Raw genomic sequence first — 72,089 nt, 5'->3', positions numbered from 1 at the left:
CGTGTATTTCTGTGCCTGGATTCTTCACAGTGACTCAGAGAGATGGAGCAGTTCAACAAAAACCCCAAAGGCAGCAGGAAACACCTCTGGGAGATAAAATTGCACGGTGTTCCCGCTTTTTTTTTGTGCAGGGCGATTGTGTTTGTGACGATAAGAAGACAAATGAGAATAAAAGTGAGATAATAAATGTACAGGCACTGACGAAGTGACAATGAACGGACTCACCTGTGCGGTAAAACTTTCTATCTCTCTCTGAATGATTAACAAGGATAACACCAGATCTGAGGTTGTAACGATCAGGAAAGATTAACAATAAAACGACTTGAGTTTTTCTGCACTGACATTGAGTTTTCCTCCTCTATAGGGTTAACAGAGGGTGCTCTAGGACCATGAATACACAATGGACGAGAAAGCATTTAATAGGAAAACAGAAAGAGGCAGAGATCATACAGTGGTCGAGCTTCATCCACGTGGACAGGAGAAAGACATTCATCACCTTAGAGACGGATATACACACAGATAGCGGGAGAGACAAAGATAGAGAGAGAGCGAGTGTGAGAGAGAGGGTGAGAACGAGATTGAGAGGAAAACTGACAGAGATAAAGAGACTGAGACAGAGAGACTGAGAGTGAGAGAGACTGAGAGATAGAGACTGAGAGGGAGAGAGTGTCTGACAGAGAGAGAGACAGAGAGAGAGAGAGAGAGAGACTGAGACAGAGAGACAGAGAGAGAGACTGAGAGTGAGAGACTGAGACAGAGAGAGACTGAAACAGAGAGACCGAGAGAGAGAGACTGAGAGCGAGAGAGACTGAGAGATAGGGAGTGAGAGTCTGACTGAGAGACAGAGAGAGACAGAGAGAGAGAGAGACTGAGAGTGAGAGACTGACACAAAGAGACTGAGAGAGAGAGAGGCTGAGAGAGAGAGAGACTGAGACTGAGACAGAGAGAGACTGAGACAGAGAGACTGAGAGAGAGAGACTGAGACAGAGAGAGACTGAGACAGAGAGACTGAGAGAGAGAGACTGAGAGAGAGAGAGACTGAGAGAGAGAGGCTGAGAGAGAGAGAGACTGAGACAAAGAGCATGACAAAGAGAATGAGACAAAGAGACTGAGAGAGAGATACTGAGAGAGAGAGACTGAGACAAAGAGACTGAGAAAAAGAAACTGTGCAAGAGAGCCTGGGACAAAGAGACTGAGACAGAGAGTCTGAGAGAAGGAGAATGGGAGACTGAAAGAGAGAGACTGAGACAGAGACTCTGAGAAAAGGAGAGAGGGAGACTGAAAGAGAGAGACTGAGACAGAGAGGCTGAGAGAGAGAGAGACTGAGACAAAGAGTCAGAGATGGAGAGGCTGACACAAAGAGATTGAGACAGAGAGATTGAGACGAAGAGACTGTGAGAGAGAGACTGAGAGAGAGACTTGAGAGAGAGAGAGAGAGAGAGAGAGAGACTGAGACAAAGAGACTGAGAAAAAGAAACTGTGCAAGAGAGCCTGGGACAAAGAGACTGAGACAGAGAGTCTGAGAGAAGGAGAATGGGAGACTGAAAGAGAGAGACTGAGACAGAGACTCTGAGAAAAGGAGAGAGGGAGACTGAAAGAGAGAGACTGAGTCAGAGAGACTGAGTGAGAGAGAGACTGAGACAAAGAGTCAGAGATGGAGAGGCTGACACAAAGAGATTGAGACAGAGAGATTGAGACGAAGAGACTGTGAGAGAGAGACTGAGAGAGAGACTGAGAGAGAGACTTGAGAGAGAGAGAGAGAGACTGAGAGAGAGAGACTGAGACAAAGAGACTGAGAGAGAGATACTGAGAGAGAGAGAGGGAGACTGAGACAAAAAGACTGAGTCAAAGAGACTGTGAGAGAGAGACTATGAGAGAGAGACTGAGACAGAGACTCTGAGACAGAGAGACTCAGACAAAGAGACTGAGACAGAGAGTCTGAGAGAGGGAGAGTCTGTGAGAGGGAGACTGAGAGAGAGATAATGAGAGAGAGAGAGAGACTGAGAGAGAGACTGAGACAAAGAGACTGAGACAGAGAGACTGAGAAAGAGAGAGACTGAAACAAAGAGTCAGAGACAGAGAGGTTGACACAAAGAGATTGAGAGAGAGAGATTGAGACAAAGAGACTGTGAGAGAGAGACAGAGAGAAAGAGAGACTGAGAGGGAGAGAGAGACTGAGAGAGAGAGACTGAGAGAGAGAGGCATAGAGAGAGAGACAGACAGACAGTGAGAGAGAGAGAGAGAGAGAGAGAGAGAGAAAGTGGGACATTGACACCCACCTCGATTCTCATTTGTTGATGTGGGAAATGAATGTCACCATCTCTGCATCACTTCCTAACGCTCTCCCTGTTCCTCCCAATGATTTGTAAAGAGTGGGTTGGTTGTTGACAACACTAATCACTCCTGCTCCCTCCCCTTTGCTGATTCAGAGGGCAATTTAAAGTAAAAGATGTATCTGTTACTGACTCTGATCACTCTGATTCACCGTAAGGGACTTCATTGAAACAATAATTCTACTTCACATTTCTGGAGGTTATGTTTTTATTTATTTCTCTCTCTCTTTCTCTCTTTCTCTCTCCCCCACTGACTGAATGTTCCTGTTTATTGATCTCCTCCTCTCCCTGTCTCTTTCCCAGATGTGAACTCACAGACTATCCACCAGACTCCCGCCGCTGTCTCCAAATATTCTGGGGAGAAGGTGAAGCTGAAATGCACTGTGCAGGGCAGCAGTAACCCTGAGATGTTCTGGTACAGACAATACCCGGGGAAGGAGACTAGTTTATGTTTTATTCCACGGATACTAATCACATAAATCCGGAGGAGGCGTTGGAGGGTTTCACCGCCGAGAGACCGAGCAACTCCGACTTCAACCTGGAGTCCTCCAGCCTCCGGGAGAATCACTGGGCCGTGTATTTCTGTGCCTGGAGTCTTCACAGTGACTCAGAGAGATGGAGAAGTTCAACAACAACACCAAAGGCAGCAGGAAACACCTGTGGAGGATAAAACAGCTCGGAGCCTCGAACTTCTTTCGTTTTGCAGAGAGAAAGTGTTTATGATAACAAGAAGAGATGGGTTTGAGTGGTAGTGAGAGATTAGATATACAGGTAATGGAGAATGCGCAAAGAACAATTAACAAGAATAACACCAGATCTGAGGTTGTAACTATCAGGAAGAATTAACTATAAAACGACTGAGTTTTACTGCACTGACACTGAGTTTTCTTCCTCTATATTGTTAACGGAGGGTGCTCCAGGACCATGAATACACAATGGCCTGCAAAACATTTAATAGGAAAACAGAAAGAGGCAGAGGTCATCCAGCCCTCCAGCTTCATACACATGGACAGGAGAAGGACATTCATCACCTTAGAGAGGGATACACACACACAGTGAGAGAGACAAAGAGAGGGAGACCGAGTGTGAGAGAGGGTCAGAACGAGATTTAGAGGAAAACTGACAGAGACAACAGACTGAAAAAGAGAGACTGAGACAGAGAGACTGAGACAGAGAGGGGAACAGAGAGACTGAGACAGAGAGACTGAGAGAAAAAGTCTGAGAGAAAGAGAGAATGATACTGAGAGAATGAGACCAAGAAACTGAAACAGAGAAGAGGACAGAGAGGGAGACAGAGACGGTGACAGAGAGGAGGACAGAGAAAGGGACCAAGAAAGGTTGAGAGAGAGCGAGAGCGATAGAAAGAGAGAACAAAGATCCAGAGAACTGAGAGAGAAAACAAGAAAGACCGAGCGACAGAGACTGAGAGAAAAAAAAGAAAACACAGATGAAGAGACTGAGACATATTGGCAGACAGACAGACAGACACACACACACACACACACACACACAAAGAAAGAGAGAGGGACAGAAAGACAAAGAGCAGTAAAACAGAGAGGGACAGTGAACTAAAGACAGAGCGAGTGAAAAACACACACACACACGCACAGCTTTGTATTCGTGCCCATTCATCTTCCAGCTCATTGAATTAGAATATCCGTGATCTCAGGATAGTAACTGTCAGGGAAGAATAACAATGAAAGGAGTGGGGCTGTTATAGACTGACACTGTGTATATTTTCACCACAGGGATAGCTGAGGACGCTCGAGGACCATGTGATGCACAATGGCTTTGAGAAGGAGTTCATAGGATAACTCAAACAGTGGGAGATCATACAGTCCTCCAGGTTGATATACATGACCAGGAGAAGGACACCCACCTCCTTAGAGAGAAAGAGAGATAGAGGGAGAGACAAAGAGAGAGACTGAGAGAGAGAGAGACCTAGTGTGTGTGCGAGAGAGAGAGACTGAGATAAAGAGACTGAAACCTATAGGGAGGTAGAGAATGAGAGACAGAGACAGAGCGAAAGAAAGAAACAGCGCAGGTAAGAGACAGGGAGAGAGAGAGAGAGAGAGAGAGAGAGAGAGAGAGAAAGTGGGACATTGGCAACCAACTCGATTCTCATTTGTTGATGAGTTGATCACTTCCTAATGCTCTCCCTGTTCCTCCCAATGATTTGTAAAGAGTGGGTTGGTTATTAACAACACTCATCATTCCTGCTCTCTCCCCTTTGCAGATTCAGAGGGCAGCTTAAAGGAAAAGATGTATCTGTTACAGACTCTGATCACCCTGTTTCACCGTAAGGGATTTTATTGAAACAATAATTCCGCTTAACATTTCTTTAGGATATGTTTTTATTTATTTCGTTCTCTCCTTCTCTCTCTTTCTCTCTCCCTCCTGGACTGATTTTCTCTCTCTCTCCTCTTTCTCCCCACTGGACTGAAGTTGTCTGTTTACTGATCTCCTCCTCTCCCTGTCTCTTTCCGAGATGTGAACTCACAGACTATAAACCAGACTCCCGCCACTGTCGCCAACTTTTCTGGGGAGCAGGTGAAGCTGAAATGCACCGTGGATGGTACCAGCAACCCTTACATGTACTGGTACAGACAATACTCGGGGAAGGAGCCGCAGCTGATGTTTTACTCCCTAACTGCACAAAGGGTGAACTCAGAACGTTAGGTGGAGAGTTTCACTGCCGAGAGACCGAGTAACTCCAAGTTCAACCTGGAGTCCTCCAGCCTGTAGGAGAATCACTCGGCCGTGTATGTCTGTGCCTGGAGTCTTCACAGTGACTCAGAGAGATGGAGCAGTTCAACAAAAACCCCAAAGGCAGCAGGAAACACCTGTGGAGGATAATATCGTTCGGTGCCTCGACCTCCTGTTCCCTTATGCAGAGTGAAAGTGTTTGTTACAATAAAAAGAGTTGAGTTATGGTTGTAGTGACACACTAGATTTACAGGTACTGCCGAGGGTGCAATGAACGATTAATAAAGATGTCACGAGATCTCAGAATGTAACTATCAGGAATCAATGACAATAATCTGGGTTTTTATGCACTGACCCTGTGTTTACCTTCTCCACAGGGACAGCAGAGGGGGATCCAGGACCATGGAACGGACAATGGCTTTGAGAAGGATTCAGTGAGAAAACTGAAAGAGCAGGAGATCCATGTAGATCCAGCTTGATACACATCAACAGGACAAGGACACCTACTTCGATAGAGAGAGAAAGAGCGTGTATGTGTGTGACAGAGAGATCTGGTGAGAGAGAGAGAAAACGACAGATAGAGTTAAAGAGACTGAGATAGAGAGGGAGACAGAAATCGAGGCAAAGACAGCGAGACAGCAAGAGAGAGAGAGAGAGTGCGACACTGAGAGAGAGAAGGAGAGAAAGAGAGACTGAGACAAAGAGCCTGCGACATCTAGGGAGATAGATCTAGAGAGAGACAAAGACAGGGAAAGAACTAAAGAGAAAGCGAGAGTAAGAGAAAGGGAGAGTCAGAAAGAAGGAGAGAGTGGGAGACAGAACCCTGGATACACGATGAGAGAGAGAGAAAGACAGAGAGAGAAAGAGAGTAAAAATAGACTGAGATAGCGAGAGAGAGTAGGAGAGAGTGGAAGACAGAACCCTTGACACATGAGGTGACAGACACAGGAAGAGAGAGCAAAAGAGCTGAAGGTAAAAAGATATACGTATATATATATATATATATATATATATGGAGAGAGAGAAGGAGATTGGCAACGAATTCGATTGTTATTTGTTGACCTGGGGAATGGGCGTCTCCAACATTGTATCACTTCCTGACGTTCTTCATGTTGCTCCCAATGATTTGTAAAGAGTGAATTTGGACCCTCACAAGACTCGAAGCTCCTGATCTCACTCCTGTGTCTATTAAGGGAACAGGTCGATGTGAAAGATGCATCAGTTACTGGTTCTGATAATCCTGTTTCATTGTAAGTGAGTGTGAAATACAAAGATTATCGTTAATAACTTTCCTTTACTCTCCCTGTCTCCCTTTCATTCCCAGAAGTTCCCTGTTTACTGATCTCCTCCTCTCTCCATCAGAGTCTGGAACACACTTTAACAGTGACCTGGGAACACAAGGAGAACATTCATCACCTCGAAAACACTCCGCCCTTCAATGAGTTCATGACTTATCAATAACTTTCTGTCGCTCCCTCTCTCCATCCCTCTGTCTCCATTCCTCTCTAACCATCCCTCTGTCTCCATCCCTCTCTCTCCATCCCACTCTCTCCATCTCTCTCGCTCCCTCTCTCTATTCCCCACTCTACCACTGGCTGCAAAGCTGGCGTAAAATGGTAGAATGCGAATTAACATTCCTGTCTTTTACAGGAGCAGTGACTGTCTCTCCATGCAGCTCGCTATTTCTCTACCTGTCTGACTTTCCCTCCAACTCTCTATTTCTCTACCTCTCTCGATATCAATCTATCTCTCTCCCTGGTGATCTATCTCTCTGTCTCTCTATCTATCCAACTCTATCTTTGGGTGATTACACTTTGTATGAACTAATTAAACATGCTGCACCAATATAATGAATGACCATCTTTTCCGGGATTTTCTATACATTGACCAGTAGATGATGTGGTTTGTCATCAATTATCTATCAAAATCTTTTATCATCTTCAATATCTGTATCACATCTACCATTAACCTTCTCTGCTCTCAGGAGAGAAACCCCCAGCTTCTCCAGTCTCTCCACAGTAATTGAGCTCCCTCATCCCTGGTACCAGTCTTGTTAATCTCCCTCTAACCTTCACTACACAGAGGCGAACAACCCCCCAATGAACAGGAACTAACTCAGCTCGGAACCCTTAACCATCTGAGCGCTGTTTCACACTGTTGAAAGGCGAGATCCCTCTCCAGATAACTTCATCTCTGGGACACCTGCCTCCTGACAGCGAGTTCAGAAGAGCACAAGTGTCCTTCTTGAATAATGGTACAACATTCGCTGTCCTCCAGTCCTCTGAGACCACTCCTGTGGCCAGAGAGAATTGAAAATTTGTGTCAGAGGCCCTGAAATCTCCTCCCTTGCCTCACATAACAGCCTGGGATATGTCTCATCCGGGCTGCGGTCTTATCCACTTTTAAGACTGCTAAAACAGCTAATACTCCTCCCTTTAAAAGCTAATATGTTCAAGTATATCACAACCCCCCTCCCTGATATCTACACCTACATCATCCTTCTCCATAGTGAACATAGTGAAATATGCCGTTCTTACACGGTCTGGCCTATATGTGCCTCCAGACCAACAGCAATGTTGTTGACTATTAACTGCCCTGCAGGCATTCCCGAAGATGGTTCACCACCACCAACTCAAGGGCAATAAGGGATGGGCACACTCTCCAGGTACAGAGGGTTGTTTCCCTGAATTCTACTCTATCGAATCCCTTCCTGAAATGTGAACACCTCTATTCAATCTCCCCCTATCCTCCTGTGTTGTATCATTCTACAACATTGCTATGTAAAGTAATGGGGTGCAGCAGAGTGTCACAGTAAGTGACTGCCAATCACAATGACAACCGGATGCTGGGTATTTAATTGGATACAATATAGAAACCGCCTGCAAGTGCGTTGTTGAAAACTTCACACGTTCACACATCGAGTTAGTATCGAATGAAGAAATCATGTTGCATGAGGTTCTCTGTCTAATCTTGATGGCTGCACTCTTCCCACGTAAGTCAAAGTCAGAAACTGTGTCGAATAATGTATTGTAATGTCAGCGGTGATTCTGTTCCATAACACTGCTGTGTCAGAGTCTCACTCCAGAACACTTGAGCTCAAAGTCAAAACTAACACCCCAGGTGTCAGGGCTGAGGGAGTGCTGGACTGTCGCAGAGGCAGTACTGCGGGTGTGCTGCACTGTCGCAGAGGCAGTACTGAGGGTGTGCTGCACTGTCGCAGAGGCAGTACTGAGGGAGTGCAGCACTGTCACAGAGGCAGTACTGAGGGAGTGCTGCACTGTTGCGGAGGCAGTACTGAGGGAGTGCCGCACTGTCGCAGAGGCAGTACTGAGGGAGTAACTACATTGGTTGCAAAGCCCTTTCTGATGTCCTGAGGTCCTGAACGGCGATATATTAATGTAAGCCCTCTCTTTCTTGCAATGCAGCCCCTCTTCCAATCCATTATTGACTGAAATAATAATCTAATCGATGTTCCGCCCCACAGGAATACTCTCCTCCTATGTGGAACAGTCACCCTCCATCCTATCGATTTCCGCAGGAGAGTCGACAACACTCAGATGCACGCTGAAGAATACTGGCTATACATTCATGTACTGGTACAGTAACAACCGGACAGGGCACTGGAAGCTCTGTTCTATTCTGCTGGAACAGGGTTTGTCACCAATTACACATCCGAGTCATTTAAGGCAGACAGAGCCAGCAATACACTGTTTACTTTGGCACTGAGAGACGCCGCTCCATCTCACACCGCTGTCTATTTCTGCGCTTGTAGTATCGCACAGTGTTTGAGAAAGCGGATCCGCAGCTGCAAAAACCTGCAGCGGATGAACGGGAGTTCAGTGCTCATCTTCAACTGGCAGGGGGCAGCAGTAGATTGAAGCTGATTGTTCAGATCTATCTGTCCACCTGATTGTTCATCTCTCTGTCTCTCTATCTATCTATCTCTTTACCTGGTTATCCATCTCTGTCTCTCTATCTATCTAACTCTATCGTTAGGTAATTACAGTTTGTGAGAACTAATTAAACAGACTGCAGTAATGTAATGAATGACCATCTTTTCATAGATTTTCTATATATTGACCAGTAGATGATGTGGTTAGTCATCAATTATCTATCAAAATCCTCTATGATCTTCAATATCTGTATCACATCTGCCATTAACCTTCTCTGCTCTGAGGGCAGAAACCCCCAGCTTCTCCAGTCTCTCCACAGTAACTGAAGTCCCTCATCCCTGGTACCAGTCTTGTTAATCTCCCTCTAACCTTCACTACACAGAGGTGAACAACTCCCCAATGCACAGAAACTATCTCAGCTCAGAACCCTGAACCATCTGAGCGCTGTTTCACACTGTTCAAAGGCGAAACCCCTCTCCAGATAACTTCATCTCTGGGACACCTGCCTCCTGACAGCGAGTTCAGAAGCTGCTGAAAACTCTTTACCCACTTTCACCTCAGACTCGAGTCACATTTAATCTGTTCTTCAAAGAAACCAGCAGTTCAGACCAGTGAACAATTTAACCATTTAACTCCCATTCACCACGGAGGTTCGGCAGCAGAGCAGTTATGTTACTGGGCTAGTAATCCAGAGGCCTGGACTAATGATCCCCAGACTTGAGTTCAATTCCCACCGGGGCAGAAATGCAATTTAAATTCAATTAATTAAATAAATAAAAATTTGTCATGGAAAGTATGAGTAATCCTGAACATGGAGTGTCTTAAAAACCCAACGTCTTCATTGATTACCTTCAGGGAAGGAAATCTGCCATTCTTACCCGGTCTGGCCTATATGTGACTGCAGACCCACAGCAATGAGGTTGACTGTTAACTGCCCTCTGATATGGCCCAGCAGGTATTCCCGAAGATGGTTCACCATCACCTCCTCAGGGGCAATAAGGGATGGGCACACTCTCTGGGTATAGAGGGTTGCTTCCCTGAATTGTACTCTATCAAATCCCTTTCTGAAATGTGAACACCTCTATTCAATGTCCCCCTATCCTCCTGTGTTGTATCATTCTACAACATTGCTATGTAAAGTAATGGGGTGGAGCAGAGTGTCACAGTAAGTGACTGCCAATCACAATGACAACCGGATGCTGGGTATTTGATTGGATACAATAAAGAAACCGCCTGCAAGTGTGTTGTTGAAAACTCCACACGTTCACACATCGAGTTAGTATCGAATGAAGAAATCATGTTGCACGAAGTTCTCTGTCTAATCTTGATGCCTGCCCTGTTCCCACGTAAGTCAAAGTCAGAAACAGAGTCGAATAATGTATTGTAATGTTAGGGGTGATTCTGTCCGGAACACTCCTGTGTCTGAGTCTCACTCCAGAACACTTGAGCTCAAAGTCAAGGCTCACAAACCACGTGTCAGGACTGAGGGAGTGCTGCACTGTCGCAGAGGCAGTACTGAGGGAGTGCTGCACTTTCACAGAGGCAGTACTGAGGGAGTGCTGCACTGTCACAGAGGCAGTACTGAGGGAGTGCTGCACTGTCGCAGAGGCAGTACAGAGTGAGTTCTGCACTGTCGCAGAGGCAGTACTGAGGGACTGCTGCACTGTCGCAGAGGCAGTACTGAGGGACTGCTGCACTGTCGAATAGGCAGTACTGATGGAGTAACTGCATTTGTTGCAAAGCACTTTCTGATGTCCGGAGGTCCTGAACGGCGCTATATTAATGTAAGCCCTTTCTTTCTTGCAATGCAGCCCCTGCTCCAATCCACTATTGACTGAAATAATAATCTAATCGATGTTCCATTCCACAGGAATACTCTCCTCCTATGTGGAACAGTCACCCTCGATCCTATCGATTGCAGCAGGAGAGTCGACAACACTGAGATGCACGCTGACCAATACTGCCAATTCCTATATGTACTGGTACAGACAACAACCAGACAGGGCACTGGAAGCTCTGTTCTATTCTGCTACAGAAGGGTCTGTTACCAATTACACGTCCGAGTCATTTAAGGCAGTCAGAGCCAGCGATACGCTGTTTACTTTGGCACTGAGAGACGCCGCTCCATCTCACACCGCTGTCTATTTCTGCGCTTGTAGTATTGCACAGTGTTTGAGAAAGCGGATACTCAGCTGCAAAAACCTGCAGCGGATGAACAGGAGTTCAGTGCTCATCTTCCAACGGCAGAGGGGCAGCAGTAGATTGAATCTCAGTGCTCATCTTCCAACGGCAGAGGGGCAGCAGTAGATTGAATCTCAGTTATCATCTTCCACCGGCAGGGGGCAGCAGTAGATTGAATCTCAGTTATCATCTTCCACCGGCAGGGGGCAGCAGTAGATTGAATCTCAGTTATCATCTTCCAACGGCAGAGGGGCAGCAGTAGATTGAATCTCAGTTATCATCTTCCACCGGCAGGGGGCAGCAGTAGATTGAATCTCAGTGCTCATCTTCCCCCTGCAGGGGGCAGCAGTGGATTGAATCTCAGTGCTCAACTTCCACCGGCAGGAGGCAGCAGCAGATTGAATCTCAGTGCTCATCCTCCACCGGCAGGGAGCAGCAGTTGATTGAATCTCAGTGCTCATCTTCCACCGGCAGGGGGCAGCAGTAGATTGAATCTCAGTGCTCATCTTCCACCGGCAGGGGGCAGCAGTAGATTGAATCTCAGTGCTCATCTTCCACCGGCAGGGGGCAGCAGTAGATTGAATCTCAGTGCTCATCTTCCACCGGCAGGGGGCAGCAGTAGACTGACTGCTCATTTTCTGCAACCAGTTCATGGAATCATCTTGGATAACAGAACAGAAGGAGACCATTCGGCCCATCTCCCCCGTACTGGCTTATTTGAAAGAACTGTCCAGTTTATGCTCTTCCCCCCTGCTACTTCCCCATAGCCATGCACATTGATTCCATTCACGTGTGCAATCCATTGCCTTTTGAATGTTCATGTTCAAGGTGCTTCCAACACCCTTTCAGACAGTGCTAGCCACATCATAACAACTCGCTGCTTAAACAAATCATCACATCTCCCCCCTCCCCCCACTTATTCATCTGCCAGTTACATTTAATCAATGTCTCCTGGTTGCCTTCTGCCGAAAGAAGCAGCTTCTGTTCATTTATAGTTTTAAAATAATTATTTATTGAGATGTGAGCATCGCTGACCAGTCCAACATTTGCTATCCATCCCAAATTGCCCTTGAGAAGGTGGTGGTGAGCTGCCTTCTTGAACCACTGCAGTCCATGTGGGGTAGGTCCACCCACGGTCCTGTTAGGAATGGAGTTCCAGGATTTTGAATCAACGACAGCTAAGGAACGGCGATATAGTTCCAAGTCAGGATGGCATGTGGCTTGAAGGAGAACCTGCAGTTGGTGATGTTCCCGTGCATCTGCTGTCCTTGTCCTTCTAGGTGTTGGAGGTCGTGGTTTTGGAAGGTGTTGTCGAAGGAGCCTTGGTGCATTGCTGCAGTGCATTTTCTATATAGTACACACTGCTGCCACTGTGCGTCGGTGGTGGAGGGGTGAATGTTTGTGAATGGGGTGCCAATCAAGCGGGCTGTTTTGTCCTGGATGGTATCGAGCTTCTTCAGTGTTGTTGGAGCCACACTCTAGTGGAGAGTATTCCAACACACTCCTGACTTGTACCTTATAGATGGTGGACAGGCTTTGGGGAGTCAGGAGGTGAGGTACTCAAGACTCAACGTGCGCTGCCTGAGTGGGTAGAACTGTCCTCTCTGAGTTAGAAGGACCCACTCCACAGACTGGAGCCAAGAAAAAGGCTGACACTTTAGTGCCAAAAAACTGCAGGTAAGTCAAAACAAATCCACCGAGCAAAAATGTCGTACCGAAATGCATGTTTCATACTATTTTCCCTGATTAAGCAGAATTAACACACACAATTTTGAATGCAACACAAACGCAACAAATTGATGCTCAACCCTTTATAAAAAGCCTGTTTTGGCTTCAACCGGTGTGCTACGTCCACTTCTGTACATGACATTGTTGGGAGGATGCAGAGGGTGCAAAGGAGATTTACAAGGAGGTGACCGGGCGTGAGGGATTTCAGCTATGTGGAGGTGTGGGAGAAGCTGTTCATTGTAACACACAAGGTTCCAAAAAGTCCCAGAACCCTATCCAGAAGGTTAGGGGTGCGATGCTGGACCACACCACTGCTCATTCAATCCACACACATTGGAATGTTTCCCATTCCATCCATGGTCTCCTCACTTCATGTCAAGTGCATCTATGGAATAGTTAACTTGTCACCCCACTCCTGGTCTAACCTTTAACATTTCCATTGTTACCGAGTCCTGATGGATATTTAAGAAAGAAAGTGAACATTTACTCTTGTAACATCTCAGCTTTTCTGAAATGACCCTCCCAGCAATGCACACATCCCATCACTGAATACATTCAGATACAATTGGAAGAGAACAAGCTTGATAATGATGGTGGAGTGAGCATCTTTTCATGGTTATGAGGCTGCTGAGGGTGAGGCTGACACAGATGCTGGCGGTCGGGAGGAGGGTGACAATGTGGCCTCAGATGGTAATGATGAGTGTGAGGATGGTGTCAGGATGAATGTGGTTATGATCAGGGGAGTATTGAAGGTATTGATGATCCCAACACACCCGCTCATTTAATCACCTCTCCACCACAGAAGATAGTTTAAATCACATTTGCTCCCTTCCCTTCTGCAACTATCAAAGACATGAAACAGAACTGCAGGCCCAGAAACCGATGAGCTGAGGGTCAAACATTGGTCCCTCCCCAGAAATGACGAGTCCTCGGTGAGCCCATGAGCAAAGAAAGAAAGCTTGGCTCCGCATAGGCAAGTGTTGAAGATGATGGAGACGGAAGCTATAAATTCCAGTCAGTACCCAGAACTTTGGGGTACTCGACAATACAAGTGCTCAGTCATTTCATATAAAACCACACGGATCCTTCACCCTCCAGAGATGGCTGTGTCTCAGCTCTGGGTTGTGTTGTTGGTGTTAACCGGTAAGGAGGTGCCTGAACTGTGAGGTTACAATGATGTACATGTGTCTCTGCTTCTCAGTCTCTGGCTGTCTTTGTCTCTCTCCTTCTCCCTCCATATTTCGTTCTCTGTCTCTCATCTCTCTCTCTCTGCCTCTCTGCCTCTAACTGGTCCCCACCGCTCTCTCTCTATCTCTGTCTGTCTGCCCACTTCTACCTCTTCTTGTTGGTAACGATATGGACATTGTCCCTGGGTTTATCTCTCTATTTCTCTCTCTCTCTCTCTCCCTCTCTGTTTTACAGATGTGGGGGCTGTGTTGATCCAACAGACTCCCGCTTCCATATCCCATTCCCCAGGCTCTCCAGTCAGGATCCAATGTATTTACACAGAAGCAACAGCAGGCTCCTATTTCTACTGGTACCGATGGCATCTGGACCGTGAGCCTCAGGACCTATTCTATTCCAGCTACGCCGGAACGGTCAACCCCTCAGGTGAGGTGGACGGTTTCACCGCCAGGAGACCCGAAAGCACCCATTTTTACCTGGAGTCCTCCAGCCTGTGGGTGAATCAATCAGCCGTGTATTACTGTGCCTGGAGTCAGCACAGTGATTCAGAAAGGCGCCGGAGTTCAGCAAAAACTCTAGACATTGTCAGAGCTCACTTGTGGGAGATAGACCTGTCTATCTGGGGTGTCATTCTAACACTCTGACGATCTGTCAGTTTCTATGTCTACTGTTGAATGAACTGGCTCTTTGACAGAGTTGTCTGACCAGTTCCCATTCACTGACCAGTTCTCCATTACATTAAGAAATCTCCCCTTCATCTACTTCTCCAATTGACATCTGGAAGTTACGATTGGATGGTCTTCCACCGCCCTTTCAGTCAGTGTCCTCCACATGATAACAATTCACTGAGGAGAAAGATTCCACTCATCTCCCACTCTGGTTCCTTTCCCAATTACCTTCAATTCTTGGTCCCTGGTTTATCGACCCTCCTGACAGTAGATACGACCCTCTGGATACAGTTTCTCTATCAAGACACTTCTGACAACATCTTTAAAATCTCCCCTTACCCTCATTACTCTAATGGACACAAGTCTATACAAATAGGAAATGGTTGATCTTGGAACCTTTAATCATGTCCCTGATGATTCATAAAGTGCAAAGGCGAAACACCTCTCCAGATCCGTCTCTGACTGGAACACCTGCCTCCAGACGGCAGCTTCAGCATCTGTTCAAAACTGTTAACCCACTTGTCTCTCAGTCTCTCGGTGTCTTTTGAAGAATTTTCACAATGACTGGAGTTCAGTGCGGTGAAGAACTTAACCCTTTAGCTCCCGTTTAGTACAAGTGGGGGAAGAGGGGGGGGGGAGGTGTGGGCGGGGAAATGAAACTGTCTTGGCCCTGAAACAAGGCAGCAGGTTGATGGATCTTATTGGATCATAGAATCATGCAGGACAAATCCAGGCCATTCAGCCCATCGATCCTGGCCTGGCTGTTCGAAAGAGCGACCTCCTCCCATCTCTCTTCATCCTACCCTATCAACAGATTCTCCTATTCCTTTCTCACTCATGTATTTATTGAGCTCCCCCCTTAACAGTATTGTCTCTATTCGACCTCAACCCATTCCAGTTGGTCGCTAATTCCACATTCTGACCGCTCCCTTGGTTAAAGAACCTCCTTCTGAATTCCCAATTGGATTTATTAAGGACAACCTTACATTTATGATCCCTCGTTTTCATCTTCCCTGTCCAATTACTCCCACTCCCTGTTCTTTCTGAATATCCCTGCACTTGATCTTGCAGCTTGTCTGCCTCCTTCCCGACATTACAACAGTGACTGCACTTCAAAATGTATTTGACTGATTGCGGATTGAGTGAAGCAGAGAGCTGTCGGGCCGAATGGCGCGGAAGAGTGCATTAACTTCCATCTGGTTCTATGCCACAAGCGCAAACGGGAGTCGAGTAGGATAATAAAGCCAATGACTGATACAATTTTAGAGTCTGAGACTGAAACGCCTGCAGAATCGGTGCTTGCAGTTGCACGTGGAGCCACTAGGTGCCAGTGTTACTCTACTGTCGCCGCTGCCCAGAACATGCTCAGACAGAGTGAGCTTTCCCCACAGCAGCTCTGCAGGTCAACTTGGCTGCTTCTGAAATGTTTCACTTCTCAACTATTTCACACAAAATATTCTGGCAATGTCAAACAAATCAATGATTTGATATCAGGTAGATGATCTTTAAATCTGATCCTTTTGGGGTCATTAAGTGACATTAATATCAGTCCAACCTTGAAATAGTTGCAGCCAGATGCCAGTTTGTAGATTTCCAGTTTCTATTTTACAATTACATAGTCCCAGGTGTTTGTAGGAAACTAGGAGAGAGCCTGAATGTCCATCCTGACTTTAGCACAACTCCCACATGTATCGTGCCAAGTGTAAAGTAACATTTGCCCCCCATGTTCCCTGTTTCCTGGTGGAAAACGGCAGATCTGGTGCTCACTTCATGTGATCAAGTGAGGGACAGTTTTCAGAACAGAAGGCTTCACAATGACATGTTGTGATATCCTCACACCGCTGGTGGAGGTGCTGTATTAATCAGGTCTGTTCTTTGAGGAGGTGAAACTCAGTATGTTGAGGTTTTAACAGCGGGTTTGCTTTTGCAGAATGGTGCAAAATAATAAATTAACCCGGAAGCTGGAGAGAGTTCACCTTCTTAGGCAGTTCCCCCTGCATTGAGGATGACTTGCTTCCACTCCGGTTCAATGGGTTCTGAGATGGCTGATGAGTCCAGTGTATGATCTGCAGACTCTGTCGCATGAGGGGCAGGCGGTGCTTTGAGGATCAGGCAGGTGAGTAGTTTTCAGGTTTGTGCGCTCCCTCCGATGCCTCGGCCTTACCTCTGCATGTTCCTTAAGTTCCTCGAGGTGTCCAATGCCTTCCCGTATGTCCTTTCTCCAACTGGGATGTTCAGGAGCCATGTTCTCCCAGGAGTCAATGCGGATGTTTCATCTCTCCAGGGATGCTGTGAGGACATCTCTAAAACGTTTCCGCTGTCCTCCTGGGAGTCTCCTGACACGGCTAAGTTCTGAGTAGAACTGCTTCTTTGGGGAGTCTGGTGGCAGGAATGTGAATGACATGTCCCAGCCAGTGGAGCTGGTTTTGGGTGACTCGAACCCTGACACTAGACAGATTGGTTTGGGAGAGGACGATGCTGTTGGACTACCTGTTTTGCCACTGGATTTGGAGGTTAATGCGGAGGCACCTCTGGTGTTACTTCTCTTGTGCTTTGAGGTGTCGACTGTAGGTTCTCCAAGGTAAGGTCAATGTGGAGGTGCATTTATTTACAGTGACTGACAGGACAAAGCAGTTCAGAGTTATCCACTGTCTAGACAAAGAACCACATACAGACTGACCTCAAACTCACGTAATTTTTCCACGAACTCAAAGAGCAGGGCCTGATCCACAGTTTTATCATCATGTACCTGGGTTCCAAAATTGGAATTTGCACATGTTTGGCCTCCAACCTCCTTGGTTAAAACACACTGGGTGCACTGTGAACATTTCAGGACTCCTCATTCCTTGGTTAGACTTCATTTGGAGAACTGTGCACTGTTCCATTCTCATTATACATTGGTTAGATCACAACTGGAGCACTGAGCACAGTTCTGGCGTCTACATACATTGGTTAGACCACATTTAGATCACGGTATAATTATACATAACAGTAGAGATCGAACAGGCAGGGGTCCTTCTCTAGAAATGAGGGGTGCCCAGATAAGAAGTCTTTAATATTATTAATAGGTTTGATAGGATAGTCGTAGAGAAGATATTTTCACTTGAGGCCCAAGACCAGAACTATAAGGTATAAAATACTCAGTACAAATCCAGACGTGAATTCAGGACAAACTTCATTACCCAGAGATTGGTGAGAATGGGGAACGAACCACCATAGGCAGTGGTGGAGGCAAATAGTATTCAGTGGGATACTAGTAGACATACGAGGCAGAAAGGATTGACAGGAGATGCTGAGAAGATGAGATAAAGAGGGATGAAAGGATGTATCTGTGGAACATCAACACCTGTATAGATCCGTTCACCTGATGCTGTGTTCTATATTGTCTGCAATTCTATATAGTCAACGTCAGTATCTGAAAGAGGGGAGAAAGTTGGAAAGCCGATCTGGAACTTCCCAAGGAGTTCTACAGCCAATGAAGTGCTTCTGTTGAATTTCAGGCATGTTGGTCTTTATTGCAAGGGGGATGGGAGTACAAGAATAAGGAAGTCGTATTACACTTGTATTGGGTCTTGGTGAGAACACACCTGTAGTACTAGGTGCACATATTTGGAGAGAGCTCCGAATGATCGGGCTGCAGATGTCAATGACACAGAACTGCAGTTCCAGAAAGCGATTACCAGGAGTCTAACATTGGTCCCTCCCCGGAAATGAAAGAAAACTGGGTCCCGCTTATCCGAATGATAAAGTGATGGAGAAGGAAGCTGTGAATTTCAGTCAGTGCCCAGAACTTTGAGATACTCGACAATAAAAGTGCTCAGTCATTTCATATAAAACCACACGGATCCTTCACCCTCCAGAGATGTCTTTGTCTCAGCTCTGGGTTGTGTTGTTGGTGTTAACGGGTAAGGAGGTGTCTGAACTGTGAGGTGACAATGATGTACATGTGTCTCTGCTTCTCAGTCTCTGTCTGTCTTTGTCTCTCTCCTTCTCCCTCTATAATTCTTTCTCTGTCTCTCATTCTCTCTCTATCTCTCTCTCTGCCTTTATCTCTGCCTCCAACTGGTCCCCACCTCTCTCTTTATCTCTCTGTCTGCCCGCCTCTACCTCTTCTTGTTGATATCTTTATTGACATTGTCCTTGGGTTTATCTCCCTCGTTCCCTCTCTGTTTTACAGAAGTGGGGGCCGTGTTGATCCAACAGACTCCTGCTTCCATATCCCATTCCCCAGGATCTCCAGTCAGGATCCAGTGTATTTACACTGAAGCAACTGCTACGTCCTATTTCTACTGGTACCGGTGGCATCCGGACCGTGAGCCCGAGAATCTTTTCTATTCCTACCCCGCCGGAACGGTCAACCCCGCCGGTGAGGTGGACGGTTTCACCGCTAGGATACCCGACAACACCCATTTTTACCTGGAGTCCTCCAGCCTGTTGGCGAATCAATCAGCCGTGCATTACTGTGCCTGGAGTCAGCACAGTGACTCAGAAAGGCGCCGGAGTTCAGCAAAAACTCTAAACATTGGCAGAACTCACTTATGGGAGATAGACCTGTCTATCTGGGCTGTCATTCTATCACTCTGACTATCTGTCAGTTTCTATGTCTACTGTTGAATGAACTGGCTCTTTGACAGAGTTGTCTAACTAGTTCCCATTCACTGACTAGTTCTCCATTGCACTAATAAATCTCCCCTTCATCTACTTCTCCAATTGACATCTGGAAGTTACTATTGGATGGTCTTCCACCGCCCTTTCAGTCAGTGCCCTCCACATGATAACAATTCACTGAGGAGAAAGATTCCACTCATCTCCCACTCTGGTTCCTTTCCCAATTACCTTCAATTCTTGGTTCCTGGTTTATCGACCCTCCTGACAGTAGATACAGCCATCTGGATACAGTTTCTCTATCAAGACACTTCTGACCACATCTTTCAAATCTCCCCTTACCCTCATTACTCTAATGGACACAAGTCCATACAAATAGGAAATGGTTGATCTTGGAACCTTTAATCATGTCTCTGATGATTCATACAGTGCAAAGGCGAAACACCTCTCCAGATCCGTCTCTGACTGGAACACCTGCCTCCAGACGGCGGCTTCAGCATCTGTTCAAAACTGTTAACCCATTTGTCTCTCAGTCTCTCGGGGTCTTTTGAAGAATTTTCACAGTGACTGGAGTTCAGTGCGGTGAAGAACTTAACCCTTTAACTCCCGTTTAGCACAAGGGGGGAAATGAAACTGGCTTGGCCCTGAAACAAGGCAGCAGGTTGACGGGTCTTATTGGATCATAGAATCATGCAGGATAGATCCAGGCCATTCAGCCCAACGATCCTGGCCTGGCTGTTCGAAAGAGCGACCTCCTCCCATCTCTCTCTATCTTGCACCATCAGCAGATTCTTCTATTCCTTTCTCACTCATGTATTTAATCAGCTCCCCCCTTAACTGCATCGTCTCTATTCGATCTCAACCCATTCCATTTGGTCGCCAATTCTACATTCTCAACGTTCCCTGGGTTAAAGAACCTCCTCCTGAATTCCGAATTGGATTTATTAAGGACTACCTTACATTTATGATCCCTGGTTTTCACCCTCCCTGTCCAATTACTCCCACTCCCTTTTCTTTATGAATAACGCTGCACTTGATCTTGCAGCTTGTCTGCCTCCTTACCGACATGACAACAGTGCACTTCAATATGTATTTGACTGGCTGAGGCTTGAGTGAAGCAGGGAGCTGTCAGGCCGAATGGCGCGGATCTGTGCACTAACTTCCATCTAGTTCTGTGCCACAAGCGCCAAAACGAGTCGAGTAGGAGAAGATAACTAATGACTGAAACAGGTTCAGGGTCTGACACTGAAACGCCTGCAGAATCGGAGCTTGCAGTTGCACCTGGAGCCACTAGGTGCCAGTGTTACTCCACTGTCGCCGCTGCCGAGAACATGCTCAGACAGAGTGAGCTTTCCCCACAGCAGCTCCACAGGTCAACTTGGCTGCTTCTGAAATTTTTCACTTCTCACCTATTTCACACAATATATTCCGGCAATGCGAAAAAAAACCTCAATGATTTGATATCCCGTAGATGAGCCTTTAATATGATTGTTTAGGGGGCATTAAGTGACATTTATATCATTCCAAACTTGAAATATTTGCACCCAGATGCCAGTTTGTAGATTTCCAGGTTCTATTTTGCAATTACATTGGCCCAGGTGTTTGTAGGAAACTAGGAGAGAGCCTGAATTTCCATCGTGACTTTAGCACAACTCCCACATCTATCGTGCCAAGTCTAAAGTAACATTCCCCCCGCCCCCCACTCCCGTGCTCCCTGTTTCCAGGTGGAATAACGGGAGATCTGGTGCTCACTTCATGTGATCAAGTGAGAGACAGTTTTCAGAACAGAAGGCTTCACACTGACATGTTGTGATAGCCTCACTGCGCTGGTGGAGGGGCTGTATTAATCAGGTCTGTTCATTGAGGAGGTGAAACTCAGTTTGTTGAGGTTTTCAGAGCGGGTTTGGACGGATGATTTCCTTCCCGAAAAGACATGAGTGAGCCAGCTGGGTGTCAGGACACCTTAACTGAGACTAGTTTTCAATTGCAGATTTTCTGATGAAATAATTGCATTTATTCATTAATTGAATTTAAATTCCACCATCTGACCTGGTGGGATTCTAACGCATGTCCCCTGGAGATTCACCCCCGCCTCTGGTACACCAGCTCAGTGACATGACAACTACACCACCATCTGCCCCAGGCTAGTCTGGAACGTGGGGCCATCGGGCCGAATAGCCTGAATCTGTGCTGCAATTTCTATCTAATTCGATGTCACTAGCGTCACCAGCTGAAGCAATGGATAAAAAATGGGAAGACGGAGCAATTTCAAAGCATGTCTTCATAATGCCTATTTTATCAATTGCACTTTGCAAATCTCAGGTGCCTGTAGTTACACATTACAGCCACGAGATGGGGATGGAGCTCCACCGCAGCCTGAGTCCCACTTGCTTCTGGAGAGACTGAGCGAGCAATGCAGCAGTGACTTGACCCATCTACCTAATAGTCAATTCCACTAACTCTGAAACAGATTAAAATCATAACCATTCCACACAAAATAGACAACTGGATTTCCCCAAGTCTGCTCGTTCATAGTGACTGGTTTGACCAACACTTGTGATATACTAAAACAGATAATCTGAAGGAAGTAAAGAGGGGAAGCAAAGTCAGAAAACAGTGAAAGAAAAATGGAGAAGGAGGAATTTTATATAAAGAAGCACATATTCAGGGATGTGCACATCACTGACAAGGTCAGAATTCATTACCTATGCCGAATTGCCCTGAACTGAATGACTTGCTAGCCCATCTCAGAGGCAGTTAACAGTGAACTACATTGCTATCAGGTGATTCATTTTGGCAGAAGGGAGACAGAGAGGAAATACAGACTTAATGACACAGGCCTGAAGAGTGTTCAAGGACAGAGGGACCTGGGGGTTAATGTGCATAGATCTTTGAAGGTGGCAGGACATATGGAGAGAGAGGTTCACAAAGCTTATGGGATCTCGAGATTTATAAATAGAGGTGTAGAGTTCAAAAGCAGAGAGATTGAGCGAAACATTTATAAGGCTCTTGTTCAGCCCCAACTTGAGTATTGAGTCCAGTTCTGGTCACTACACTTGAGGAAGGTTGTAGGGTCCTTGAGAGGGTGTAAAGGAGATGGATTGGGATGGTTCCAGGGATGAGAGATTTTAGCTGCATGATTCGGTTGTTGAAGCTGGGGTTGTTCTCCTTGGAGCAAAGGAAATTGAGGGGAGATTTGATAGAAGTGTACAAAATGAAGAGAGGTTTAGGTAAAGTAGACAATGAAAAGCTGTTCCCATGAGCTGATGGGTACAAGGGCTCGGGGACACAGATGTACGGTTTTGGGCAAGAGATACAGGGGCGAGGTGAGGAATATCTTGTTTACGCAGTGAGGTGTAATGACCTGGAACTCACTGCCTACCAGGGTGGTGGAATCAGAGAGAATGAATGATTTCAATATGAAAATAGACAGGAACTTGGAGAGAAATAAACTTGCTTGAGGAATGGGACAAACTGGATTTCTGTACAGAGAGCCCGCATGGACTCGAAGGGCCGAACAGGCTCCTTCTCTGCTGTTCTGCCCTCGTACCCCGCCCCCAACAAGAGGAAGCAGTTTATCTCTATCTACCCTGTCAACCCATTCAATCGTTTTAAACACCTCAGTCAGATCACCGTTTAATCTTCTCTACCTGAGGGAATAAAGAACAAGCAATGTAAACATGTTGGGTGTTGCATTTCCTTCACACTTGATTGACTGATCAAAGATATTTTCAGATTCTCCGACCACAGGAAATCGATCATAGAATCAGAGACTGGTTACAGTATAGAAGGAGGCCATTCGGCCCATCGAGTCTTTGCTAGCTCTCTGCAAGATCAACCCAGCTAGTGCAACTCCTCCTATCTCCCCTGTTCATTCAATTTGTCGCCTTAACCACCTGTAAGTTCCTCTGCACTGTTTCCTTTGCATGCTGTTGTGGAAGGACTTTGTCAGCACAATACAGCAACAGAATCGCATTGTACAGAGAGACACAGAGACAGGAAAGGCACCGTCAGGATGTGTGGTTATCAGAGTGCAGCTGTAAATGTTTCAACATGTTCACGGATGCAGCAAGAAAGAGAAACAGCCTGTTCTGTGGGTTTACCCTACACACATTTGTATTTTTCCACTCCTAGGGCTGAGGCAAAACAGTAGGTTAAAGGGTAAGGTAGCAAAGTGTTATGTTACTGGGCTAGTAATATAAGGGCCTGGGCTGATATCCTGGAGATGTGAATTCAAATCCCAGCATGCTAGATTATTTCTATTCCCTTCATTAGATAAAGCTGGAATTGATGAAAAGCTGCTCTCAGTCACGGTGAACATTAACCTACTGTCTTGGACTAAAACCTCATCTGTCACAGAGAGAGGGATACCTGCCATCCTTATCCGGTCTGGCTGAAGAGGTGACTCCAGTCCCACAACAATATGGTTGATTCTTAAAGGGCCCTCTGAATTGGCCGGGCAAGACAGTCGCTCGTACAAAAGCTGTGATGGGCACAGACAGCAATGGGGGTGGGCTCATCGCCGCCTTCTCAAGGGCAGTGAGGTGGTGGGCACTGAATGCTGCACATCAGAGGCACAACCACATCCTGTGACTGAAAGCAGATAGAGAGATTCAGAAAGAAAATAGAATAGAGGCCTCAACACGGGTGTTTTTACACTGCGTGGCCATTCCCCACTCCCAGACACATCATCTGGCCTGTTTCAATCTTTCCCCTCACTGCTCCGTTGCTAACCCCAGCCTCCTCCATTCACGCGATACATGCACAGTCACTTGGGGGAGCTGCCATCCAGCATCCCTCATTAACATTCCCCAGTAACCCTCCATCCTAAACTCCCACAAAATGCTCATGTGCCTGCTGTGTTATTTCTACCAGCTTCACCAATCCCTTTCCACTCTCAATATGTTGAGGGTTTCCTCCTGCTGAGGTTGTTGTAGAATTTTTTGGTGTTTTTCTCAGACTGAAATTGTTGTTTTATTTGTTGGTGCCTTCTTCTGATTGAAGTTGTTGTTGAAATTGTTGCTGTTTTTCACCTGTTGAGGTTGTTGTTGAATTTGTTGGTGTTTATCTCCTGCTGAAGTTGTTGTTCAATTTGTTGCTGTTTTTCACCTGCTGAAGTTGTTGTTGCATTTGATGGTGTTTTTCACCTGTTGAGGTTGTTGTTGAATTTTGTGGTGATTTTTCCTGCTGAAGCTGTTGAATTTGTTGGTGTTTTTCATCTGTTGAGGTTGTTGTTGAATTTGTTGGTGTTTTCCTCCTGCTGAAATTGTTGATTTTGTTTCCTGCTAATGTCGTTGAATTTATTGGTGGTTTTCACCTGCTGAGGCTTCTGTTGAATTAGTTGGTGTTTATCACCTGTTGAAGTTGTTGTTGAATGTTTTGGTGTTTTTCCCTGCTGAGGTTGTTGTTGAGTTTGTTGGTGTTTTTCACCTGGTGAGGTTGTTGTTGAATTTGTTGGTGTTTTTCTCCTGTTGAAATTGTTGTTGAAATTGTTGATTTATTTTCCTGCTAATGTTGTTGAATTTATTGGTGTTTTTCACCTGCTGAGGCTTTTGTTGATTTTTTTGGTGTTTTTCTCATGAGCTGATGGTACAAGGATTAGGGGACACTGGTTCTTTTGCCCATGATCTCAAATCTGTGCCCCTCTGGTTACCGACCCTCCTGTCACTGCAAACAGTGTCTCATTACTTACCCTATCAAAACCCCTCATGGTTGTGAACACCTCTATTGAATCTCCTCTTAACCTTCTCTGTGAAGCGGAAGACAGTCCTAACTCTTCCAAACTCTCCAAATAATCTACACCTCCACACATTGCACCCTTCAGGAGATTCCCGAACCTCTGGAATTGCTTGCACATTGCAAGTCATTGCTGTACATTCAATATTCTTCACAACTAAGGAGGAACAATGTGCTTTGCATTGATAAACAAGAGGTTCTGTTGGACGGTCATGCAGTGACGGCATCTCCGCACTGCAACACCAGAGGAGGCGCAGAGGGAGGGAGAGAGGGCTGCAGAGTGTGACAAGGGGGCTGAGATAGGAGGCTTCAAATCCCCACATCATGTTGTGTACTGTTTACCTACACCTGCTGTTTCTGCTGCTCCCAGGTTACTGCTCCGATTTGGAGGTTAATTCGGGCCCCGGTTAATCAGCTTTGAACATCAGCAACTCTTGTTGATATGAAAAGGTTCCAATCAGTTAAATCCTTCAGAGCTTTGGTTTTGCTATTGATTTCGAGCAGATTCAGTTCTGTTCAGCGGACACCGAGCCTCCAGACATTCTCTGGTTCTTTGATGAATCATCTTCAATCCGTGTCCCATGTTTACTGACCCTTCTACCACTGCAAACAGATTCTCCTTATTTACTCTATCAAAACCCTTCCTGATTTTGAACCTCTCTATCAAATCTCCAATTAACCTTCTCTGCTCTAAGGAAAACAGTCCCAGTTTCTCCATTACTAGTACAGCTGTCCTATGATGGGGAAGGTTTATATAGAGAGGTCTGACTTAACTATCCACTCACTGGCCACCTGAAATGCTGATTGGTGAAATTAGTTCTCCCCCGGGAGTTTCTACAGTCTCTTCACATCACATATCTCTCTATAAAGTACACATTTGTCAACCGTTTCAATCTTTCTGAACATCCCCAAACCCTGCAATAGATGGGACTTTGCAAGTCAATCCTGTGTCATTCTAATTCTTACATTCAGACATTGGAAAGGAGGATCTGATTTGCTTGGATACACAAGGGTCGTTCTATTGGTTGCCCTTGCAATAACGTCACTTGCACCCTAGATGACAAAGACATGTGCAGGACCAATAGGACTGCAGTGTGTGTGAAAGCCGGACAAATCTGGAAGGTTGAGAGCACGGTTCACATTCCTGCATCATGCTGTGTACTGTTTACCTCCATCTACTGTTTCTGCTGCTCCCAGGTTACTGCTCCTACTTTTAGGGAAATCCGGGCCCGGATTAATCTGCTCCTGGGCAACATCAATTCTCGTTGTTGCAGAAAGTCTTCAAACAGTTCGATCACTTGGAGGATTCTTCACTGTTTGAAGCAGTGAATTGTTCTGCTCTGAAATACATTGTCTGAAAGCCGGGTGGATGCAATTGCAACCTTTTCTTTTAAAAAAAAAAGGGAGACCTGGATAAATTCCTGAATGGGCAATATTTGCAGGACTCTGGGTAAAGAGCAGGGGAGTTGGAATATTTGGAAAGGTTCTTCAAAGAGCTAGCACAGGCGCGATTGGCCGAAGGGCTTCCTGCTGAGCTGTATCATTCTCTGGCTCTGGAAATGCCTTTCTTTTGGGTCCTAATTGTTTCTTACTCTGTTCAATAATAAATGTAACTTGCCTTGTTCGCCCTGCCCATTACCTGAAGGTTGGCCAGTCCTAGGCAGCTGATTTTGGGCACATTGCCCACAATGTCAATGAGCTGACCCAGTCAGTGTCGCTGGACTGGCGGACGGTGCAAGGACATTGCAATAGAGCTAGTGTTGGCGGCGGGGAATGTGGGCAAGCTGGCTGACTTTTGTCCTCCCCAGCAATGGGCACTGAGGCCAAGTGCAGCGATTTGGGCGCAGCTGCAGGTGTGCCCAGCGGATACTGAGCCTCCAGAGATGACCGGTCTGTATGTTGGCTCAGATCGACTGTGGTGTGCATCGCAATTTTAAACATTAAGTATCTCTCTGTCCTTACTGTGCCTGTTTAAATGTTTGATCCGATCTGTTTCTCATGTTTCTCCACAGCCCGGTCCAGGAGTGCCCTCCTTACTCAGTGGGGGAACCGGTTGATGGTCGCAGAGGGGACAACTGCGGAAATGCACTGTTTCCAGAATGACACCAGCGAGAGTTACATGTACTGGTATCGCCAGCAGAGCGGAGCAGGGTTGCAGCTCATAGTGAACTCGATTGGTACATCTGATCCCAGGCCTGAAGAGGGTTTCAAGGAGAGATTTAAAATCACCAGACCCGATTTTAAATCCTGCAGCCTGAAAATACTGAGGGTGGAGCAGACTGACAGGGCGGTGTATTACTGCGCTGCTCGTGATCACAGTGATTCAAACAGGTGCAGGGCTGGGTCAAAAACATACCACCCTCTTATACTGTGAGCTGTTAGAGAGGAAAATTCAAGTAGGGAAACATGGAAACACAGAAAATAGGAGCAGGAGAATTCCACAGGTTCACCACCCTCTGAGTGAAGACATTTCTCCTCATCTCTGCTGTAAATGACATACCCTGTATTCTGAGACTGTGACCCCTGGTTCTGGACTCCCCAGCCATCGGGAACATCCTTCCTGCTTCTTGCCTGAATAGTCCTGTTAGAATGTTAGACGTTTCTACGAGATTCCCTCTCATTCTTTTAAACTCTAGTTAATATAGGCCTAGTCGGCCCAATCTCTCCTCATACGTCAATCCTGCCATCCCAGGAATCAGCCTAGTAAATCTTATTTGTACTCCCTCCATGGCAAGAACATCCTTTCTCAGATAATGAGACCAAAACTGCACACAATACTCCAGATCTGATCTCACCAAGGCTCTGTATAACTGCAGTAAGACATCCTTGCTCCTGTACTCAAATCCTCCTGCAACGAAGGCCAACATACCATTCTCCTTCCTAATTGCTTTCTGCACCTGAATGCTTGCTTTCAGCAACTGGGGTACAAGGATCCCCAGGTCTCACTGAACCTCCCCTTTCCCAGTCGATCACCATTCAGATAATCATTTGCCTTTCTGTTTTTACAACCAAAGTGGATAACCTCACATTTATCCACATTATACTGCATCTACCATGCATTTGCCCACTCACCCAACTTGTCCAAATCATATTGGAGTCTTTTTGCATCCTCCTCACAGCTCACATTACCCCCAGCTTTGTGTCATCTGCAAACTTGGAAATGTTACATTTAGTTCCCTCACCCAAGTCATTAATATATATTGTGAATAGCTGGGGCCCAAGCACTGATCCCTGTGATATCCCACTGGTCACTGTCTGCTTCCTGGAAAAAAGACCCGTTTATTCCTACTCTCTGTTTCATGTCTGTCAACCAATTTTCAATCCATGCCAGTATATTGCCCCCAATCCCATGTGCTTTAATTTTGCATGCTTACCTCTTATGTGGGACCTTATTAAAAGCTTTTTGAAAATCCAAATGCACCAGATCCACTGGTTCTCCCTTATCTATTCTACTTGTTAAGTCCTCAAACAACTGCAGTAGATTTGTTCAGCATGATTTCCCTTTCGCAAACCCATGCTGACTTGGTCCAATCCTGTTTATACTTTCCAGGAGAGATCATAAAGTCAACCGTTCATGGATGGAGCTTTGAGAAGTTTTCCAAACCCAGCAGAGTGTGGGATATTCCAATAGATTCTAAGTGCTCCCTGAGTGACAGTTCAATATCCAAAGACTCATTTCAGTACTTTCCAAAGCAGAGGAAATAATCTCCAGATAAGTTGAAAATCATAGAGGGCAGAGGAGGCTATTCGGCCCATTGTTCCTGTGCCAACATTTTGAAAGATCTACTTGTTTCATCCCACTCTACACACTATCCTCAATGGGTGGCAGATATTTCCTGTTCAAATATACATCCTAATCTCTTTTGAAAGTGACTGTTGAATCTGCTTCCTCCATCCTTTCAGGCAGTGCATTCCTGATCAGAATAACTCACCAAGTTAAAGAAAAAACTCCTAATCTTCCCTCTTCCTCTTTTGTGAATCCTTTAATTCTTGTCCTCTCTTTACCGACCCTTCTGCCACTGCAAACAGTTTCTCCTTATTTACTCTGTCTAAACCCTTCCTGATTTTGAACCTCACTATCAAATCTCCTCTTAACCTTCTCTGCTCTCCGGAGAACAGTCCCAGTTTCTACATTACTAAAAGTGCTGTCCTGTGATTGGAAATCTTTATAAGGGGACGCCTTGTTTGACTGTCTGCTCACTGCACTCCTGAGATTCCGAGCGGTGAAATGAGGTCTCCCCCAGGAGTTTCTACAATCACTTCAGGTGAGATATCTCTCTATAAAGCACATCTAGAGTCATACAGTTACACAGCACAGAAGCAGGCCATTCTGCCCATCCTGTCTGTGCCGGCCATCAAGGACCTGACTATTTTAATCAAATTTTGCAGCACGTGGCCCGTAGCGTTGTATGCTATGGCGTTACAAGTTCTCATCTAAATACTTCTGAAATGTTGTGAGGGTTCCTGCCTCTACCACCTCTTCAGGCAGTGTGTTCTAGATTCCAACCACCCTCTGTGTGAAGCATTTTTTCATGAAATCCCCTCTAAACCTCCTGCTTCTTACCTTAAATCTATGCCACCTGGTTATTGACCCCTCCAAGAACGGGATAAATGTCTTCCTAACTAACCTATCAGTACCCCGCATAATTTCAAAAAACACAATAATGTAACCCCTCAGAATGCTCTGCTCTGAGGAAAACGACCATAGTGTTTTCCGTCTCTCTTCACAGCTGAAATGCTCCATCCCAGGCAACATCCTGGTGAATCTCCTCTGCACCCTCTCCAGTGCAATCACATCCTTCCTATAGTGTGGTGCCCAGAACTGTACACAGTACTCCAGATGTGGCCTAACTAGTGTTTTATACAGCTCCATCATAACCTCCCTGTTCTTATATTCTATACCTCGGTTGATAAAGGCAAGTATCGCATATACCTTCCTAACCACCTTATCTACCTGTGCTGCTGCCTTCAGTGATCTATGGACAAGTACACAAAGATCCATCTGACACCCTGTACTTCCTAGGGTCCTACCATCCATTGGATATTCCCTTGCCTTGTTAGTCCTCCCAAAATGCATCACCTCACAATTCCCAGGATTAAACTCCATTTGCCACTGCTCTGCCCATCCGACCAGCCCATCTATATTGTCCTGTAATCTAAGGCTTTCCTTCTCACTGTTTGCGACACCACCAATTTTTGTGTCATCTGCGAACTTACGTAACATACCTCCTATATTCACACTTCATTCATTAATGTACACCACAAACAGCAAGGGTCCCAGCACTGATCCCTGTGGTACACCACTGTTCACAGGATTCCACTCAGAAAAAAAACCCTCGACCATCACCCTCTGCCTCCTGCGAAGAAACCAATTTTGAATCCATTTTCCCAAACTGCCCTGGATCCCATGGGCTCTGACCTTCCTAACCAATCTCCCATGCGGGACTTTATCAAAAGCCATGTAGACTATATCAACTGCTTGACCCTTATCTACACATCAAGTCACCGCCACGAAAAATTCAATCAAGTTGGTATATATGTCAACCATTCCAATCGTTATGCATATCCCCAAACCCTGCAATAGATGGGACTTTGCAAGTCAATCTTGTGTCATTCTAATTCCTACATCCACACAGGTGAAAGAACCATCTGCTTTGTTGGATACACAAGGAAGGTTCTATTGGTTGCCCTTGCAATGACGTCACTTCCGCACTGCATCACAAAAGCAGGCTGTGCACCAATAGGACTGCAGTGTGCATAAGAGCTGGACCAAGCTGGAAGGTTGAAAGAAGGGTTCACATTCCTGCATCATGCTGTGTCCTGTTTACCTCCATCTACTGTTTCTGCTGCTCCCAGGTTACTGCTCCTACTTGGAGGGAAATTCAGGCCCCAGTTAATCAGCTTTGAGACACAATTCCTGTTGATATCGAAGGGCTCCAATCAGTTAGAGATTTACTGGTTTGGTTTTACTGTTGAGGACAAGTGTCGTTATTTAGCACCGCTGCAGTTGTGCCCAGCGATTCTGGGAATCAGCACATGACCCCTGTGCTGGGGCGGCAGCGAGCTGATCGACTGTGGTGTGCATCGTGAGCTTTACCATTAAATCTCTCTCTCTCTCCTTATTGTGTCTGTTCTCTTTGACCCGATCTGTTTCTCATGTTCCTCCACAGCCCGGTCCAGGAGCACTCTCGTTACCCAGTGGGGGAACCGGCTGACGGTCGCAGAGGGGAAAACGGTGGAAATGCACTGTTTCCAGAATGACACCAGCGACAGTTACATGTACTGGTATCGCCAGCAGAGCGGAGCAGGGTTACTGCTCATAGTGACCTCGATTGGCACCTCTGATACCAGCCCTGAAGAGGGTTTCAAGGAGAGATTTAAGGTCACCAGACCCGATCTTAAAACCTGCAGCCTGAAAATACTGAGGGTGGATCAGACTGACAGGGCGGTGTATTACTGTGCTGCTAGTGATCACAGTGATTCAAACAGGTGCAGGGCTGGGTCAAAAACATACCACCCTCTTATACTGTGAGTGTTCGAGAGGAAAACTCAAGTAAGCAGAGTTCATAAAGACAGCTGTTCATTGATGAAACTTTGCAGAGTTTTCCATCAACTTTCAGAGTGTAGATATTTCCTGTTCAAATATATTTCCCAATCTCCTTTCTAAGTTACTGTTGAATCTGCTTGCTCCATCCTTTCAGGCATCGCATTCCTGATCAGAATAACTCAACAAGTTAAAAGAAAAATCTCTTCGTCTGTGCTGGTGTTGTCTGTGTGAGTCTGCATCTGTATCTTACAGCTTGCAAGCAGCTCTTAAAGTGATAAATAGATGGCTTGGTTCTGCTGAAAGATAGAGCTATCAAAGTCCCGATGGATAGATACATCTTATTATCTTAGAATATCACCCTGTACCATTTAAACTGAACATTGTTGTGTTTATCACAAATTTTACCCAACCTTGATCATCAGGTTAGCAATCAAGTTACTGCCACTTATCATCGATATTCCTAATCACAGAATCAGAAAATTGGAACAGTACACAAGAAGGCAATTCGACCCATTGTGTCTGAACCGGCCCTCCGAATGAGCAATTCACTCAGTCCCATTCCCTCGCCTTCTACCCGTAACCCTGCACATTCTTCCTTTTCATAATTCCATTTTGAATGCCCCGATTGCACCTGCCTGCACCATACTCTCTGAGCATGCACTCCAGACATTAACCATTCGCTTTGTGAAACAATGTTTTCCTCATGTCACTTTTACTTCTGTTTCCAATTAGTTTAAATGTGTGCCCTCTCATTCTCCATCCTTTCACGAGTGGGAGCAGTTTCTCTCTATCTGTTCTGTCCCGACACCTCATGATTTTGAATCCCTCTATCAAATCACCTCTCAGCCTTCTCTTCTCCAAGGAAAACAATCCCAACTTCTCCAAACTATCATCATAACAGAGGTCCCTCACCCGTGGAACCATTCTCCTGAATCTTTTCCTCACTCTCTCCAATGCTTTCATTTCTTTCCTCAAGTGCAGCTCCCAGAACTGGACACAATACTCCGGCTGAAGTCGAACTAGTGTCTTGTACAAGTGCAACTTACTTCCATGCTCTTGTACTCTCTGCCTCTTTTAATAAAGCCCAGATACTGTATGCTTTATTAACTGCTCTCTCAACCTGTCCAGCGCCAACCATGAATAATGCTTGTGGTTAATCTGCGTATCAGTATCTTTTTATTGACAAACCGCTAACTTATCCATCTCATTTTCAGAAATTATATTCCGATATCCCTCGGTAGAGCAATCCCCACCTTCCTGGAATGCACTGTCTCATAACTGCATTCAATTCACGTACTTTGGTCTAACGAAGGCGCAGCAGGAACTCCCAGGCGCTGGGGCCGGTCTTTCAGCTGAAACTTGGTCCAACTGGGGGACGGTCCATCAAGTTGAATGAGGCTGTCACTGGTGTCACAGTGAATCTGAAGAATAAGGTTTATCTGGCATCTCTCAGCTCTGTACTCTCTGAATTAAACTGTGTTGGGTTCCAGCACTAAGCTAAACAGGCAGGCTTCGGAATGCAGGATTTGCTAGATGCCAAAAAAAAACCAGGACACCTCGTTCAACTTCTGGTATCCTTGTAGACCAATAATGTAGTTGTTGATGATGGTAGCCTTTGTAACAGTAGTTGTATTCCAGCAATGATGCTCAGCATAAAGCTGCTGGATTGGCGGAAAGAGCCACCTGGTTCAGTGATATCCTTTGGGGAAGGAATTTTGCCTCCCTCACCCAGTCTGGACACTCAGTAACTCCAGACCCCGGCAGCAATGCTGTTCACCCTTCACTGCCCTAAGGAATGGGCCTAGTCAGCCACGCAGTTGCATTCAAGAAGAAGTCTGCTCAAGAGCGGTTAGACTTGGAAATAAACGTAGCCCTCGCCAGCCCACATCCCGTAACAGAACAGAAATAAACCAATTGCGGTTACTTGATCTACAACAGGGCCCAGGCATGAGGTGTGGAAAGCACCAAAATGTCAGGCCCAAAGTCCCTGTTCCTCCCAAGCAGGCAACTCTTGTCACATGTCATGTCTCAACTTAATCCCAAAATGTTCCTCACTGAAGGAAATCTATCAAATCTGGATATGGATGGATCAATACCACGAGGCAAACACAGTCTTAGGGCCCCTATTGAATAAAGAATGACCGGTGTCTCATTGACATACTTCCACATGTCATGTTAAACCTCTTCAACACTGACCTGTTGAGATGATAACCAGCCTGCTCTTGACAGAATTCCCTGGTGTACCGGGAGGAATTTGTCCCAGGGCAGTTCCAACTCCAACACAGCCATATAAGTAGGGTTTGCTTGACTGGAACCCGGTCTGCAGTGAGAATGCACCCATAGAGATAACAGATAAGGTTCACCGTCTCCCAATAGCTTGGTTGTCATGCTTCATATGCCAAAGGGTGGAGAATAGTTTTACTTTTATTGAATAAAGGCAATGATGTCAAGTTGTTCCTTTCTGATCTGTACACATTATAGCATCACAGAAAGATTCAACACAAAGGAGATCATCCCGTCTCTGCTTGCTTTTGTGAAAAATCTATCCAGTTAGTCCCACTCTCCTGCCCTTTTGCCCTAGCCCTGGAAATCTTCTGCTCCAAGGATCTATCCAATTCCCTTTTGAAAGCGGAATCCCATTCCACTGCCGTTTCAGGCGATGCGTTCAAGATCGATAATACCCGTCCCACTCAGAATCTTTCTCCTCGTCCCGCTTCTGGTTCTTTTGCCACTGACCCTAAATCAGCGCCTCCCTGGTTAGCGACCTTCCTGCCTCAGAAAACAGCTTCTCCCTGTTCAATTTATCAAAATCCTTCCTGATTTCCAACACCACCTTCCGCTGGGTCCCTTAACCTTCTCTGCTCTGATTATAATTCTTTCCGATCGCCTGGAAATTGCACTGAAATCGACAAACTTCCCTTATCAAGATCTGGTTTGGCCTGTAACTGGCTTCAGGGTTTGCCATGACGTGACTTCATGGTCAAGTGAAACACGGGTTAGACCGGAAGAGAAAGATAATATTTTAGACCGTATGTGCTGTGATGACACAATGATCTGACACTGCAAACGCGCAGGAACCACTTACATCAGAACATTAGAAAATAGGAGCAGGAGTAAGCCATTCGGCCCGCCGTGTCTGCTCCTCCACATAATGAAGATCTTGAAGATCTGCTACCTTCACTCCACTTTCCCGCCATATTCCTACATCCCTGGATTCCCTTGGTGCCTAAAATCTATGGATCTCATGTCTTCAATTTTCTCAATGACTGAGAATTCCACAGCTCTCTGAATTCCAAAGAGTCATAACCCTCTGAGTGAAGACATTCCTCCTCATCTAAGTGTTGTAGATGGACCCCTTATCCTGAAGCTTCTTCCCCTTATTTCTAGGTTCTCCAGCCAGGGGGGAAGCAGCCTCTCAGTGTGTACCCTGTCAAACACTCTCATAATTTTGTACGTTTCAAATGGATCACCTCTGATTCTTCCAGAGAATAACAGCCCATTCGACTCAATTTCTCCTCATTGGGCAGCCTTCTCCTCCTTGGAACCAATTGAGTGAACCTTCGTTGCAACCTCCTCTAAGGCAAATACATGCTTCCGTAGATAAGGAGAGCAACACTCGACACAACACTATATTTGTTTTGTTACCAAAGTCCCAACTAGCTGCAGAAAGATTTCCTTACTCTTGTGTTTCAAACGCCTTACAATAAAAGCTAACATGTTACTCGCCTTCCTAATTCCTTGTTGTACATTGATGTAAAATTGCTCTCATTCATATACACGGGTCCCTCTTGCAATATCAATAATGGGAAGAATGTTGTTATTGAAATTACTCACCCTGTTGCTCGACCACTTTTACTACAGACCCAGATATTTTCAGATTGGACTGGAGTTCCCGAAATCTACAACATTCCGTCATTTCTTTTCTTTAGCTTTTATGAAGTGGAAGACTTTTAATGGGCTCCTGACGGTCAGATGTCCTCCAGCCTTTACGGATTCGAGATGCTGTGCACATTTCCAACCTCCATTATGCCAGTGGAGTCGAAAGTGAGTTCCTTAGCTGATGTGTTCTCTGAGGATTGAAGCAAAATTGCAGGGACGCAGATCAGAAGTCTTTTCCACGTGCCAACAAGATAGTAACCCTTTACTTGCAGGGTCCAAGATCGAGCAGCGTTATAAAACTCCCGGTCGGCACCCTGTCTCGAAATTCCAATGTGAGGTGAATGCACATAACCAGGAATGAATTCCAACTGATGCATCTTGGATCCAATACTGGTAGCGGAGGGGTGGGTGGGGGAGGGGGGGAGTTTCGCTCCACTTGTCACCATCTGGTAATCTTTGCACATGGCAATAAATAATCCCACATCTCACTGGAAGTAGGTAGCATTGATCACACTCCGGCTGCGACTCGGTAACGCCAGAAGAATGATCCAAATGGTGAATGGTGATGAAAATTATTCAGACTTCATTGTATTCCCTCTGCGGCCGCCAGAGGGCGCGATCACTCGCTGAATGGAAATTCATTTTCTGACATCTGCTCGAATTCTATTTGCAGCCACGAGATCTGCGGAGTACTGCGCCATCTCCTGGTGGAAACTGAGAATGACCAGATAATCTGTTTTAGTAAAGTTGGTTCAGGGATGTCTATCGCCCCAGATAACCCTCGAGAATGCCCCTGTTATTCTCCGAAATAGTGGCTATGAGATCCTTCCCATCTGCAGTCGGGACCTCGTTTTAACATCTCAGCCAAAATAAAGAGAGTACCTCGGTGCTACACCTCCACACGGTGCAGCACTTCCTCTGTCCTGCACTGGGGGTGTCAGCCTCGATTTTATGCTTAAATCTCGGTCCGGGGACTTAAACCCACAAACCTCTGACTCAGTGCCGAGGTGCTCCCCACTAAACCACGTCTGATATATAAAGACACATCAGAGGAAGTGGTCAGTCATACAAGATGCTTTGAGGTTCTCCCATCTGTAGAGATGATGAATACTGCATGGCCTTTTGAAACAACCAGCACTCTGTAGACTAATCAGGAAACCAAGAGTCGGATACACATTTTTTGATGAGGTAACAGAGAGGGTTAATGAGGGTAATGCGGTTGATGTGGTGTACATGAACTTCAAAAAAAGCGTTTGATAAAGTACTACATAACAGGCTTGTCAGCAAAGATAAAGCCCATGCAATAAAAGGGGCATTAGCAACATGGATACAAAGCAACATGGAACAGAGTAGTGGTAAACAGTTGGTGTTCAGTCTGAAGGAAGGTATATAGTGGGGTTCTCCAGGGACCACTGCTTGTCTTGATTGATATTAATAACCTAGACTTGGGTGTGCAGGGCACAATTTCAAACTTTGCAGTTTTGTGAACCGTGAGGAGGATGGTGATAGATTTTAAGAGGACGTTACATCAAGCGACAAGATACAAGTGCTGAAAACTATAGCAACAGGACGCGAAATCCCGGTCGTGACAAATTCGAATCAAATTTTCTGTGAATGCAGAGTTTAATTCGTCTCCCCCCGTGGAAGAAACGTCAAGCGAAACTGCCGACAGAGTCCGTTTCTGGAAGACATGTTCCAAGTCCCAAACCTCCTGTTCACAGGTCAGCACGAGCGTGTAATTAAACAGCTGCAGTTTGCATTTATATAGCGACTTCACCGTCCCGAGATAAACGGCCCGAATAGCGTAAATCTGCCAACTATTTGACACAGAGTTACAGCAGAAATTGTTAGGAGGTGTGGGCCAAAGCTGGGAAGATTTGGAGGAGAGAGATGTGGAGGGGCTTTGGGAGGGAATGGCAGACCTGAGGTCGCTGTCAGAGGAAGGAGCGGCTGTGAAATGAAGAAGCGATCAGGATTAGCGGAGCAATAGCGCCACCTACCGCCCATCGATCGCCAATGCAGCCAATTTCGTTAATTCAGTACTGAGGGAGTGCTGCATTGTTGGAGGGACAGTACTGAGGGAGTGCTGCACTGTCAGAGGGTCAGTACTGAGGGAGTGCTGCACTGTTGGAGTGTCAGTACTGAGGGAGTGCCGCACCATCAGATGGTCAGCACTGAGGGAGTGCTGCACTGCCCGAGGGTCAGTACTGAGGGAGTGCTGCATGTCAGAGTGTCAGTACTGAGGGAGTGCTGCACTGTCAGAGGGTTAGTACTGAGGTAATGCTGCACTGTCAGAGGGTCAGTACTGAGGGAGCACTGCACTGGCAGAGTGTCTGTACTGAGGGAGTGCTGCATGTCAGAGTGTCTGTACTGAGGGATTGCAGCACTGTCAGAGGGTCAGTACTGAGGGAGTGCTGCTCTGTCAGAGTGTCAGTACTGAGGGAGTGCTGCACTGTCAGAGTGTCAGTACTGAGAGAGTGTTGCACTGTCAGAGGGGCAGTACTGAGGTAGTGCTGCACTCTCAGATGGTCAGTACTGAGGGAGTGCTGCACTGTCAGTGGGTCAGTACTGAGGGAGTGCTGCACTGTCTGAGTGTCCGAACTGAGGGAGTGCTGCACTGTCAGAGGGTCAGTACTGAGGGAGTGCTGCACTGTCAGAGGGTCAGTACTGAGGGAGTGCTGCACTGTCAGAGGGTCAGTACTGAGGAAGTGCTGCACTGTCCGAGGGTCAGTACTGTGGGAGTGCTGCACTCTCAGAGGGTCAGTACAAAGGGAGTGCTGAATTTGCACCTGAGATTTTAAACCAGCAGCTGGTCTGCCTTCTCAGGTGAGACACACTTTATCCCTTGGACTGTGTCCTGAGGCAAATCGCAAAGAAACAGGCCATTCGGCCCAACACATTCATGCTGGTGTTCATCCTCCACACGAGCTTCCTCGCTCCCGTCTTCATCTCACCCCATCAGTAGATCCTTCCAAATCTCCCCCACCCCCATTTGTTTATCCAAATTCCCTCTTGAATACATCTCCGCTATTCGCCTTATCCCACTCCCTACATCCTCCCACTCTCTGGGTAAAGAAGTTTCTCCTGAATTCCCGATTTTATTTATTAGTGACTATCTTTCTATTGATGGTTCGGAGTTCCTGACTCCCCCACAAGTGAAGACATCTTTTGCACGTCTACCTTATCAAAAACTCTTTCATAATCTTAAATCCCTCCATCAGATCACCCCCTCAGCCTTCTCTTTTCAGCCCTTCCTGATAATTATAACCTCTCAGTTCTGATATCATCCTTGTCATTATTTTTTTGCCCTTTCTCCTGTATCTCTATAGCTCTTTAAAATGAATACCAGAACTGGGAAAAGTGTTCTAACTGTGGTCAAGCTAGATTCTATACAAGCTTAACATGACTTCTCATCGCTCTATAATGTCCAGGGAACATTTAGAAGCAGCAATGGATTCCTACTTTGTACCATGTTTGCAAAAGGACAAAGGGAAATGTACTTACTTTGATGACTCCATAATCGCCTTTCTTTGAAAATGTTTTGTGTCCATATCCCAATCCTTCATTCAACGTCCGCCTTTATTGTTAGAAATTTGTTGAACCTCTTCAACCCAGAACCTCGCGTTACCTTCATCTGAAGAGCAAGCAGCATAAGAACCGAACAAAAGAGTAAAACCCTTAATGTTAGAGTTGAGGACCAGGTGCATGGGCGTTGGGTGTTGGTGTGCAGACAGATCAGCTGAAATGATAACAGCACCGCAACAGAACACCTGGGAACTTGCACACCCCTGGTTTGGCAGACCTGGGACTCTCTGAGTGATAGGTGAAGAGATTGCAGTGTGCACGATTTACTATATACATTAAGTGCGTTCTGTTTGTGGACCCGTAGCCGGTGCTTCCTGAGATCCTGCAGGTTGTAGAGGGACAATGCAGGTAAAGAAAAGCGTAAGGAACGGAGACAAGGATTGGGATAAGGGGTGCAACAGAGGGAAGGAATTGAGAGGGACAGAAAGAAAGTGAGAGAGAAAGAAAGAAAGAAAGAGGGAAAGAAAGAAAGAAAGAAAGAAAGAAAGAAAGAAAGAAAGAAAGAAAGATAGAAAGAAAGAAAGAAAGAAAGAAAGAAAGAAAGAAAGAAAGAAAGAAAGAAAGAAAGAAAGAACGATTCGAGAGTGGCTGAATGGCCTCCTCCTGTTCCGGTGTAACAGGTTCAAGAGGGGCTGAAGGCCTCCTCCTGTTTCTGTGTAACATGCTCCAGAGGGGCTGAATGTCCTCCTCCTGTTCTTGTGTAACAGATTTGAGAAGGGGATGAATGTCCTCCACCTGTTTCTGCGTAACATGTTCTAGAGGGGCAAAATGTCCTCCTCCTGTTTCTGTGTAACAAGCTCTAGAGGGGTTGAATGCCCTCCTCCTGTCCCTGTGTAACAGACTGGAGAGGGCCTGAATGTCCTCCTCCTGTTCCTGTGTTACAGACTGGAGAGGGGCTGAATGTCCTCCTACTGTTCCTGTGTAACAGGCTCGAGAGGGGCGGAATGTCCTCCTCCTGTTCCTGTGCAACAGACTGGAGAGGGGCTGAATGTCCTCCTCCTGTCCCTGTGTAACAGGTTCGAGGGGGGCTGAATGTCCTCCTCCTGTTCCTGTGTAACAGACTGGAGAGGGGCTGAATGTCCTCCTCCTGTTTCTGAGTAAAAGACTGGAGAGGGGCTGAATGTCCTCCTCCTGTTCCCGTGTAACAGACTGGACAGGGGCTGAATATCCTCCTCCTGTTCCTGTGTAACAGACTGGAGAGGGGCTGAATGTCCACCTCCTGTTCCCGTGTAACAGACTGTAGAGGGGCTGAATGTCCACCTCCTGTTCCAGAGAATCAGGTTTGAGAGGGGCTGAATGGCCTCTAATTGTGCTCCGTAGCTCTAACTAAATTTCAGCACCTCAATCTCAACTGCCGTCACCAGGTGAAAGCCTCGGGAGCCGTTTAAGCGGCGGGGACTTGTAAATTTCGCGTTCCTCTTTTTTGTATGAGTGTCTATCACTGTGGGGACAACAGGGACACGGTGATAAAATCCAATGCAACCTCCGTACAAAAACCTCGCTCTACACACCTGGTGGAGGATCAGCAGAAGAGCAGTGACAACAGAGTGAACGAGTCAACATGGCCCAGGATTATGGCGGGAACTGGGCCCTTTTCATCATAAAGATGTCTCAGAATGGTCCAGCCTTATAAGTTAGAATATTCCTCTGGAAAAGAGAATAACTGTGTGTCATTTGTGTGGAAACTGGTTACTCTTTAACCTTTAAACCCCACCCTGGTGTCCAGGGACCAATATTGATCCCTCAACCAACATCACAAACAATGATCTGCTCATTAATCTCACTATTGTTTGATGGGACTTTCTTGGTACAATATCAGTTGCTGTTTCTCCCTGTGGTGACCACTTCATAAACAAACTGCTTCATTGGCTGTAAGCTGCTTTGTACGTCCTGATAATCTTGACCAGTGCTTCCGAAATGCTGAGCAGGTCAGTTTTAGCAATCAGTTTCCGACCGGGTTGATGTAACGAGATCTGCTGACGTGCTAACAACGCACCACTCAACTTCGGGACCGGCACCAAACTGACGGTGTTAGGTAAGAAAAAGGGACGATTTTTTCCCACTCCCTTCATGTCCAGCTGTTTGCATTCCAAGCTTGTTCCCCCCCAACCCTCCGCGGGCGGTTTAAAAAGTCAGGCTGATGACACTGGCCCTTCTTTCTGGTTTGCAAAGACCAGTCCAATATGACCCTCGTCTGTAAACCACCCCGTCCTGTCTCGTTCAGTTACAAGGGGAACATCTCCCGGGTCTGTTCATGACTGAGTTTAGAGCATCGTGCAGCAGAGATAGCTTACTTCGGCGATGGGACCAAGTTGACAGTGTTGGGTAAGGCGACTATGTATTTATGTTCCTCCAATCGATCAGAATCTATGTCCAGTTAAAAAATCACCAGGAGTAATGTTCAGATATTAGATACATTAAAGGGTTAACTCATGAGGACTGGTTACTCAGACGAAGCTGACAGTCCCTCGAATATAGAATTTTAAGGGCTGATATCATGGAGGGGTTTGAGGTGTTGGATCGATAGAGAGAGAAACTGCTTCCTCAGGTTGGGGGGAGTGCAGAACAGTTTAAATTATTGCCATTCAGGGATGATATCAGGAAGCACTTCTTCATGCAAAGGTTAGTGGAAATGATGGATTCCACCCCGACCCCATAAAAAACAATCAGTTGAGACTGAGGGTCAATTGATAAATACAAATCCAAGATTGATAGAGCTGTGTAAAACAAAAGTATTGAGGGTTACAGAACCAAGGCGGATTGATGGAGTTAAGATTCAGATCAACCTTGATCGAACTGATCGAAGGGCTGAACGGTCACCTTCTGTCCCCATGTTCCACCGACCTTTACGGTCATTGACATAATAGGAACTTCAATGGAACAGACTTAACAGTCGAGAGGGATTGAAGGGGATTTTGTGACAGCCCCATACCAGTGTGCTCCAATTACGAAGCATATTTCGGAGATGGGACCAAACTGGTGGTTTTAGGTGAGTGAATGCATTCCTAACACTGGAAAAGTTGATTCAATTTGGGAATTCACGTGGGGTGGTCGAGGGGGTGAAAATGTAGAAATTTGGTGAATTAATTTCAATTCTTCAGCTTACAAGGGGAGACCTACAACTGCCGAATTCGTTTCACTGTCGGGAAGGGTTTTGAGTAGATACATAAGGGAGGGTCGCTAAAATAAACAGAACAAACAGTAATGTAGATACAAATAGAATGATTGCGCTTGTGAGAGCAAAACAAGAGGACACAGACATAGAACGAAAAATGTCAGATTGCATCGTTCAGTATGCAGTTCTGGTCTGCATATTATAAAATAAATGATGTAGAGGCTCTGGATAAGGTAAATCAGAACAGATTAACAACTGTGCTGCCCAAACTGGGACGTTGTATCTATTGGGGAAGGTCGGACAGACTGGAACTCCTTTCTCGAGAGCAGTGAAGTTTGAGGGGTGACCTGGTCGAGGTCTGCACGATTTTGAAAGCGGTTTCGATAGGGTAGACACACCGAAGTTTTTTCCACTTGTGGGGAGACCAGAACGGGGGGATCATAAATGTCAGATAGTCAGTAATAAATTCAATGGGGAATTCAGGAGAAATTTCTTTACCCAGACAGTGGTGCGAATGTGAAACTCACTACCACAAGGAGTGGGTTTAAAAAAGTAGTTTGGATAAAAAAAAAAATGGATTAAATGAAGGGGATGAGAGGAGTCTCAAGTGGAGTGTAAACACTGGTATGGAGCAGATGGGCTGAATGGCCTGTTTGTGTGTTGTAAATTCTATGTAATTCTATATATTCCCTCTTGGCCTCGAGCAGCAATGGATGAAACTGTTTTGAGACACACTATTTTCAAGTTACTAATCGAACTGGTGAGCTATCCATATCCAGTGGACAATGAGGTGTCAAGGGCCCCATGACCTTTCCTCATTCACCAGGATAATACCGGAATTAAAAGAATTTAATTTATGACGATGTGTTGTTTAAAGTAGGGTTGCAGTAAATTGAGAATTGGAGATTCAGGAGTGATCCAATTGATGTGTTTAAGATAATGATAGGATCTGATATTTCCTCTGGTGTGACGGGTCCAGAACAAGAGAGCAAAACCTTACACTGATAGCTAGACCATTCAGGAGTGATGTCAAGAAGGACTTGTTTACAAAATGCCCCGTGGAATCCAGAAATCTCTCCCACAGAAATCTGAGGGGGTCAATTGAAAATTTCAAATGTGTGGTTGATTATTTTTTGATCGGCAAAGATGCTAAAGGTTATGGAACCAAGAAGGCAGGTCGATGGGGTTAAGGTACAAATGATTTATAATCTAATTAAATGTCGGAATAAGCACGAAGGGCTGAATGGTCGACTCCTGTTCCCCAGTTGCTATGTTCCTTTGGACAAAATTTCCTTATACTTGTCGGTTCTCCCTTATTATGAGGGGCTCCTTCGGAAAAGGACTCAAAGACAGGAGATGTTTTAATACATGAGTTTATCATTGTGCTCTGGTGAGATTTATTATTTCGGAGATGGGACGAAACTCACTGTTTTAGGTAAGATTATGTTTGCACATGTAGATATTTATATATGTAAACATCTATTTTCATCTGTAAGTCTTTCTATTTCTTTATCTATCAATGTACCTATCTATTTGTTGGTCTGTGGATCCATCTGTCTGTCTGTTTGTCCATCTACTTATCTATTTGTCTGTCCATAGATCTGTCTACCCATCGTTGTATTTTGGTATTGTTGTTTAGTTCAGTGCGGGCGGGTATACCAACCTGCTACATTTTGGGGACGGGTCCACGTTGACGATTTTGGGTGAGTTCAGTTTCTTTGTTTTCAATGAAGCAAGGGTCACCTGTAAACATCTTGCAAGAAGGATTGAATGAATAATTGGGAGGGACTTAGAGAAAATCTCCTATTGTCAGGACTGCCACGGTGGATAACTGACTAACAGGTCCACATTTAGACGGGGCAGACAGTCTTGGGAATTCTGAGAGTTATAACTGCAAACTGCCTGGTTAGTCCACGAGTTTACATTAACTTACAGTTAGCTTGCGTTAACCAGAGGCCACTATCAAATATTAAGGAATGGGGCAGTGAATTTCTTTTCTTCCAGAAGAGAGTTGGGGAATGTTTTTGTGATGTGAGGTGATGATGTGGGAGCAGGGAGTATTCAGCCTTGTGTATTTTGGAGATGGCTCTAAATTAACAGTCCTGGGTAAGTGAGATGTTCGTCAAAATATGTCTCTTACTAGCATTGCAAACGTCGACTAGTTTACTCTCTTCAATTTAAAGAAAGGAGAGAGAATGTGAAAACAGGCAAAAGAGTAAGCATTGCATTGAAGAAGCAAGAATGTAAATTGCTTAATGTAGGAGATTGGAGGAGGGCTGGTGAGAGAGGAATTTGCAACCAGAGATCATGGCTGATCTGATGTTGGCCTCGATCCCTCTTTCCTACCTGTTCTCCATATTCCTTGGCTCCGCTCTCTATCTCAGTCTTGAATGCATTCACGGACTCAGCCTCCACAGCGCTGTGGAGTAGGGAATTCCAAAGATTCACGACTCCATGATCGAAGACATTCCTCCTCCACTCCGTCCTAAATGAGCGACCCCTCATTCTGAAACTGCGCCCTTAAGTTCTACAGGGGAACATCCTCTCTGCATTTAACCTTTCAAGCGCCCTCAGAATCTTAGAGTTTCCCAGAAGACCATCTCCCATTCTTCTTAACTCCAGATGGAGAGCAAACAGCAGACAGAACTGGAGGGAGATGGGAAATTAGATTTAAAACAATAAAAAAGAGACAGAGACGAGGAGATCAATTGTAACAGAATATAAGATAAAGAGCAATAGGGTGGAATAATGAATTTAACACAATACAAAATGTTCCAACTATGTTCATTAACTATTGTGTATCGAGTTGAAGAAACGCAAGTTGTGTTCCAGGCAACATTGGGGGCAGTTCAAAGCTCATGGTTTTAGGTAAGTGATATAGAGTCGAATTAGCTCTTTAAAGTAAAGTGAAATCAGAGGGCGGAACTGAGGACCTTATATATAAACATACACCTTGTATTCGTGTTCAGACTCCATGCATTACTTCCGAGCCCCATATGGAATATTTCCTGAAACAAACTAGAGACGTATTGTGCATGTGGAAATCGACATGTGATAAGTGACATGTGATATCAGAGGTTGAATGGCCTAATCCAGTCCCTAATGTGGCTAAATCGGCGTAATGCGAGTTGATGATAGGAGTGAGGTACAGGGACAAATACCTGCCGATCAATAGATTTAGAATAAAGAGTTTAGGAAGCTGGAAAGCACCTTCGTTGATGAAGGATTGACGAGGAGTTGAGCAAGGGAGTTAAGCTGAACCTCGATGAATCGCTGGTTGGGTCCCAGCTGGAGAATTGTGAGTGTCACATGTTAGGATGGATGTCAAGGCCTTCGAGCGGTTGCACGAATGATTTCTACGACTGGTTCCAGTGATGAGGGGCTTCAGTTGCGTCTAGAGACTAGAGCAGAGAAAGGTAAGGGGGGATTTGACAGAGGTGTCCAAAGCAATGAAGGCTTTGGACACAGTACGTGCTCAGAAACAATTTCCAATGCTCGTTGGTCAGCAAAGGACACAGAGTTAAGGTAATTGACGAAATAAACAGGGGTGATATGATGAATAAAACAATTATGCGGTGTGTTGTTATCTGGAATGCGCTGCCTGAAAGGGTGTGGAAACAGACTCAATAGTAACTTTCAAAAGGGGGACTGGACAAATACTTGAAGGGGAAATTCTTTCCACTGGTGGATGGGTCAATAAACAAAGGTCAGATATTTAAAATCATTGACAAAAGATCTACAAGGACAATTACTAGATTCCTTTTCACTCAGTGTTGTCAGAATTTGGGACACTCTAACTGAAGCAGAATGCTGACTCTATGTTTAAATAAAAGTTACAGGAACATAGGATCATTGGTACACAGGAGCAGGAGTAGGCCATTCGGCCCCTCGAGTCTGTTCTGCCAATCAATGCGATCATGACTGATCTGTGACCTAACTCTATCTACCCCCATTGCCCCATAATCCCTTAATAGCTGTGGTTAACAACAATCTATCAATTTGAGATTGAAAATTGACAATTGTTCCAGCAGAAGAGCGTTCCAAACTTCTACCATCCTTTATGTGAAAAGATGTTTTCTAATTTCATGCCTGAAAAGTTTTGGCTCTAATTCTTAAACTCTGTCCCGTAGATCTAGACTGCACAACTAATGGAGATCGTTTCTCTCTATCTACATCATGCATTCCCCTTAATATCTTGAAAACTTTGCTCAAACCACCCTTTAACCTTCTCTTTTCCAAAGAATAGGAAATGTGTCATCTTTCCTTGCAATTTAACCCTTGGCGTCCAGGTATCAGTCTGTTTAATCTACACTACACTTGCCCCAAGACCAGCATATCTTTCCTAATGTCTGGTGCCCATAAATGCTCAGAGGAACTCCAGATGTGGTGTAACCAGGGCTTTGTATAGCTGAAACACGACTTCTACCTCATTCTACCTATTAACTATTTTGCTTTACTCGTAACTGCTTTCTGAAATAGCCACGCAGTTGTCAAGGGCAACTAGGGATGGGTAACAAATGCTGGCCTTGTCAGTGACGCCCACATCCCATGAATGAGTTAATAAAAATGGCCTCAACCTCCTCCAGCCCCCTACAACCCTCCCTATCCCTGTAACCTCATCCAGCCCACTACCACCCTCTCTATGTCTGTAACCACCTCCAGCCCCCTACCACCCTCCCTATGTCTGTAACCTCCTCCAGCCTCTACAACACTCCCTATCTCTGTAACCTCCTCCAGCCTCTACAACTCTCCGAGATCTTTGTGATCCTGAAATTCTGGACTGTCCGATTTCCATCGATCCACCATTGAGAGCTGTGCACTTAACCACTCAGCTCTGCACCTTTCTTTCCATCCACCTTGACGATACTAACATACATGTTCTTTTTGCATGTCGGAACCCACTCGAAGGGCTGAACAGTCAATTTACGCTCCTGTGCTGCAGTCAGCCAATATTCCTGTACTTGTATGTTCTCCATTGTTGTGAAAGGCTCTCTTGGGATAGAACCACAGAGAGGTGAGAGGTTTTATTCAGGGAGTTAGCTTTTGCTCTGCTGATATTAATACCTCGGAACTGGATCGAAGATTTAGGCAATATCCCATCTACATAAATGTGCAAATATCCATTGTTCGATCTTTCCACATGTATCTGTGCATCCATCCATGTGTTTAGATATCGATACATTACTTGTTTGAGACTGTACCTGTCTACCCAACGCTGTGTTTTGGTACTGTTGTTTAGTATAGTGTAGGCGGGAACATCCAGACTCTACATTTTGGGGAAGGCTCGACTCTAACAGTTTTGGGTGAGTTAGATGTTTATTCGATTAAGCCAGGATGGTTGGGTTCCTATTGCCTGTGTCATGCAGATGTTCCGTCCATGGATCTCTGCTCCTTTTCTCCAGCAGGAGAGATGAGAATGACAAGGGAAAAAGGTAGGTAAGGCGGTTTCCCATTTCTTTAGTTTGACCAAGACGATAACTGAACCCCTGCTGTTGACATTGCTCTGAATCACACGTGAGCCATCCAGCTAACTGAACTATTCGGTCCCCATCCTGCATGCACAACTTACTTAATAATTATGACGAACTCCAAGTAAAATTGTCCAGTATTGTCAGAGCTGTTTCTGTGGACATCTGACTAACTGGTCCATACATTAATGGAAAGCCAGTATTGGGAATGTTGATAGTTTTAATTGCCAAACACCCTGGTTAGTTTATGAGTTTACTTTGGCCTGTGTCACTCAAAGGCCCATATCAAATATTAATGATCGGGACAATGCAAATTAGCAGGACGCTATTGAGGAATGTTGTGACATGGTGATGTGGGAGCAGGAAGTAACCATCCATCATATTTTGGAGATGCCACGAAGTTAACGGTCCTGGGTGAGTAGAATATTGGTCGAAATATATCAGTGGGCTCAATCAGCACTGAAACTGTTGGGCAGTTTGCTCCCTTCCGTTTGAAGAAAGGGGAGAGAACATGAAATTTGTAAAAATAAACCGTAAGCATTACAGTAAAGTAGCAAAGGTTAAAACAATTAAACATAGAGGAAAGGCGAGGTGGAGAGTGGAGGAAGGCTAGGGAGGCAACCATATACAGAGAGACACAGATAGGGAGCAAAATACAGACAAAAATGAACAGGAAAAGTCATTGTTAATTCGTGCTGGGATGCATTTATTGGCCACCCATAATTGCCTTCTGAGTGGTTTGTTAGGCCATGTTTTTATTCTTGTCATGGGATGTGGGCACCGATGGCAAGGCCAACATTTGTTGCCCATCCCTAATTGCCCTTGAACTGAGTGCTTTGCAATTTCAGAGGGCAGTTAACAGTCAACTGCATGCTGCAGGTTTGGAGTCCCATATAAGATGGGAGATGGGTTTTTATGACAATCGACGACAGTTTCATGGCACCCTGACAGATTTTTATGAATCAGCTGAATTTAAATCCCATCTGCGGCCATTTGAATTCACACAACCAGAACACTAGCCCGGGCTGCAGGATTACTAGCCCAGCAACATTATCATTTTGCTAGCGTCACGCCTGCGTTCAATGTGTTTTAGGTATTTCCACAGTGTTTTTAAGGAAGTTCCTTTTTTGACCCATTTTCTCAGAGGGCGGATTATTCATTTTCAAACATTGCTCGAATCCCCCCAGAAATGTGTCATCAAGCCAGTGGTGATACTGAACATGAGCCTCCTCTCCCCCCCCACCCCCCCTACACCATCTAAACTTCTATTCCTTTCTCCCTCATGTCAGGTGCATGGCGATGGGGGTTGGTGTGCAATGAGATCTGCAGGAATGATAACAGCACTGCGCACATCAACACGACACCTGGGAAACTTGCACTAGTTTGGCAGACATGGGTCTCTCTGAGTGATAAGATAAGAGATAGCAGTGTGAACGATTTACTGTCTAGAGTAAGTGGCTTCTGTTTGAGGTCCCGTGGCCGGTATGTCCTGAGGTCCTGCACGTTGTAGAAGAGAGAATGCAGATCATGAAGCGGGTAAGGGATGGGGGAGGGGGAAGGGGAGAAGGGGTGCAACAGAGAGATGGAATGGAGAGAGAGAAAGAAAGAGAGAAAGCAAGCAAGAAAAAAACCATGAAAGGAAGGAAGGGAGGAAGGATGGAAGGACGGAAAGAAAGGAAGGAAGGAAGTAGAGGAAAGGAAGGAGGCTTGAGTGGATGAATGGGCCTGTTACTGTGTAAGCAGCTCAAGAGGGGCTGAATGGGCCTCCTCTTCTTCCTGTGTAACAAGGTCTAGAGGGGCTGAATGGCCTCTTGCTGCACCTGTGTAGCAGGCTGTGAAGGGGCGGAATGGCCACCTCCTGTTCCTGCTAACAGTTTTGAGACGGAATGAACGGCCTTTAATTCTGGTCCAAAGGACTAAAAAACTTTCAGCAGCTCAATCTCAACTGACTTCACCAAGTGAAGCCCTCGGGAGTCTTTGAAGAAGCAGGGCCTTGCAAAATTCGCGTTCTTTCTTGTATGAGTGTCTATCACCGTGGGGACAGGGGGGACACTGTGATAGAATCCAATGCAGCCTCCGTACAAAAACCTCGCTCTACACACCTCGAGGAAGATCAGCAGAAGAGCAGTGGCAACAGAGTAAACGAATAAACATCTCCTCTGGATTATGGCGGGAGCTGGGCCCTTTCAATCTTGTAGATGCCTCAGAATGGTCCAGCTTTATAACCTAGAGCATTCCTCTGGAAAAGCGAATAACTGTGTTATTTGTGTGAAAACTGGTTACTCTTCAACCCCTGAAACACCACCCCGGTGTCTTGGGACCAATATTGATCCCTCAACCAACATCACAATGATCTGCTCATTAATCTCACTGCTGTTTGATGGGACTTCCTTGGTACAATATCAGTTGCTCTGTCTCCCTGTGGTGACCACTTCCTAAACAAACTGCTTCATTGGCTGTAAGCTGCTTTGTGCCTCCTGATTGTCTTGACCAGTGCTTCCTAAACGCTGAGCAGCCCACTTGTAGCAAACCGTTTTCGACCGGGTTGATGTAACATGATTTGCTGATGTGCCCAGACAGCACCACACAATTTCGGGACCGGCACCAAACTGACGGTGTTAGGTAAGATAATGGGGTCTTTTGTTCTCTCTACCTTCATGTGTAGCTGTGTGCATTCACAGCTTACTGCACCCCCTCCCACACCACCACCCCCCCCAACCCCGGACAGTTTAACGAGTTAGTCAGTCGGTTAGATCTGTCTCATGACCGCCGAGAATTGCGCCTAATTTCCCTCCTGCCACAAGCGTCCGTATGTCACTTTGGCGCGGTATTTCTCTCCCCGGGACGACACTGGCCCTTCCTTCTGGTTCGCAAAGACCAGTCCAACGGGACACCCGCTTGGTGATGTGTTCCACGGAAAACCGCCCAAGCACAGACCCGTTCAGCTGCAAGGGTAACAGTTCCCGGGCCAGTTCATGACTGGGTTTAGGCCACTGTGCAGGAAACATAGCTTACTTCGGCGACGGGACCAAGTTAACAGTTTTCGGTAAGGGACTCTGTTCTTCCTATCAGATCAACATCGAGGTCTATATGCGGTTATAAAATCGCGGGGAGTAAGTTCAGATATTAGATGCAGAAAGGGGTTAAATCATGAGGACTGGTTACTCAGACTAAGCTGACAGTCCCTTGAACCTAGATCATTAAGAGTTGATATAATCGAGGTGCTTGAGGTGTTGGATAGAAAGAGAGAAACTGCTTCTTCAGGTTGGGGGGAATCCAGAACAATTTCAATTCGAGCCGTTCAGGGGTGAGATCAGGAACTCTCCCCGAACCCCCCACAACAAATAAAATACTGTTGAGGCTGGGGGTCAATTGATAAGTTCAAATCCAAGATTGTTTGATTTTTGTTAAACAGAAGTATTGAGGTTTACAGAAGCAAGGTGGGATGATGGAGTTAAGGTTCAGAACAACCCTGATCTAACTGAATGGTGGAACAGGTACGAAGGGCTGAATGGCCACCTCCTGTCCCCATGTTCCAACGACCTTTACAGGCCATTGACACAGTCAGAACTTCAATGGAACAGACTTAACAATCTAGACTTGAGGGGGATTTTGCGACAGCCCCATACCATTGTGTAATGCTGGAGAAGCATATTTCGGAGATGGGACCAAACTGGTGGTTTTAGGTGAGTGAATGCATTCCTAATGCTGGAAAAGTTGATTCAATTTGGGAATTCACGTGGGGTGGTCGAGGGAGTGAAAATATGGGAATTTGGTGAATTAATTTCGACTCTTGAGCTTACAAAGGGAGACCTACAACTGCTGAATTCATGTCACTGGATGGAAAGGGGTTTGAGTGGAACATAAGGGAGGGTCTCTAAAATAAACAGTGCAAACGGCAATTGTAGCTGCAAATGAGAGCAGAACAAGAGGACACAGACACAGAACGAAAACTGTCAGATTCAGTTCTTTAGTATGCCGTTCTGTTCTGCATATGATTAAAAAAGCAGAGGCACTGGATAGAGCAAAACAAAACATATTTACAAGTGAGCTCCCAAAACGGAGAGAATATAACTACAGGTAAAGAATGAAGAGGCTGGTGCTGTTTTCTCTAGAAAAGAGAAGGCAGAGAGGATAACCTGATCGAGGTCTTTATGATTATGACAGAGGCAAGATGATTCTACTTGTTGGGGAGACCAGAACCAGGGGACCATCAATATAAGACAGTCACTAATAAATCCAATATGGAATTCAGGAGAAGCCTTTTCAACCAGAGAGTGGCAAGAATGTGGAATTCACTACCACAGGGAGTGGGCTGAGGCAAATAGCAGAGATGTTTTTAAAAGGGAAGCTGGATAAACATATGGGGGAGAAAGGAATAAAAGGACCTATTGATGGGGTGAGATGAAGAGGGTGTGAGAAGGATAATGTGGAGCATTTAATCGGCTAGGATGTAGTGGGCTGAATGGTCTGGTTCGGTGCTGAAGTGTCGATATGATTTGATGTATTCCCCATTAACCTGAAGCGTTTAAATGGATGAGAAATATCAAAAGGGATTTTTTAAATTTGTGAATCGAGACTGGGTGTAGAATGCACATTGAACGGCCTAGGGAACGTGAGCTGAAAGTCCAGGGCAGATTGCGAATGATCTTTCCTCATTTACCAGAATCATGCCGGAATTAAATTGTGGGGGCAGGTTGCTTAGAGATGTTGAGCATTGGAGATTAAGGATTGATCCAACTGATGTGTTTAAGATCATGAGAGGATTCGATCGGGTAGATAGAGCTGCAATTTCCGCGGGTGTCAGAGCCCAGAACAAGGGTGAGGGTGGAGGGGAGCATTAGCTTAACATTAAAGCTTGGCCGTTCAGGGGTGATGCCAGAAAGGACATAACTGAACAAACGGTGGCGGAAATCTGGGCCTCTCCACCCTGAGAAACTGCTGAGGCCACAGGGTCAATTGTCACTTCCCAATCTGAGAATGATACAGCCTTGTTAGGAAAAGGGTCTGGAACACAAACAGGCTGATGGGGTTACAATACAGATGAGTCATGACCTCACTGAATGTCAGAACAAGCTCGACGGGCTGAATAGCCTACTCCAGCTACAGTATTTCTATGTTCCTTTGTGCCAATACTCCTGTAGGTTCTTTCTAGTTGTGAAAGACTCCTTCAGGACAAGAATCAGAGAGAGGTGAGAGGTTTTGATACAGGGATTTAGCTTTGTGCTCTTCTGATATTTACTACTTCGGAGCTGGTACCAAGTTAACTGTTTTAGGTACGTTAGCATCTATATAAACATCTATTGTTCCATCATCCACAATGTATCGGTCTGTGTATCCATCTTTATGTTTATCGATCTACGTAGCTACTTTTCTGTCGGTGTATCTGTCTATCCAAAGGTGTGTTTTGGTACTGTTGTTTAGTATAGTGCAGGCGGGAGCTACCAGCCTTGACATTATGGGGACGGTTCGGCTCTAACAGCAGTATTGGGTGAGTTAGACTTTCATTCAATGAAGCCAGGGATGCTGGGTTCATCTTGTCTGTGCAGGCTGGTGGTCATCTGATGGACTGGCTCTCTGCTCCTTTTCTCCAGCAGGAGAGAGGAGCATGAATGGGGAGGAGTGCCTATGAGGAGGCTACCCCTTGCCTTCACCAGACACGGTGAGAAATGAATCCGTTCTGTAAGCGTTTTTCTAACTGGCACGTTAGGCAACTGGAGCTATCTGGTCCCCAACTTGTGAGTCGAAGTTAATTAATAATTATGAAGAACTCCATGTAAAATCTTCCTGTATTATAAGCACTGTATCTGTGGACATCTAACATATTCACAGATGGATAGATAGACGGTACTGTGAATGTTGCTAGCTTTAATGGTCAAGCCCCCGCTTCCCCACCTCCCCACCAGGTTATTTTATGGGTGTACTTTGTTGGATGGTCAGCTCATGTTAGTCAAAGGGCAATATCAAATATTAATGAGATGGACACTGAAAACTGGCAGGGCGCTATTGAGGAATGTTTTCGTGTTGTCACATGATGATGTGGGTGCAGGAAATACCCAGCTATCATATTTTGGAGACGGCACTTAGTTAACAGTCCTGGGTGAGTGAGATATTTGTTGAAACATATCAGTGGTCTCAGTAAGTATTAAAACTGTCGGCCGGTTTGCTCCCGTCAGTTTGAAGAAAGGGGAGAGAACGTAAACTTTAGAAAAAACAAAGAGTAGCGAAGCAAGAGTTAAAACAAATAAACATAGGGGAATGGCGAGGTGGAAATGGAGGAAGGTTAGGGAGGCAAACCATATCTGCAGAGAGACAGATTGGGAGCAAAATGCAGGCAAAAGGGGACAGAGAATTAGAGAGAAAAAGTTTGGAGAGGTAGAGACAAAGACAAAAGAAATGACAAAAAGAGGTAAAGAGGGAAAGGGCGGGGTAATAAATGCCACCCAATACAAAATGATGCAACTGTGCTTAATTAACCGGCGTGTAGAGAGTTAAAGATTCCCTAGCTTTGTTACAACTGTGTAACATTGTGTCAGGGAACAATGACTATACATTTGGCGATGGCACAAACCTCGTGGTTTTAGGTAACTGATTAACGTGGCGTCAGTGAGAATCATTCCGCACGGTCTGATATGGTATAGTCTGATTGAAATTTACAAGATTAATATATGACGATAACGCTAATCATATTCCCTATTCAGGTGCCATCCGTTTCTTAACAATGACCGATTGTGTGTGTGGAAATCAACAAGTGATAGCTGTCTGGAAAAGCAGACTCTGAATGGCCTACCACTGCCCCTAATGTTACTCTATCGGTTTAATGCGAGGAGTGAGATAGCGAGAGAGCTAGGTTAAAAAAAGAGACTAGATGTTTGGAATGACCAGTTGATGATTCTGGAACGCACCATCATTGATTAAAGATTCACGAGGAGTTGAGTAAGGAAGTGAGGATTAACATTTACAAATCACTGGTAAGGTCCCAGCTGGAGTGTTGTGTTCGGTTCTCGGTACCACACTTTATGAAGGATGTCGAGGCCTTAGATTGGGAGCAGAAATGATTCACCAGAATTGTACCAGAGATGAGGGACCTCAGATAGTTGTAGAGACTGGAGAACCTGGGCTTGTTCTCCTTTAAACAGAGAAGGTTAAAGGGAGATTGAAAAGAGGTGTTCAAATTAATGAAGGTTTTGGATCGAGTTAATAATCAGAAACTGTCTCCATTGGTAGAAGGGTCGGTAACCAGAGGACACAGGTTTTGAGGCAATTGACAAAAATGACCAGAGGCGGGATGAAGAGACATTCTCCCACAGAGGTAGTTACTGTGATCGGGAAGGCACATCTGAAATGGTGGTGGAAGTTGGTTCAGTCGTGACTTTCAAAATGGGAATTGGATAGTTACTCGAAGGGAAATATACTGGACTATGGGAAAACTCTTTCATAAAGTCAGCACAGGACCTTCGGGCCGAATGGTCTCCCCTTCTGTGCTGCATATTTCTATGATTCTATGAGCTTGTTCATTGAGCCACAAATGTAAATTGGGAGATATATAAATTAAGGAGATGTGATCTACAAACGCTTTCGAGGACAGGGTCCAAGTATGATATCGGCAAGACCTGCACCTTGCCTTCTGAGGTTTTGTTACAAGGGTCTCTCACTGTGTTCTGGCTATCAATATTACTTCGGAGGCGGTACCAAGTTACTTGTGACAGGTGAGTCCAGGAATGTTAGACCAACTCTGAGAATGCACGTTGTCTGAAATGGTCGGAAAGAGGTTTAAGGCTCCGGGTTCATTGGTGAAAGACATTTTTCCAATGCATTTAAAATATGGTCGCGCCCAAACAGGGACAGAGAGTGAGAGGGGGAGAAAGACTGATTCTTGAACTGTCTTCGTGTTTAAAGAAGGGAAAATTTCTCCCATTTAGCTTACTTTGGACAAACAAACAAGAGCTGTATTATTCACTCAAATATTCGGCAACCTTTCAGGGACCAGTATAGTTTAGTAACAGGGCTGAAACACTGTGTTCTGGAAGCTACGAGTATTTCTTTGGCGACGGGACTAAACTGACTGTGTTGGGTGAGTTGGACGTTCTTTGAAAAAAAATGATTGTCACTCACGCTGTTTCTGAGTTTCAGTTTGCAACTGAAATGTTGCATTGACAAGTAACAAAAAAATTTCAGGCAACATTTCCAATGTGCATAAAAGCCAGAATACATGGAAAATACTAAGATGCACAGGGAAAGATTTTTTTTAATACGTGGAATGTGGACCAGAATTTATTGCCCATCCCGAATTGCCCTCTGAGTGGTTTGCTAGCTCATTTTTTTTCATCAGATATGGGCGTCGCTGGCAAGGCCAAGATTTGTTGGCCAACCCTAATTGCTCTTGGACTGGGTGGTTTGCTGTTTCAGAAGGCAGTTGAGAGTCAACTGAAGTCTGAAGTCACTTATATGACAACAGGCGGGGTTTTCTGACAATTGACGATAGTTTCATGCAGTTAAACCAAACTTTCATTTATCAGTTGAAGTTAAATTCCTCTAGCTACCCTCGGGATTTGAACTAGAACATTACTAGCACAGTAACATTATCACTTTGCAACCATCGCCCCTGCACTCAATGGGGTGTAGGTCTTTCTGCAGTCCTGTCAGGGAGGGAGTTGCAGATTTGTGAACCGTTTTCTCAGAGGGCAGATTATTTGTTTCCAAAAAATGCTGTCATCGTTCTTCCCCCAGAATGAGTGAAATAAAACATCATAATTACATTTAATTATATAGAATGTGCGTAAGCAAGCCAGTGGTGAAACTGCACACGAGCCTCCTCTCACCCTTACTTCATCTAATCTTCTATTCCTTTCTCTCCCATGTCTTTTTCCAACTTACACCTTGAAAGCATCTCCACAATTCACCTCAACCCATTCCCTGTGGTAGTGCATTCCAACTTATCACCACTGTCTGAGTAACGAACTTCCCATTCTATTCCTCACACTGAATTTCTAATTAACCTTATAATGTCCTTGACATAAAGAGTCAAATCGCCAGTGCATTGTGTGTGAAGTTTTGCATCAGTGCACCAGCTTCATTGCTCTTCGACCTGTAGTTATACTATTGTCATGTAACATTGTGTACAGGAAATACTCTGTATTACTTCGGTGACGGGACAAAATTGATTGTTTTAGGTGAGCACAGAACTGAAGCTTTTGTTGTTTTCGTCAATGAGGATCCTTGAGATTCTCAGACGAAATTAGATGCTCTAAAATACATCATGTTCTCGGTCACAGGATCACCTCGCCGATTTATATTGGCAGCAGAACCTGCAGTATCTTGGTTTAAACATCTTTCACCTTTGTTTTCAACTCACCCCAAGGCCTCGCTGTCTCCCTATCCCTGTAACCGCCTCCAGCCTCTATAACTCTCCTTATCCCTGTAACATCCTCCAATCCCGACAAATCTCGCTGTCTCTGTAACCTCCACCAGGCCCTATAACTAACCTTTTGTTCTCCTGTCCAATATCTAGGGTGCATTGCCGCTGTCTTTACATCACACATTAATAGTATGTAAATCTACAATTTGAGTACATCATTTCGAAGACGGTGCATTTTAGCATTTCTAACTAGATGGGAGTTTTAAAACTGACAGGCATCACTGTGCTCAAATAACTACGATTATACTTTTGGCGATGGGACCAAGATAGTAGTTTTCGGTAGGTGAACGGTTACACCATTGTATTCATTTTACAGTTTAATTGCTATTAGGTTGCCTCCAATGGGGAGTGGCGAGGGTTTAGTTAATGATTTGACCCAATCTCCAGCCTGCCTTTAAAAGAGATTAATTTGCTTCTCTTTTAGAGTAACACTATTGTTAAATTGTTCCATTCACTATCCACTGGGATAGTCAAACTTGATAAAGCCATTTGTTGGTCTATTGTTATATTCTGTGATTGCCCACAACTCTCCATTATTCTAGTTATCAATGGGAATATCAAGAATCTCATTGTAGCTTTTTATGTGAAACTAAAGCCGTACTGGGATGTCGAACATCAGATATTTTGATGGAAAACCCTCTGATTTCACCTCTCGCAGAGGAATCCGTAGTAAAAGTACATGATAATAATTGATTGTAAAAGATCTCTGGAACTCCCTCTTCAAGAAAAAGCTGTGAATCCTGGAGGGCGATTAGACCTGACAAAATTGAGATGGAAATAACTTTGTTTGGGGAGGTTATCGAGGGATATCGAGATTAGAATGGTAAATGAAGTGAGGTACAGATCAGCCTTTGAATAGAGGAGCAGGGTAGAGGGGCTGAATGGCCGCCTCCTGGTGCAATAGGTTGTCTGGAGGGTAATAGTTTTGTAATGGGAGTGTAACACTGTGTTATGGAAAGACCGAACCATTATATTTTGGCCAAGGGACCAAGCTCACAGTTTTGGGTCTGTAAATGTTAAAGACTTTGTTTGTCTAACTAGTCCTTGAAGCGGCCAACACTCCCAGCTTATACACACTACTGAGTCAGCGGCGCTTGAGATGGCTTGGCCATGTGAGCCGCATGGAAGATGGCAGGATCCCCAAAGACACATTGTACAGCGAGTTCGCCACTGGTATCAGACCCACTGGCTGTCCATGTCTCTGCTATAAAGACGTCTGCAAACGCGACATGAAATCGTGTGACATTGATCACAAGTCGTGGGAGTCAGTTGCCAGCGTTCGCCAGAGCTGGCGGGCAGCCATAAAGACAGGGCTAAATTGTGGCGAGCCGAAGAGACTTAGTAGTTGGCAGGAAAAAAGACAGAGGCGCAAGGGGAGAGCCAACTGTGCAACAGCCCCGACAAACAAATTTCTCTGCAGCACCTGTGGAAGAGCCTGTCACTCCAGAATTGGCCTTTATAGCCACTCCAGGCGCTGCTTCACAAACCACTGACCACCTCCAGGCGCGTATCCATTGTCTCTCGAGATAAGTAGGCCCAAAAGAAAGAAGATGGGATAGTCTATCATCATATTCTGTAGTTTCCCATTACTGTCCAGTTTTCGAATTATCAACCAGCACATCGACAATCTTATTATCCTTTCAAAAATGTAGAAAATGCTGTGTGACATTAAACCGACAGAGAAGTGCATTGGGTTGTCTAACGTAGAATGTTATGGTGGAAATGCCTTCTTGTGATTGGCTGAATTGTTTTGGAATTGGGAGACATTCCTCAGGCTCTTTTCTCAGGAGGGTTATTGGGTGGAGTAGAATCCAGGATAGACATGGCTGTAAAGACATGACCCTAATACTTTTGTCAATCCATACTTTATGGGCTTGCAGCCAAAATTAAGTCAACAATTCTGAGCTGTTGCCGCATAAAATTGTTAACCTCACACTAATTAATAAAAATGACCGCTTCGATTTTGTTTTAGAAGATTGTGCTTTGCCTTCATCCGTATAAAATTCAATCCCATTCTTAAACAGAGTTTGTTCAGCTTGTTATGATTAACGTCCTGAAGCAGTGATCTTCTGGAATGAATGCTCACTGTTGATAATGGGACAGACTTCTAAAAAAAACAGTTGATGGAAATAATTCGACAAATATGCATGTTGGACACAAGAATACCACTCGGCCCATCTTACTAGAGTCGGCTGTTGGGAAATGTTCTCCAATTCGCCCCACTCACCCCTTTTCTTTCTATACAGCCCTGCAATTTTCGCCTTTTTGAACTATGATCCAATTCTTTTTTGAAGTTCAATATGCAATCAGTATCTATCACATTTTCAGGTAATGCATTCCATATCATAACAAGTCGTTGTGCAAAAAAATGGCCCCCTCAATAAACATCTGGATCGTTTGCCAATTGCTTTAAATCTATGTTCTCTGGTTGTGAAATCTCCGGCCAGTGGAATCAGTCTCCCCCTACTGACTCTAACAAAGCCCTTCGTGGCTTTGAAATCAACTATTAAATCTCTCCTTCACCTTCTCTGGGAGAACAATCCCACCTTCTCCAGTCTGTCCACATAACTGAGTCCCTCATTTCTAGGACCATTCCAGTAAATCTCTCTCTGCACGCTCTCCAAGACCTTGACATCCTTCCAAAAGTGTGGTGCCCTGAATTGGGCACGAGACTCCAGCTCAGGCCTAACTGAGGGCCCTGGTAGTTTTACAACTGGCCTGTGACATTGTGTTCAGCTGGGACCTCGATCTCTTACTTTGGCTCTGGGATTACGTTCTAGGTAGGTAAACAAGAATAGATCTCAATATTCAAATTTAATTCGCTCTAAGTGTTCATTCATTGCTTCGTAATTCTGCCAAAACTCACAAACCTGGCCACGTACTGGAAAACTTGAGTAAATTTGAATCCCAAGATGCACAATTTTGCAAAGACAACGTTACCAGACTTCTCTGTGTCTACCCTCTGGAACCCCCCAACCCTTTCATAATCTTAGACGCCTCTTTCAGGTCACCTCTAAGCCTTCTCTTCTCTATCATAAAGGCTATTCAGTCTTTCCTGATAGGTAAATATGTATGAAGACGAGAACTGTGCACAGTGATCCAAGTGTGGTCTAACCGAGGGATATGGAGACCAGAACTGTGCACAGAGCTCCAAGAACGTCTAAGCAAATTTTACCATAATTTCTCTGCTTTAAAATGGAATGGTGGAGAAAAGGACAGACAAATCTACACATTGCAATTGGTTGAATGATAATTGTTCAAAGGTGTCAGAGCATTCGATGAAGTATCGTGTAATCATTGGTCCCCAGCAGTTTTAATACTGCTTTGTAACACTGTGTTCTGGAAACAGCACACCTCTCCGCTTTGGCGATGGGACAAGATTAACAGTTCTGGGTATGTAAAACCGAGCGATGTGTCCCCCCAGTGGTCAATGTAAAAGCATTAATCTTCACCAATGTAAAAGCAGAGAGGCAAGGCTCAACTAGTAGTGATTATCTTAATGGCTGAACTCAGGAAGGGCCACTGTCGAGTTTATAACAGATGCAAACCCGAGTCAACGATTTTGAAAGGACTCCAATCAAACACAAGAAGCCACAAAGGACCATTCATCCCTTGAGCCTCTTACACCATTCACTTAAATCATGGCTGAGTTTTATCTTAGCTCCAGCTACCGTCTTTGGTCCCATAACCTTTAACACACTGACCCAACAAAAATGATTGAATGTAATAAACAAAGACTAGATCTAGTCAAGATTGTAGAAGATTAGATACTAAATGGCAAACTCACCTAGTCTTCCTTCAAGAAAATAACTAAATTCAGTGCATAAGGAATTGACTTACATTTATGCTGAAACACTATTTCAAATCAGAATTCAAAGTGAGAGGTACGTGGCAATGTCCAAACAGTTTAACAATTTCACTACTTGCTTTCTTGGCATACTAAATAAATATAGGGAACAAGCTCCTGCATTGGCAGTCTACGGGAACTGTTAGGCAATCCTAGTTTTCTGATCGGAATGTAGCATTGTGGATGTAACTACTAACTTTCATTTTGGCCCCGGTTCCAAATTAACAGTGTTGGGTAAGTTTTAAAAAATGTAACGTTTTGAGTGCGTCAATTAAATTAGTTGTATATTTACCCATGGCATTGCACTCCAGTACATAACTGCACAGTGCTGTATGTCTGACCCTGCTACCCAGATTTCCCTCGTTGCCCCACTTATTACCAAATTATCGTAATAATTATTATATTTATTTCGCAATATTTCAGCAAGATGTATTCTGAAAACAAGTAGGATAAAGCAGAGAAGATTAAGTGGTGGTGGGAGGATTGATACCAGGGAGAAAGGATTTCAGCTTTGTAGAGAGACTGGAAAAGCTGAATATTGTTCTCCTTGGAGCAGAGAAGGTTAAAGAAGATTTGCCAGTGTGGTACCAGGGATGAATGACTTCAATTGTGTGGAGATACTGGAGAAACTGGGGTTGTTCTCCTCAGAGAAGAGAAGGTTAAGGTGGGAATTAATATCATATTCAAAATGTCCAAAATCATATGTTTTGTAATAGAGTAAATAAGAATAACTCATTTCTGCTGGGAGAAGGGTCGGTAAGCAAAGAGAACAGATTTGTGATTGGCAAAAGAAACAAAGAGGGAGATGAGTATTGGCTTTTACTCAGCCAATTGTTGTCATGTGGAATGCACTGCCTGAAAATAGCTCAAACAATGCATTTGATGCATACTTGAAGGCTAACAAATGTAGGGTTATGGTGAAGCAGCAAGAAGCTCTGGGTGTTCGCAGAAGATTGAGCAACCTGAAGGCTTAATTCTAATTGGTATCCTCTGATGCAGTGCGACATAGTACTTGTCTGCATCTTTAATATTGACTAATATCCAATAATAACAGCAAACAAAGCACAGGGCTTTTTTGGAGGGGATTAGCTAGCATTCCAAAGCACAGAAGTTACATGAAACTTATATAGAACTTTGGTTAGATCGTTGCAATTACAATGCATTTCGATGTAAAATCCCCAGCGCCAACTCCATCCCTCTAGAGGGGAGAGACACTCTTGTTAGTTTTAGTGTAGTGTTGCAGCATGGTGCTTCAGGATATGAACAGTATTCTGGAGGGGGCACGAAGCTAAGCGTTTCAGGTGAGTAGCTGACAGTACAAGAGGTCTCAGTTAATGATGGATGGACAGAGGTCTGCTGTTGTTATACGGATGCAGTTCTCTAATTGTGGGGAGGGATTTTAGCAGATGAACACGAGGATTCATTTCACGTGTAGGGGACATTTACGCGGGATTCGTGCATTGTTCTGTCAGTGAGGCGGTGGCTCCTTATTTCTGTAACTTCCTCTGGACCTAAAAGAAACCATGATGATTTCTCTGTGCTCCTCCAATTCTGGCCTCTTGTGCATCCTCCCCTCCCTCGAACCCACCATTGGCGGCTGTGCCTTCAGCTGCCTGAGCCCTAAACCCTGGAATTCCCTCCTTAAACACCTCTGCTTCTCTCCCTCTCTCCTTCTTTAAGAAGCATCTTAGAACCTACTTCTTTGACAGGTCACCTGTCCCTAATATCTACTTCGATAACTCGGTATCAAGTTGTTGTCTGAGTTGCTCTTATATTGAGATTTTTCACTGCATCAACGGTGCTAGATAAATGCAATTTTTTTTTGTTATTAATCACCAGGTAGGCCTCGCCTGGAGTATTGTGACCAATTCGTGTCTAACACACTTTGGGAAGGATGTCAAGGCCATAGAGAGGGTGCAGAAGATGTTTACTAGAATGGTACCAGACATGGGAAGGTTTCACTTGTGTGTCGAAATGGGAGAAGCTGGGATTGTTCTCCTTAGAGCAGAGAAGGCGAAGGGGGGATCAGTGTTGTTTTATTAAACTTATTCTTAAAATAAAGACACATTCGCAAGTAACCAGGAAAAGCAGACAAAATATAAAGGGAAAATTAATTGAAGACAAACAACAGCGTGGCGAATCCCAGAGGGAGGAAGTCCCAATAAAAGTACAATTGTTAAGACCAAAATTAAACTTGCGTTCAGCCCCTTTGCAAACAGGCAGATTTTGGACAGCAACGTGCGCAAGGCACTTTCGTGTATTGCAGCAAAGGTACCAAACGAACGAGTGCTTGGTAAAGACGCACCATTGTCAAACTGCATCTGTCAATTGCAGCTCAACTGGTTGAGAAAGAGACCAGTTCTCAAAATACAGCTTGGGTTTAAGTATTTCAGTGAAGTTACACAGTGGTGACACTCTTACCTCCGAGTCAAAAAAAAAAGCGAATTCCACATTCTCACTATTCTCTGGGTGAAGAGGAGTCTCCTGAAATCTCCATTGGTTCAATATTCAGAACAAAAATGTAACAAAATTAGGCATCAGTCATTATGTTAATGATTGTATCATTTTAATATTCATGGCATTCTCACAGAGTCTTGACTGTAAACCCAAACCTGTTCAGGTATTTCTTTCGCAATATTACGCTCATAGAGCTTTAGAGTTAAAGAACTGACTGTGGAGTGTAGTCACTGTTGTAATGTAGGGAAAGGTTTCAGCCAAAATGCGCACAGCAAGATCCCACAAGCATCATTGCACTAAATGACCAGATAACCGGAAATGGTGGATGTGAAGTGCTGAATGAGGGATAAATATTGGCTCGGACACACTCCCCTTATTTTCTTTGAGCCAATACATTGTTTCTCAAACGGTACAATTTTAAATTGGGTGCAGGAACAGAGAAACCAGGGGGATGTATGTTCATAAATCTATGAAGGTGGCAGGGCAGGTTCAAAAGGCTATCAAAATGCACACTGAATCCTTTTGGCTCTGTAAACAGAGGCACAGAGGGCAAAAGCAAAGCTGTTATCATGAACATTTATAAAACACTGTTTAGGCCTCAGTAGCAGCATTGTATTCCATCCTGGTGCCACCCTTTGGAATACAGGTTAAGTCCCCAGAGAGAATGCAGAGTAGATTGACTGGAATGGTTCCAGAGTTGAGGCACTTCAGATATCGTGAAGAGATTGTAGAAGCTGGGATTGTTCTCCTTGGAGCAGAGAAGGTACAGGGAAAATTTTAATTGAGGTGCTGAAACTCAGGAAGGCTTTTGATAGAGTTAAAAGGGAGAAACCTTTTTTTCCAGTGGGAGGAGGTTCGGTAACCAGAAGGACACAGATTTAAGGTCGTTGGCAAAAAAAAGGGGGATGAGGAAATATTTTGTTTAAACAGCGAGTTGTTGTGATTTGGAATGTAATGCCTGACATGGTGCTGAAAGCAGATTCAATAGTAGCTTCACTTCAATAGTAGCTTTCAAAAGGGAAATAGAGAGAGTTTGAAGGTACATAGTTTACTGGGTTATGTGAGAAGAACAGGGTGGGGAGTAGGATTAATTGGCTAGTTCTACCAAAGAGCTGGAATTCACACAACAGGCCGAATGGTCCCCTCCTTTCATGTGTGAGTTTATGGTAGCACTAATTATTAAATATTACATTTGGGGGAAGAGACAAGAGTAGGATTAGAATCATAATGCAGCACACAGGGGGGCCATTCCGCCCATCGAGTCCATGCCAGCTCTCTGTCTGGCAATCCAATCAGTCCCACTCCCTCGCTCTATCCCTGTGGCCCTGCAAGTTAATTTGCCTCAAGTGTCCATCCAATTTCCTTCTGAAATCATTCATTGTCTCCGCTTCCACCACCCTTGTAGGCAGCGAGTTCCAGGTCATTACCACACGTGGCATAAAAGTGTCCCTCCTCACATCCCCCTGCATCTTTTGCACAGCACCAGAAATCTGTCTCTTCTGGTCCTTGCACCAACAACTAATAGGTGACGCATTTCTTTGTCTACCTTATCTAAATCCGTCATAATCTTGTACGCTGCCATCAAATCTCCCCTCAATCTCCTTTGTTCCAAGCAGAACAATCCCAGCTTCTCCAACCTAACCTTGTAGCTAAAATCCTTCATCCCTGGAACCATTCTGTTAAATATCCTCTGAACCCTTTCAAGGACACTCACAACCTTCCTCAAATGTGGTGATCAGAAGTGGCTGCAAAACTCTAGTTGTTTCCGAACCAGAGCTTTAGAAATGTTCCCCATAACTTCCCTGATAGGAAAGGGCTCTAGATAATGGGACAAGGTGAGTGATAGCCTGGTTATTGAGAACAGGCTGGCCCAGAGTTCAGGGTAACACTTTTCAGATAGACAGGAGAACCTCTTTCATAGTGAGACAGACTTGTACTTCACTCAATGACTAAGAGGTTGAGATGATCAGTTTCTGCCACTTTGGGTTAAAATGTACAAAAGCAGGTCGAGGTTGCAAACTGATTCTACGTTTTATGACTGATCGGTGTTCGGGAAACAGAGAGGTTTATTCTGGAGTTGGCACAAAATTAACTGCTCTGGCTAGAATTGAAAGGTTGATATTGTTTGGTGGTTTAAAATTCTCAAGACGGGTTTCATACTCATCCATATTCTCTCCATTTACTTTTCCTGCAGGCGAAAACGATACGATTAGGCCTGCCAAAGTTACTGTCTTTGAGCCCTCTCCCGAAGAGATTAGAGAAAAGAAAAAAGCCACTGTGGTCTGCCTCGTAAGCGACTTCTACCCCGACAACATCAAGATCCACTGGCTTGTCGATGGCAAGGAGAAAGATGCCAATGACACGAACATTCACACTGATCTCAATGCCATCCTATCAAAAGAAAATACATCTTACAGCATCAGCAGCCGGCTGAGATTCGACGCCCTAGATTGGGCTCGGTCCAAGAACGTTGAGTGCAGAGTAGATCTCTACACTAACGAATCAGTGCCTACAACAAGCAGTTCAACATTAGCTGTCAAAGCAGGTAAGCACACTAGTGAGACCAATACCATTTTATTTCAGCTTCAAAGAAATCAGAAAGTTGCATTTATATAGTACCTGTGCTCTTATGAAAGTACGAATAAGCAAGTAGATGTATCAGTAAGTCAATAAATAATTAAATAATTCATGAAATAGAACAATATTGTAGTGCAAAGGGGAAGATATGGTTAAACACTCAATTAAAATGACTCTCAATATATTAGAGTACAGTGCGGGACTCAATTGTGATAATCTACATTTACACAGTGATTTCATAAAATATTCTGATGCTGAATGTTTATTGATTTTTCTTTCTTTTCCCAGAAATGTGCGGTATAAGTAAAGGTGAATATCTATCTGCTTCTATCTGTATCTGGTCTCCACACTTTGTAAAGGAGGTGAAGGTCCTTGAGAGGGTGCAGAGGAGATTTACCCCAATGGTTCCAGAGATGAGGAATTTTAGCTACAAAGTTACATTGGAGAACCTGGGTTCTTCTCCTTGGAGAAAAGGAGATTGAGGGGCTATTTGACAGTTTTGTACAAGATTATGACAGGTTTACAATAGGTAGACAAAGAAAAGTTGTCCCCATGAGTTGCTGGCACAAGGTCTGGGGTGGGGGTCTCTGTCTGTTTTCAGGCTTTGGGAAAAAGATGCAGTGGGGGGTGGGGGGGGGGAGGATGTGAGGAAGAAGTGTTTTATGCAGCGAGTGGTAATGACCTGGAAGTCACTGTCTACGAGGGTGGTGGAAATGGAGATAATGAATGATTTCATAAGGGAACTGGACGGACTGTTGAGGGTAATTAACTTGCAGGGGAATGGAGATGGAAGGGGAGAGCTGGACTGATTGGATTGCTCTATAGAGATCCTGCATGGACTCGATGGGCCGAATGACCTCTTTCAGTGCTGTAATGACTCCATGACTCAAAAAATATTCACCAATAATTCTGGAATTATTACTGTGTCAGACATTTCATGTATATACTCATTTCAACATTTCCAAGCTGTAGTTTTACAGTTATACATACTATCATGCACAACGAGTTGATGAGAAAACTCCTCTGGGAGGGAAAGGCCGTTGGAATTTCGAGACCAGCCTAGTCGAATGATATAACCTCACGGTCCTCTTGGGTTCACGACCTCAGGGAAATATGTTGCCCTGTGATGAGGGAGAGGGGACGCCTGGGGATGGGAGGGGAGGGAGCTGTGTACACCTGTCTTAAAACTTACAATTCCTTGGGAGTTCATAGTGTGAATCTGGCGTGGAGATAAGAGGGACAGTTCCACTTCCCAGAGGTTAAATTAGTTTAACACATCATCTCAAAGAAGGTTCCTCCAAAGTTGCAGTGCAGCACACACGCTGTCTACTGGCACTGGGAGAGTCAGTCTGGATTATGGGGTTCATGTCTTTGGACTGGGTCTTGAAGACAGGAGAGCGTTACCCACTCAGCTAGAGCTGATACATACGTGAGCCATAGCTGACACATAAGTTACAGCGGCCCCAATTCAGATCGGCCATATTGCTGAACTCCATTTGGAGTAAGGAATACCCCAGGGCTCCTTGCGTCAAAGGGAGATCAGTTCTGCTTTCGCAGCTCGACCCTTACATTGGGCTGCTTCACTGACACACATGACATTTTCACGCAGTAGCATTTCTTGCCTTGAGAGAACAGAGAGTGCAACATTTTCTGTTACATTTATTTTACAGAGGCGAAAATCCAAAGCATGGCAACAGCAAAACTGACATACCTGATCCTCATCTGCAAAAGCATCTTTTATACAATTTTCATCTCAACAATTGCTTGGAAAACTAAGGTAAGATTAAAATTACTGAAGTTCTTAACATAGGTATTGTAATGATGAAACTGGGTAAAGAAGTTTCTCCTGAATTCCAGACTGAAATTACGAGTGACTATCCGATATTCACGAGCCCTAGTTTTGCATTCCTATTGCACGCAGATGGAATACACCAATTCACTTTCCATTCATTCCTGCGCCCACAACACTAACCAACCAATTTAATCCAGTTGAACACAATTGTCAATGTTCTGGAATTTCCCTTGGAAAATAATTGAACTTATTGTAACTTTACAAGACTTTATATGAAAGGTTAGGAATGCATGAGCAGGAAAGAGCATGTGCATGGTTCGTCTCGATTATTCATGCACATGATGATCTGCTCAGGACAGTGATGTCGAGTCATTGGAGAGGGTGAAGGGGCGATTTACTTGAACGGTAACAGTGTTGAGGGACCTCAGTGATGTGAGGAGAATACGGAAGTTGGGATTGTTCTCCTTGGATCAGGGAAGGTTAAGGAGAGATTTAATAGAGGTGTGCACAATGATGAAGGGTTTGGATAGGACAGCGAATGGGGTAACAGCTTCAAAGAGGCAGCAGGATTGCCCAACCAAGGACACAGCTGTAAGGTGATTAGCCAAGGGAGCAGAGGGGCAGGTGAGAAATATATTTTGAGCCAGCGAGTTGTTGTGGTTGAGAATGCACTGGCTGAAAGGTCGGTGGAAGCTGATTCAGTAGTAACTTTCAAGAGGGAATTGGATGAATACTTGTTTGAGGGGGTTGAGGTAGTGGGGGAGGGAATAGTCTCAGGGCTATAGGGGAAAGAACTGTGAAATGGGACTAATTGGACAGCTCTTTCAAAATGCCAGTATAGGCACGCGGGACGAATGGCCTCCTTCTGTTCTGTATCAGTCCATAATTCCATGACGATAATAACGCCCTCTTTTTTTTATCATATACCAGACGTCTTACAGCAAAAGGTTTGACTGATCGTCGCAAATTAATTAACTCAAAAGATGGATAAGCAGCAGAACACACGAGGGAGCAAGGGGAGAGAAAATACGATTATTGTGAATATCTCGGGGGTGAATTTCGTCTAAACCACTCCCGCTGTACTCGCGTAACTTTGGCGGACAACCCTAAATACCCATCACCACTGCGGGAAACGAACAGAGGAAATTTTAAGCCCCAGTCTGTCTTTTCCACTCGAATAAGTCCTTTCATATTCTCGTCAATGTATTAAATTCCTGTTGTCTCAGTAGGTGAAGCTTTGAGAAACGTGCAAACTTCTTTTCCAGTTTATTTTGTCTGTTTATTAATTGTTAGTCTGTGTTGTTTGAAACGTTATAAAGAAACATACAACCTTACAGGACGAAAGGAGGCCACTTGGCCCATCGTGCAAGTGCTAGCTCTTTGAAAAAGCCAGTTGTTAATGCCAAGGCGATCAATTCCAGCTTTGCTGATCTCTCCATGAAACATAAGTCCCTCATTCCGTGCAATTCTCGTAAAGCTGTGTATAATATTAAGCAGTCGTAAACAAATTGTAACTTCAAGTTCTGTTTAGTGCAACTATTAATGTCTTTTTTCCCTTTTCTGTTAATGCAGAAATGTTATTACTATTTGTATCAGACACCTCATCGATTGCAGATGGAAAATGCGCTCATAATTGTCCATTATTTGTCGTGGGGTTCTCAGTGGATCCAGTATCGACAGCTCGCTTGTGATCTTCTACATTTTTTTTTCTTTTCTTGTTCACTGGTTAAGAAATAAATAGAATATTTCGACAAAGAAAACCGTTTCTCTCCACTATTATTTCAGTTTTACCCCACGCGCTTGGCACAACATTTCCAAACAACATTAAAATATGCAGGTAGACATTAGATTAATTTTATTGGGTAACGGGATCAAGGGATATTGAGCAAAGATGGGGAAATGGGGTTGGTGTGCAGATCTTCCATGATCTAATTGAATGGCGGAACATGTGCCGGGGTTTAATGGACTCCTCACACTATGCCTATGTAATAGGCTCGAGGGGCTGAATTGGACTCCTCCTGTTGCAATGCAACAGGCTCTCCTGATTTGAATGACCTCCTCCACCCAATTCTATGCAACAGCATGAGAGGGCAGAATCGCTTCCTCGCTCTACGTGGCAGCTTCGAGTGGGCTAAATAGTCTCCTGTTTCCCTGTTGCTATGTGTAACCCATCCCTGACAGCCACTGAGAAGGTGGCGATGAACTACTTTCCTGAACACAAATGAATGTCTTTCTAGGCCATTTCAGAGAGCGGTTATGAGTCAACCACATTGCTGTGGGTCTGGAGTTGCATGCAGGCCAGGCCGGGTAACGGCTGCAGATTTCCGTCCCTAAAGAACATGAGTTAACCAGATGGAGTTTGATACAAATCTCTCGCAGTTTCAAGGTCGCCATTGCTGATGTTAGCTATTTATTGCACATTTTGAGCTAATTAGCAGAATTGAAATTCCCCAGCTACCATGATGGGATTTGAACTCATATCTTGGGATTATGAGCCCAGACCATTCCTACCACAATGCTGTCCTTCCACGCAATTTCACCGATGAGTGCTTTACCAGACTGTTCTAGATTTGGGCAATTTCATCCCCGGCTTTGGCACCCAGGACGCTGCACCCCTCCTTTGTAAATGGTTTGCTCTGAGCGGGCAATGGCGCTCACAGTCGCCAAGGGATTGTCCACGTGGGAGATGGGTAATGACAGGTGGTTGCTGTCTCCCTTCTGCCCTATGGGGTTACTGAGCGATACTGTTGGGGAGGGATCGAGCCAGTCACCTCTGTGTTTAACTGCACCAGACCCAGGCTGTGTTCAAAGAAACCTAGGAACAAGAGGGGGGCCATTTTGATCCTCGCATCTGTTCTGCCATTCAGTGAGACCTTGTCTGAACTGCACCCCAGCTCCATAGAGATTTCAGCACAGAAACAGACCATTCAGCCCGTCTGGTCCATGCCAGTGTTTCAGCTCCACATGAGCCTCCTCCCACCCACGCTTCATCTCACCCCAGCACATCTCCTTCCATTCCGTTCTCTTTCAAGTGCTTTCCCAACTTCCCCTTAAAGGCATCGATGCTATTCTTCTTAAAGTGGTAGCGAGTTCCACGTTCCCACCACTCTCTGGGTAAAGAAGTCTCTCCTGATTGGATTCAATAGTGATGTGTCTTATATTTATGGCCCCATCTCCCCTATCAAACCCCTTCGTAAGCCTAAAGACGTCTATCAGGTCACCCCTCAGCTTTCTTCATTCAACAGAAAAGTGTCCCAGCCTGTTCATTCTTTCCTGATGGCTAACAGTGCACACTGACCTGCATCTCAGGAATATGAACCCATTCTCACTGGCTACAGACATTGAAAGATACCTTCATTATCAGGCTGATTGATGTACGTAGATATCGAGTCAATCTTTAAACCAGCTTTAGAAGGCTACAAGCGTTGCATTTTTGGTAATCGGAAACTCTTTTTTGTCAGCTCTATCTACCCACGATTCTAGTTCCTGGTCTCTCTATCTCACCAGTTCTCTGTCTCTATACGTCCCCTGCCTTTCTCTATGCCCTGCATCTTTCTCTCCTTTTCTATTCCCCACTATCATTCTCCCTCTCTCTTTCTATTTTTCTCTCCCTGTATCTTTCATTTATCCCTTCTTTCTCTCTGTATCTCTTATACAGCCATTCCCCTACCTCTTTTCCTTTCTATCTCATTTCTTCCTCTTTCTGTGCGCTGCCTGCTTAATTCCCCATCACTCACCATGTTTGTCTCTCTCTCTCCCCTCCCCCTCTCTCTCTATCACCTCGCTTACCGTTTTCCAAGTTGCTGACTCCTCAGTATTTTTCATTGTCTGCCTTTCTGTCTCTCTGTAACCCTCTCTCTCTCTCTCTCGCTGCCTGTCTTTCTCTCCATATTCTATCCTGTCTGTCTATTTGTCTCTCTCCATCCCTTCCCCTCTCTTTCCCTCTGTCTTTCTCTCTCTCCATCGCTTCCCTTCTCTTTCCCTCTGTCTTTCTCTCTCTCCATCCCTTCCCCTCTCTTTCCCTCTGTCTTTCTCTCTCTCCATATCTTGCCCCCTCTGTTTGTTTATCTCTCTCTCTCGCTCCCTTGCCCCCTCTTCCCCTCACCCTCTCTCTCTCTTTGTCTCTCTCCCCAGCTCTCCCTAGCTCTTTCTCTCACACACACAATCTGGTCTCGAATCACATCCCTTACCCTTTTTTCCCAGTACTTGCTCACTCCCCGTTCCAATTCTCCATATATAAAAAAAACAACCCTAAATGCAAAATTTCAGCAGTAACACTGGAAAATATCAATGAGACAGAGCAGAGTCGGCCAAACGTTCACTGAAATCTTACATACTGTATGGGGGTAAAGATTTGGCTTGTTAAAGT

General features: G+C 44.9%; 1 protein-coding gene across 1 annotated transcript; it reads left to right on the top strand.

Annotated features, from left to right (window-relative positions):
• Positions 1-26,154: 26,154 nt before the first annotated feature.
• LOC137366903 (uncharacterized) lies at positions 26,155-69,480 on the top strand. Its single transcript, XM_068028460.1, has 12 exons — positions 26,155-26,232; positions 27,048-27,353; positions 31,737-31,809; positions 32,895-33,039; positions 33,166-33,268; positions 35,512-35,626; positions 36,135-36,202; positions 37,087-37,182; positions 65,546-65,896; positions 66,217-66,237; positions 67,599-67,705; positions 68,651-69,480. Exons 1-12 carry the CDS (start codon positions 26,187-26,189, stop codon positions 68,675-68,677), a joined length of 1,458 nt encoding a protein of 485 aa, XP_067884561.1. The 5' UTR covers positions 26,155-26,186; the 3' UTR covers positions 68,678-69,480.
• The last annotated feature ends 2,609 nt before the right edge of the window (positions 69,481-72,089 follow it).

The sequence above is a fragment of the Heterodontus francisci genome, unplaced genomic scaffold (genome assembly GCF_036365525.1).
Source record: "Heterodontus francisci isolate sHetFra1 unplaced genomic scaffold, sHetFra1.hap1 HAP1_SCAFFOLD_500, whole genome shotgun sequence".
In the NCBI taxonomy this organism is placed as follows: domain Eukaryota; kingdom Metazoa; phylum Chordata; class Chondrichthyes; order Heterodontiformes; family Heterodontidae; genus Heterodontus; species Heterodontus francisci.
This window is presented reverse-complemented; position numbering and strand designations above follow the sequence as displayed.

Coding starts and splice junctions, on each gene's coding strand:
- LOC137366903 (XM_068028460.1), top strand. CDS start 26,187: ATGCTGTGTACTGTTTACCTCCATCTACTGTTTCTGCTGCTCCCAG. Junction 27,354..31,736: donor CTGCGCTGCTCGTGATCACA/GTGATTCAAACA, acceptor CCATCCTTTCAG/GCATCGCATTCCTGATCAGA. Junction 36,203..37,086: donor TGACCAGATAATCTGTTTTA/GTAAAGTTGGTT, acceptor AATGCAGAGTTT/AATTCGTCTCCCCCCGTGGA.